At 43.3% G+C, this 55,465-nt stretch overlaps 2 protein-coding genes across 2 annotated transcripts in view; one reads left to right on the plus strand and one right to left on the minus strand.

The window, feature by feature from the left end:
- The window catches only part of coa6 (cytochrome c oxidase assembly factor 6), a 6,758-nt gene extending 3,445 nt beyond the window's left edge, over window positions 1-3,313 (plus strand). Inside the window, exon 3 of the mRNA XM_067988272.1 lies at window positions 1,448-3,313. Coding sequence (XP_067844373.1) covers window positions 1,448-1,543 — 96 coding nt within the window. The 3' untranslated portion in view covers window positions 1,544-3,313. The remainder of the gene's footprint in view (window positions 1-1,447) is intronic.
- A 10,380-nt stretch (window positions 3,314-13,693) lies between these two features.
- On the minus strand, window positions 13,694-46,220 carry LOC137324383 (melatonin receptor type 1A). Its single transcript, XM_067988608.1, has 3 exons — window positions 45,496-46,220; window positions 43,435-43,595; window positions 13,694-17,643 (listed from the first exon to the last, which is right to left on the minus strand). Exons 1-3 carry the CDS (start codon window positions 45,683-45,685, stop codon window positions 16,315-16,317), a joined length of 1,680 nt encoding a protein of 559 aa, XP_067844709.1. The 5' UTR covers window positions 45,686-46,220; the 3' UTR covers window positions 13,694-16,314.
- Window positions 46,221-55,465: the final 9,245 nt, after the last annotated feature.

Genomic DNA, 55,465 nt, shown 5'->3' on the forward strand with positions numbered 1-55,465 from the left:
CCAGTCCCACACCAACATGGTTGACCCTTAATTGCCCTCTGAAGTGGCCTAGCAAGCCACTTAGTTGAATCAAAACCGCTACAGCAGTTTAAGAAGGCGGCCCAGCTTCTCAGGGCAACTAGGGATGGGCAATAAATGCCGGCCTTGCCAGTGACACATCCCCAAGAATGAATAAACAAATATAGTGTGTCCCTGAAACCCAGGCTGGACTTCACTATTTGCGGATTTGTCCTGTTTGAATTTTGTACACCTGCAAGTTTAGAACGGGCTATTCTTAGCACTGTGCCTCCTTACTGGTGGACAAATCTTAACTCAGAACACCAAGATCTATTAGCAACTTCAGATATATGCAAATTGACGGGAGCATGGTTTTAAACATTCTGCGTGACCCTGAGTCTCCATGGTACACGTCTATCTGGCCCATTCTGACAAAGCTTGGACAGGTCTGCCCTAATAGACCCATTTTATTAGATATAATTAAATATTTAATGTAAAACAAACAATTCTAGAAGTGCACAGCAGCAAGAGAAAAGGCAGATTCATATTTTGGGTGGAGGCACTTTGTTAGAAATGTCTGCAGCATTTTCTGTTTTTATTTCAGATTTCCCATTTTTCAGTCAAATATTTGGTGCCTCGGAGGCAAGTTCAGTATTTGAGCAGAATTATTCTGGTACACACGCATCACAACACTGTAGTTATTGAAAGTACAACCCCATTTGCTTTAGCACGATGAGCTTACCTGTCGGGGAAAAAAAATAATTCACCCACTAAAAGTTGTCCGCCAGCAGGTGGGGCTGTGGTACCGAAGCTTTAACACACCGAGGCAAGGATTGGGGCTGAAAGTAGGCGAATTCAATCAGTTCACGGCCTGGGCCATCGCAATTGAGGAGGCTGTGTTTCACCCCCTCTGTCGGGGGCTGGAAAGGGGAGGTTGGGAGAGATGAGAGCTTTCCAGGAGTGAGAGGCCACCACCCACCCACTCGGTAATAGCAGAGATGCTGAAGACAGCCGGACCAAAGACCAGGCAAAGAATAAAAATTCCGTAAAGAGAAAGGACGAAGAAAAAAAATACTAAGATTGAAATATCACCCTGTGCACTCCATAACGAAAGGAATCTTCCCGGACGGTAGAGAGGATGTCTTGTGGCTGGAGTGCGGTAGTGGGCCTGACCACCTAATTCGCAATGACTAAATCGTGAATGTGTTGTTCTTCATCGCTGGGTTATGAGTTGTGTGTGGCAATGGGTCATGGCGGTAATGACAGGTTCTTGCAGAGGTAGAGCTGAGAAACAACAGCACTTGTAATATTAAATATAAAAGAACAAAATACTGTTTTTGTTTAACATAAGGACTTTATTTTCATTGGCATTGGGTATGTTGTTTAACAGAAGGACTGTATTTTCATTGGCATTGGGTATGTTGTAACTGACTGTCCTTTTACTCACCAGATAAAGTATTTTGACAAAAGAAGAGACTATTTGAAATACAAGGCGAAAATGCAAAGTGGGGGATTTCAACCGCAGGAGAACACCACCAAATTATAACCGTCTACCAGAGAAGAGGACACTCGGGCATCAGCTCTTGGAGACAGGTGGCTGTAGATGTTCTGAATTTGGTCCAGCCACGATGGACTGTGCACAACAGCTGAAATCATTGAAAATTACTAGAAATTACTTACAGTTCTTGAGGAGAATGGTGGTTGAGAGATCGGCTGCTGTTGGTTGGGGGGTGGTGGTGACTGTGATCCTTGTAATTAGCAATCCCACCCTGTTTGAGAAACGGTCAGCTCTCAGTAGTTTTGCTGCCGATCGCCATTCCCCAGCCTTGTGCGGCCGTGCTTTCGGAGAAGGGCAGTTACAACCCTGTACACATTCACTGCTCGGGCCTAAGATTTCCTCTGTTCGGTATTTGTAGTGAAGTTGTAAACGTGTTTTATAACGAACACATTTACAATTTCACTACAGGTAGCGAGCAAAAGACATCATGGCCCCCAGGAAACACCATTGCAGTGCATTCTGGGTAGCATGCTATCATGACCATTTTTTAGCTGTCAGATTGTACCACTGTCAGTGTTGCCAGTTTATTTACCACATTGGTGGCAGTGTGGTGTAGGAAAAATTGCACTTAAATCCAATACACTTCGATGCTGCCTGATCCACTTAATTTATTGCCTGGAATTTCTTCCACCACCAGTGACTGGTGGCTGTGACCATCAGTACTTCACACGAGTGTTAATTGACTTCATACTGCACTCTCCAGGTACAACCCAGGTTTGGAAGGGCTGCATCTGTAATTATACTGATGGGTAGCCATGGTACAAAGCTTCCCATTCCCTGCCACATTTAGAGGGATGGGCTGAATGTCCTTCTCCTGTTCCTTGACTTTTCTTAATGCACTTTACTGGAAAATCCTGGTGACATCACTGTATAAATTATTTTTAAAAATCATACTCAACACTTTTAAAATGAAATTAATATTAGTTTAATTTTGTGAGACAGCATCAGAAGGCTAACTGGTCCTGGGTATGTTGCATGTCCGGATGCAGAAGGGAGCTAATGCTCCCCCTGCTGGCGAACCAGTGAAATGTGGGAGGATGTCTCAGCAGGTACAGCAATGGGTAGAGAACTGGCCCGATTCATGATTAAACTATTATAATATATTTCTTCTAATTTCCCCTTTAGCTGTACACATTACTTTTTAAAAGAATTCAGAATCTAACAAAATGCATTGAGAAATCTTGATTTCACAATTTGTCTCTTCAAATAGCCTTAATTTAATATATATATATAAATATATACAGGTTTGGAGAAGTATATATATTTAATAAATAAAATTTAACATATGAAGGAAGTGAATTAATCAAGTATATGTAGTCTTCCTACAGCAAAAGTGAGGTAAATGATTTCTGAAACTGCCTAGGATGTTTACGAGGTCACAAATGCAAAGTGACCAGAGGAAATCTCCAAACCCACCCTCCTGTGGGCATGGTTGCTGTAGATTGCTTTCACTGTGATGCTCCTCGAATAGCTCTGCAGCTGTCCCATTTGTATTTCTATTTCATGTCTTTAATCAACGTATTGATGACATACTGCCCCCCCCCCCCCCCCAAATTAAAAGTTGTTGGATACTGAAACTTCAAATAATCAATTCACTGGACCTCTTCTTCTAAAAATGTCAAGGCTGCAGGATAGGTTCTGTTGCCCATTTGATACTTGGACTGTGTAATACAAAATGATGAAATAATCAAATCACAACTTGCATCTTGCTGCGATCATAGTGGTATTTTGCGAAATAAATTCATTGTTCTCACTGCTGATCTGGCCCTGGCCTTAATGTATATTTTAGTTTTTTTCCTGCCCTAAATGAACAGTACCAGTCTTTAAGTACCAGGATTAAGTATTCCAAGCTTAAAATGGTATTGGCAAGACGTAGAGCAGTAAAGCTGCCTCTACTGTGCCCAGCAATGTCCCCCCTTCACCCCTCTCCCACATCTGGGCCATATTTCTATTTCCTGCACCAACTTTGTGGTTTCAAATTGCTGATTTTACCAAATTTGGGCAGTTTTGTGCTGTGAGCTCATATCTAATGGTACCTGGGTTAAGACAGCCACTACACAAGTTCCTTAGTAACCAGAAGAAGGAAAGGACTTTCATCCCATGGATTAAATGGAGCAAGGGGGAGTTAAATAGAGCAATGGGGGGGGGGGGGGATGTTAAATGGAGCAAGGGAGGGGGATGTTAAATGGAGCAAGGAAGGGGGGATGTTAAATGGAGCAAGGAAGGGGGGATGTTAAATGGAGCAAGGGGGGGGAGGTTAAATGGAGCGAGGGAGGGGGAGGTTAAATGGAGCGAGGGAGGGGGAGGTTAAATGGAGCGAGGGAGGGGGAGGTTAAATGGAGCGAGGGAGGGGGAGGTTAAATGGAGCGAGGGGGGGGAGGTTAAATGGAGCGGGGGGAGAGGTTAAATGGAGCGAGGGTGGGGGAGGTTAAATGGAGCGAGGGGGGGGGAGGTTAAATGGAGCGAGGGAGGGGGATGTTAAATGGAGCGAGGGAGGGGGATGTTAAATGGAGCGAGGGAGGGGGATGTTAAATGGAGCAAGGGGGAGGGATGTTAAATGGAGCGAGGGAGGGGGATGTTAAATGGAGCGAGGGAGGGGGATGTTAAATGGAGCGAGGGAGGGGGAGGTTAAATGGAGCGAGGGAGGGGGATGTTAAATGGAGCGAGGGAGGGGGATGTTAAATGGAGCAAGGGGGGGGATGTTAAATGGAGCAAGGGGGGGATGTTAAATGGAGCAAGGGGGAGGGATGTTAAATGGAGCAAGGGGGGAATGTTAAATGGAGCGAGGGGGAGGGATGTTAAATGGAGCGAGGGAGGGGGATGTTAAATGGAGCAGGGGGGGGATGTTAAATGGAGCGAGGGAGGGGGATGTTAAATGGAGCAAGGGGGGGGGGGATGTTAAATGGAGCAAGGTGGGTTTAAATAGCGTAGGGGGGGTTAAATAGAGTGGGGTCCCAGAGGTGAAAGGACAGTCGGTTAACCCACTACATTTCCTAGTCCCCTTTTATTGCTTTTCACTTCACCGGGTAATATCAAGAGACATTATTACAATTTCCTCAATGGATCATTTGCTAATCCAGGAGCTGGACTCCGGCCCATCCAACCCTTTCCAGCCGCTCATCGGGTAAATGTCCAAAGTTTTCACTTCCATTCAGTTGAAAAAATGACCTTAAGTTTTCCACATGTGGAAGAATATTCCAGATAAATGCCACCTAAAGGCTATAAGCAGGGAAGTGGGAAGATTTCCTATTTCACTTTCTAGCAAAATGGTCAATCCTGTTCTTTTTAGAACACTTTTGCAATTGTGTTAGAAATAGCTAACATAGAAAAAATTCACACTGTGTTTATGGTGTCACCAACCCAGGGAGACCAGATTTTTCTGGAATCATAGAATGTTAAAACATAGAAGCAGGCCGTTCAGCCCATCAGCTGTAGGCCAGTGTTTTTCTCTGCATAAGCCATCTAGTCATTTCCCACTCTCCTGCTCTCTTTCTTTATTATCAAGTTACATTGAAACTACAGCACAGAAACAAGCCATTTGGCCCGACTGGTCTATGCCGGCATTTATGTTTCACACGAGTCTCCTCCCACCCTACTTCATCTAACCTTATCAGGATATCCTTCTATTCCTTTCTCCCTCATGTATTTATCTAGCTTCCCCTTAAATGCATCAATGCTATTCGCCTCAACTACTCATGGTAGCAAGTTCCACATTCTCACCACTCTCTGGATAAAGAAGTTTCTCCTGAATTCCCTATTGTATTTATTGGCGACTATTTTATATTTATGATCTCTAGTTCTGGTCTCCCCCACAAGCGGAAACATTTTCTCTACGTCTACCTTATCGTTATCTTAAAGACCTCTATCAGGTCACCCCTCGGCCTTCTCTTTTCTAGAGAAAAGAGCCCCAGCCTGTTCAGCCTTTCCTGATCAGGATATCCTCTCAGTTCTGGTATCATCTTTGTGAATCTTTTTTGCACCTTCTCCAATGCCTCTATATCCTTTCTATAATATGGAGACCAGAATATTAAATAATATATTTAATATATTAATAATAATATATTTAATATTCCTCTTTTTCAAACAATTAATTTCTTTTTAAAAGAATTTATCGACGAAGATATCTGGCAGCAAATTCTAACCACCTCTGTAAAGATTTTTTTTCTAATCTTTAATTCTTTTTCTGATTATCATAAATTTGCGCCCTCTTCTTACTGTCTCGCTGACCAATGCACAAATAATCAATCATTATTTACCCCTTCCTAATCTTAGTTGTATAGACTAGGCTTGTATTCCCTTGAGTATAGCAGATTAAGGGGTGATCTAATTCAGGTGTTTAAAATGATTAAAGGATTTGATAGGGTAGATAGAGAGAAACTATTTCCTCTGGTGGGGGAGTCCGGAACAAGGGGGCATAACCTTAAAATTAGAGCTAGGACGTTCATGGGTGATGTCGGGAAGCACTTCTTTGCATAAAGGGTAGTGGAAATTAGGAACTCTCTCACCCAAAAAGCTGTTGAGGCTGGGGGTCAATTGAAAATTTAAAAACTGAGATTGTTAGATTTTTGTTAGGCAAGGGTATTAAGGGTTACAGAACCAAGGCAGTTAGATGGAATTAAGATATTGAATGGCAGAACAAGCTCGAGGGGCTGAATGGCCTATTCGTGTTCCTATATTCCTATCTTCAAGGCCTCTATCAGGTTACATCTTAACTTTCTCAGCTCCAGTCAAAACTGTAAACCCTCATCCCTGGCAACATTCTAGTGAATCTACATCGCACCTTTCCCATTGCTTTTATATCCTTACTATAAGGGTTGTCCCAAACACTATAATACTTAAATTGCGGCCTAACATCTTTTACAAGTACAACATTGCCTCCTCTGCTTTTGTATTTGATGCCTCTAGATAGGAAACCAAAGATCCCATTAGCCTTTTTATGCCTTGTCTATTGTGCTTCCACCTTTAATGACCTGTGTGTGTGCACACCACCTGCTCCTCTGTTGCATTTCAAATCTTAACCATTTATTCTTTATTTCCTTTCTCTGTTCTCACTGGCAAAATGTATTACTTCAGTTTTTCTACTTTGAACTGCATCTGCCATCTATCTTCTTGTGTTTTATTGGTTAGAACCTCTAAACATTTTGCATGTTTATATCAAATACAAAGGCCTTGCCATTTACACCCGGACAGTAATACACTGCAGTGTTGCAGAGCTGGGGAATGCGACAGTAACTTTTCATTAGCACCAGATTAATGTTATGTTAGATCCAAAGCAATTTTTTCCTGCCGTTGTTATCAACCAGATGTAGAGAAGATGTTTCCAGACATAGAGATGTTTCCACTCGTGGGGCATTCCAAAACTAGGGATCATAAATATAAGATAGTCACTAATAAATCCATTAGGGAATTCAGGAGAAACTTCTTTATCCAGAAAATGGTGAGAACGTGGAACTTGCTGCCACATGGAATAGTTGAGGCGAATAGCATAGATGCCTTTAAGGAGAAGCTCGATAAGTACATGAGGGAGAAAGGAATAGAAGGATATGCAGATAGGGTTAGATAAAGTCGGGTGGGAGGAGACTCGTGTGGAGCATAAACACTGGCACAGACCAGATGGGCCGAATAGCCTGTTTCTGTGATGTAAATTCTATGTAACTGTGAAGCAGCTTGGGTTTTGTGCTATTTTTCGCATTAAGACAAATATTTGGTGGTCATTTTACTTAGGAGCAGCAGGGCCTGGGATGTGGAGCTTGTTTCTCTGTTCTCAGGCCAAGGCTTTGAAGTGTCTTCTTCCCGTTATCAATGTTCTTTGTGCTCAGTATCCTGCTGAGTAAATCCGCCATGGCCAGTGCAATAAGGGATGTGAATGAAGTTAGAAGCAGACTTGAAATCCTATAACTGGGTAAAGAGTTGTTTTTCAATTTAAAAAAACATGAAACCCAATAACCCTGTAGTCACAATGTTCATTTCTTTGTCCAGTATTTACCAAAATATAGGGTCAATTATGTCTTACTCTTTTGTGGAGTAGCTTTGTGTATTAGTTACAGGGAAAAGAACACTTTAGCTACCCACTGTCAGCATTAAGCAATTCCCAGTCTGGTAAAGAATGGCTAGATGCAGACTAAAGCTCCCTCCATTACCACAACCTCAGAAGGGCACCCCTACTGCACCTGTGTGGTATTTTTTCTATCTCCCATACCAACTACCCTTGGGCAAAATCCAAATGGCATTGCTAATTGGTGTCCAAACTCATTTCACGCAGAATCCTTAGTGCCAGCAAACAGAGGAGGCTTTCATTCCATCAGTCTGGACTGGATTTGAACCCAGGTCCTAGAGATGTACAGCAAGTGTCTAACCCACTGCAGTTTCTGCCTTTTGAAAAAAAAATACATGCTATGAGACTGCACGTACTCACCCGTATCCCACACGTGCAGTCAGTTCTACTTTGGTATAATGAGTGCAGCTGTTTTTAAATGTCCTATTAGGAATCTTGCCCTTGTCCTATTCTGGACTGGTCAAAAGGTGGCTTGACTAAATATTCTATGATTCAATGTCTGACTGAAGGATCCCATCATGGGCTGGAATTATCAGAATACAGAGAGCAAGTAATTACATACGCTTTGAAATCTATGTAATCTGCAGAAATAATGGCCCAGAATTTGCTGGGAAAATAACGGTGAGTTAAATGGGCGTGCCGTTATTAGTATCTAAATAACCCAGCAATTTGTGGCGAGGAAGAGGTGCCCCCGAGTTGTGAATCGCCACGAATTGCGAGCTGAAGGGTAAGAAAAAAAGCCTTAACTAACGGGGCATGCTGGAGAAGCCCCACTCCAGCAAATTCATTATTTCAGTGAGCGAGCTGTTTGGAACAGGCTCCCTCGGGAGACGCTGGAAGCAGTTAGTATTGGTTCATTCACGTGCAAATTAGATAGATTTCTTTTAAAAACTAATATTTTGGGATACAGTATATGAGTAATTTGAGACATGATCTATTTTAAGTGTAATAGGCTTGGGAGGAAAAAGGTGACTTTGGACCTATGGTTCCCAAAGCTCTCCACCACTAGGGGTTTCCTAGTGTCATGTCTGGGTCTGTTGCTGACTAATTGATAGAGATCGATTGCTATGATTAGCCAACAACTCCATTATCGTTGTATCATGCGAGTACCAGGATGGTAAAAGGAGAACTAGATGAACGCATTTGTGCATTAACAACCGTGCAGTGTAACCACAAGGTCAAATGCAGGATGGGAAGTTGCAGCCGTCGCAGATTTATGCCTGGTTCTTGAGTGGTTGCAAACTCCAGTAATCTGCTGCGTGTACCGTACGTGTTTTCCTCAAAAGTAAGCATTAAAACAGGACACGTTTTTAGAGAATTATGCAGTTTTTTTATTTATATCTGTACAGTATTGCTCTCCTATTATCCATTGTGAGCACTTTATAATTTAACCGTAATGAATGTTACAAAAATACACCAATTTGAAGCATATACAACAATCGAATATTCACAGAAGGAATTGTCCAGATAATAAAACTATGTACAGGGCTCACAGAAACGTGTCTGTAAACATTGTAAAATGACTGCCATTGTATCCTTGTGCATGTGAAATCGTATGTTAAGAACCACATCAAAGCCCATTTCTGTCTCCTTCATTCAGGCAGGAAGAGAGAAATTATTGCTTTTTTATTTTATGCAGAGCCCCTTTCAATTTATCCGTCTTGCTGTGAATTCTGCAGAAACGTCACCACGTTCTTAAATTGCTTTTTAACAAGTTTTATTATTCCTGTAAATTATAAACAACATTTAAGAATTTATTTTAAAGAACAACTCTGCCCACCTCACCCCTTCCGCCTCCGCCCACCTCACCCCTTCCGCCTCCGCCCACCTCACCCCTTCCGCCTCCGCCCACCTCACCCCTTCCGCCTCCGCCCACCTCACCCCTTCCGCCTCCGCCCACCTCACCCCTTCCGCCTCCGCCCACCTCACCCCTTCCGCCTCCGCCCACCTCACCCCTTCCGCCTCCGCCCACCTCACCCCTTCCGCCTCCGCCCACCTCACCCCTTCCGCCTCCGCCCACCTCACCCCTTCCGCCTCCGCCCACCTCACCCCTTCCGCCTCCGCCCACCTCACCCCTTCCGCCTCCGCCCACCTCACCCCTTCCGCCTCACCCCTTCCAACTCCACCCACATCACTTCCACCCCCCCCCCCCCCACCTCCCCTCCAACCAGCTAGAAATACTGGAGAGCACATGGCTGGGGACATATTTCATCTTGGATTCTGACAGCGTTGTCAACTGCAAGGGTGGCATCAGAGCCTCTCAATTCAATTATTTCCTGTACCATACTGCCTGCCATCTGTTATTCTATGTATAAAGTTCATTAAGACCACAAAGAATCCCATTTCAAATATATACATTTATAACAGGTGCAGAAAAATAAAATTTTAAACCTACCAATTGACCCAAAAGTACCTAATCACAGCCAACTGGAATTAAACAGTTAAATTCGAGTTGGGTCATTGTGCTATTTTTATTACCCCGGAATGTAAGAAGGGTTACTTTATTTTATTAAATGTGCTTTGTTCATACCAGTGGATTGAAATGGCCTAGTCAGTGCTGTACTGTAGTACCATTCAGCAGTACACTTCCTGTGATTCTTCTTTCTCACACTGACTATTTGAATAAGTGTTATAATTAGCAGTAACTAGTGACTCACCCAGTCAAAATGTGACACTTATATAAAATTCAGTAAAATGGGGGAAGCGTGAAATACAGACATAGTGACAATGACACAGCTAGTAAACCTGTACTGAGAATGGCAACGACATAATTCTTGGTAGCCCAATGCTAATCTAATACAGGTCATGGTTGGGAACAATCCTGCTAGAAACTGGTCATTTCCCCTTTCAAGGTAGGCAAAGATCTGACATTTTGAAATTCACTTTAGTGAAAAAACGCCTTTTTTATTCCCTTTAAAAAGGGAGAAATTCTGGGATTTTTTTTTCCTGCACTGTTACTAATGTCGACACAGAAATATTAATGATCAATCATCTGTTTCTGACAGAATCTATACCAACTGAAATACAAAGCACCAGCTTCCTTGATTTTTGGTCATTTCCATTTTGCATTGCCCTGTATGAGGTAGTTAGCAGCACCACTAATAAAACCAGTGTGATCACCAGTTCATTGAAATGCACCAACATAGTGCAATTGCAGTTGAAATTACTGCTATCAGTAACTGAGGGTGATCAATTAATACATTTGTATGACATACCTCCTCCAATATTTTAACTAAAGCATTAACCTGCTTCAAAATAGAAAGAACTTGCGTTTATATAGCGCATTTCACAACCTCAGGATGTCCCAAAGCGCTTTACAGCCAATGAAATACCAGACAGAAGGATGTCATATGAACATGTTGTGCATTTATGTGACTATCAGTAACAGTCATTTTCTATCTTCACGTCCTTGACCTTAAAATAGAGCAAATTGTCACAAGTGAAAGTAATTGGTCATTTGAGTTAACTTGTCAACAAAGAACTTCATCTGGGAGTCAGCTCCAGCGCACTTGCTGATCTCAAGAAAGCACCACGAGAAGTTACTGTAGCCATGGAAAGGCTGTGAGAGATGACATACGATGGCAGAGTGTCTTGCATGAATAGATGTGAGCTGTAACTGGGATGAGCTGAAAATGTCGTCGGTTATGGTCACTTTTGGCCACCTATTTGTCGTAATGCTGGTGCAAGTAACGCCCGTTAGCACAATCACCCCTTGTGCTCACCATGGTGCCTGTATCCTAAGGGGTGATGATGTGACTGGGGACCACGAGTTCCTTTACACAAGCACTCTCTCTGATTTTTTTTTTATTAACCCATCGTAAACATTGAAAAGCAGACCCATTAATTGCATTTCCTGTTGACCAATACAGAGCAATTTAATGGTACTCCAACACATTACACCATAAGAAAATGAGAATGTAAGGAAGCAAAGAATGAGAAAAGCCCATTTCACCCATCAAGCTCATTCCCTTCGCAGACTATGTACAATTTACCCTATCTATAGATTCTACCCAACCCACAGTCTCCAGAGAGAGGCAATCAACCAAAGGTGAAACCTCCATCTAGATAAATCTCAGTGAAAAGACCTCAACCATCTCTCCAGGATATTAATTCAACCCTACAATCCACACCATTCAACTCTGATCACTTCTACATCATCCTTGTCAGTTACGCCAGTAAACCAGCATAACATGGAAGGGTGGGGGAGGAAAATTGGGACGGGAAGCAGTTCCTCCTGATGCCACTTCTACGATTTTTGCACCAAGTATGGGCAGGCATATTGCAGTGAGTTGCAAATGACTGGAATACATATTTTCAACCACTTATACCTTAGCAACACTGGCAACGAGGAAAGCTTTGCATTCCTGGCATCCAGGATCACTATAGGGCCTTGGGGACAGGAGGTTAAATTTTAAAGGGTGACCTTGCCTGGTGTAATCGATCACGTGATCAATTACATTAGGAAAGCGGGAACATCAAAAATAAAAGGGAACATTTCATCTTACTACTTCTGCCAGCGCCAGTGTCCATGCTAGGCTGCGGCAGGCCCAACAGCAATTTCCCTCCCTCCCCCTTCCCACTTGAGGTGGATGACCTGGCATCAGCAGAAATCCCACCAAAATAATTCAACACCGCAACAACAGGAAAACCCTCCTTCCTCAGCAAAGTTCCACCACCCTTGCAGCTTGGAGGAGAATCTGCCCCATTGTTCTCGATGCCCTCAATCCTGTTCTCACCCAATATTTATCCAATACCTTTTTAAAGGAATTTATCAATTGCCAACGAGATGTGTCCCAGTAATCCATTAGCCTTGTTGACTGGATACATTCAATGACGGGTTAATAATTAAACCAGGATTTCTTGTTTTTCTTTTTGCATCTTTGCTAATGACACCCTTCATTGTGTACAGATGTTTCCTGTTCCAATGTGCATTAATATACTTTTATCCTTGTTAAAATTCATCTGCCATTCCTTAGCTCATCCACTTAATTTGTCCAGATCTCTTTGAATGCTATAAATCACCCTGATGCTTGTCCATTGGCCATGTAGTTTGATTTTGTCAGCTGATTTTTATATTGTTATAATAAGTGACCTCCCTGTATTATTTTTGAATAGTGTAAACACCAAGGGATCCCGGACAGTTCCCTGTGGGACTTTGCTAATCAAAGGCATCAGCTTCCATTTATCATTTTCTACATTACATCGGTGACTACACTTAAAAAATATTTCATTGGCTTTATAGCACTTTGGGACGTCCAGAGGTCATGAAAGACGCTATTAATGCAAGTCTTTCTTTCTTTCTGCCCTCTACTGCTAAGCCAGTGATCAAGCTAACTACTGTAGCTAATTTTCTATTATGAAATTCAATCATCTTTAAAAAAAGAATCACGTGAAACTTTGTCAGATGCCTCCTGAAAATCTAAGTATATTGAGTAAATAGGCATGACTTTGTGCTTGTAATTCCTACATGATACATTTCTGATCTCGTCTGTACCGCCAAGACATTGGAAATCAGAGGTTAAGTCACCCGTAGCCAAAACTGAATTGCTACGAGCTGGGAGCAGCTCCCTGCCCATTCTGTCATTTGGGAATAATACATGACATGGAAAAGGAAAAAAACTTGCATTTATATAGAGCCTTTCATGACCTCAGGACATTCCAAAGTGCTTTACAGCCAATGAAGTACTTTTTAAGTGTACTCACTGTTGTAATGTAAGAACTTGAGAGGATGACCTTAAAATGGCAGCTGGGAGTGCGATCGTTTTTCACATGCAACTGCTGAAACAATTGGTGTAACGTTTTTCAGTGTAGCATGAGGATTAATTCCTGCAGGAACTTCCTGTCCTCGGTTACATCATCACCCCTCACAAAGAAAAGTCAAGTGGAAGGAGTCTGCCTATTTAAAAAACCCACATGGGCTGCTTGCAGTTTCTCCTTTACAAGCAGCAATCATCGGAAACGCAAGTAATCATTCCTGTGGTCCGAAATCACAACTGAAGCCTAGTTGACCTTTAGAAACATTGACACATAATAAATCAGCTGCAGGCCTACCACATTAGTGAAGACTCATTGGGACCATCTGAACAGTTTTTTGAAGCAATTTTATTATCAATTGAACCACAATCAATTAAAATTCATACGGTCTCGCTAACAGGAAAGGCACAGTGAGTTCCTCTGAGCAGAGTGTTTGTGCTGTCGGGAGTACTTATCGACAAGGTTTGGTCTCTACCCATTTTGTTTCATTTCATGAGCCTGTCCCCTAGCGACCCAACCAGCAATGACCTTCAGGTTATTTGTGGAAAAAGAACTTTGAAGAGATGTTCATTTTTACTCTTGTGTGTTGCAAGTTTCGACCTCAGTGTTTCAGGAATTAGTTTGAGGGCAGCCATAGAGAATTCGAAGCCCTCGACTGAAGTTCACATTTAGGCGGAGGAAACAACTCATTTTAAATAAAACTATGGTTTGTAAAATATTTAACAACAACAATAACTTGCATTTATAGAGTGCTTTTAATGGAGAAAAATGTCCCAACAGGCGTAAGGGGAAAAAAAATGGATGTCGAGCCAAGGGGGAAAGATTAGGAAGGGCGACCAAAAGCTTGGTCAAAGACATGGGTTTTAAGGAGGAGAGGGAGGTGGAGCGGCTTAGGGAGGGAATTCCAGACCCAGGCAGCTCAAGGCATGGTCACCAATTGTGGAGAAAAAGAAGGGGGGAGGGATGAACAAGAGGCCAGAATCAGAGTTTGGGGGTTGTAGCACTGGAGAAGGCTTCAGAGATGGGGAAGAGCAAAAAGCAGTGGAGGCACTTAAACACAAGAGCGCTTTACATTTGTGGTGTTGGGATACCAGACATAATGTAGGTAGGCAAGGATGGTTGTGATGGATAAGTGTGACTTGGTATGAGATAGGACACCAACAGCAGATTTTTGAATGATCTGAAGTTTATGGACAGTAGAGGATGGGAGGCCAGCCAGGAGAGCATGGGAGTAAGTGAGTCTGGAGGTAACAGAGGTCTGATTGAGGGTTTCAATTACAGATGGGCTGAGGTAAGAGGCAGGTAATGTTACAGAGGCGGAAGTAGGCAGTCTCTGTGATGGAGAGGATATGGGGCTGGAAGCTCGGCTTGAGGTTGAACACGACAATGAAATTGTGAACGGTCTGATTCAGCCTGAAACAGTGGCCGGGAGGTGGGGGTGGAGCCAGTGGTGAGAGTACGGACTTTGTGGATAGGGTGGGGGCCGAAGATGCTGATTTTAGTCTCCCCAGTGTTTAGCTGGAGGAAGTTAACAGTTCAACCGAGACTGCACGTCGGATAAACAGTCCGACAGCACAGAGGCAGTGGAGGGATCAAGAGAGGTGGTGGAGAGGTAGAGCTGGGTGTTAATTGGATGATATTCCTCTGTCCACTATTTTAGCAGAGACATTAACCCATTTAAAGTAATCGGTTTAATATTTCTATTAAATTAGCATTGGACTATCATACAATGGACTAAGTGTTCGCCCGTTAATGCTATGTATAGGAACAGGAGTAGGCCATTCTGCCCCTCAAGCCTGTTCCACACCTGTACCCATAAACATTAGTTGTTACACTACAGGTTGTAAACAGTCATCGCTAGGCTTGAATAACTTATCTTACCCATAACACACTAATTAACGAACTAATGAAGGAATCTTACGAAGACCAACATTGATTTAGGCTTCACGTAACTCTGTCTCAGACCAGCTCTATCCTATTGAACGGAAATGTGGAGCTTCAACCTCGTACCTCCAACCATCTAAAAAAGTTTGCTTTCATTTTTAACACTTATCATACAAAACATAAAAATGTGCAGATCAGTTTGATTGAAGGCAAGATATTTATTTTTAAGCCTTAGATAATAAACTAGGGCTGGAGTCACATCATCTTGATCCCTCCACGAGATGTGCAGGAACCATCCATGTACAGAAGGTGTTTCACCACACGGACTGCAGTGGTTCAAGAAGGCAGCTCTCACCACCACCTTCTCAAGGGCAATTAGGGATGGGCAATAAATGCTGACCTTGCCAGTGACGCCCACATCCCATGAATGAATTAATAAAGTTTAAAATGGCACCACGTCAATGCTCACTGCCTCTATGTATCTATCCAGTGTGGCAGAAGCCAATCTGCGTGGGACTGTAGGGGATTTTGAAACGTTACACGCTCAAGTCAGATGCGTTGTAATTGGCACAGACCAAATGTCACGTGAATCTCTTTGTAAAGGGGACCGTTTGGCATAGATGGTTAATACAATGCCCTTTCATCTCTGAGACTACATGGCTGCGGGGAGGGGAGGTAAGGGTGGGTGGGTAGGAAGTGTCTAGTCATGATGCTCCAGCCATCATGAGGTGTGAGGCAGGTTTGATGGACCAGCTGGCCTTTACCTGCCCGTCAATTTTGTATGTTGGTAAGTTTCTTTTTCCCTCTCTCTGTCTCTCACTCTCTCTGTTAGCCAACGAGGTCCTATGTGAAATAAGTTTGCATAGCACCTGTACCATGAGCATTGGCCGTTACACTGCACCTTGTGCTGGAACATGAGATCTATCCCACCAGTGAGTCAATACCTGGCCTTCCTCATTGTGAAAGACCCATTGCTTTGGCACGTTCATGGTCTATAAGAGAGACAACCCCCACTAGTGACATACAAGGTTAGAATATGCACAGCAATATTAAAAGTGTAAAGTATCTACAATTCTAGTGCATCATTTTCAACCTTAACTATTATATTTCCAAATACATATGTAGAGGATTGCTTTTCGCCGAATGTTTGAGATGGCAAGACCATGTTGTCAGCCTCCTGTGAAGGCTGCGGGACTTTTAAGTACTGTTTGGGGAGCGCCTCACTCTGCAGGAGCGCGCTGTCCCTTTGCTTGTCCGATACCTTGTCGCGTGGCACAAAAACCAGAGAGTTCGCGGAGGCCGGGCCGGAGATCTGGGCCGACAGAAAGTCGTCGAAGAGCTCGTCTGGCCCGCTGTGGGGGAAAGAGCTGACGGAGAAGACGGAGCAGGAGCGGGCGTGGAGCCGTGGCGGGCGGGGGCTGAGCTGGGTAATCCCCGTCACGTTGGAGCTGGTCCTCCTCTGCTTGAAAGCTGGCTTGGTGTGGAAGACGGAGACGCCGGTCTGCCGCCGGGTGCTGCCGCCGGCTGAGCTGACCTTGGCCCCCAGCCGCTGCTGCCAGTGCCGCAGGGCCTTGCGGAACCTCCTGCTGAGCAGGGCGTACAGCAGAGGGTTGATGTCGGAGTTGAGCAGGGCCAGCCAGTGCGCAGCCGTTACCAGGGCGGGCGGGATGCTGGAGGGACGGCCGTCCCCGCCGCTGCCCACGGCCATCTCGATGGCCTGGACCAGGCCCACGATCTCGTAGGGCACCCAGCAGCAGAAGAAAGCGAAGATGACCAGGAAGAGGCGGAAGGCCCCGTGGTGCTCCCGGCCGGGGGAGCTGTACTTGGAGAAGATGTCCGGCCTTTTACTGTGGCCCAGGTCACAGCTGCCCCGGACGTCCTGGCAGCGATGCTCCGAGACGATCCGCGCGTTGACGCTGGAGATTAGCTCGGAGAAAGTCGGCCTGTCGGGCCCGAGCCCCCTCCCTCCCCGTCCGCCTCCGGCCGCCACGTTGCGCTGCAGCTGGTTCTCGATGTCGTGGATCCTCTTGGCGTGGCCCCGCGCCACCTTGACTATCCTGACGTAGCAGAAGATCATGACGGAGGCGGGGAGCAGGAAGGAGAAGACGGTGACGAAGCCGGTGTAGCTCAGGCTGTCGGCCCATTCCACCGAGCAGCTGTATATAGCCGGCGAGTAGCCGAAGCGGCCCCAGCCCAGCAGGGGAGGGCAGCTGCTGATGGCGGCCTGCAGCCAGATCCAGACCACAGTGGCAACGGTTCGGCGCACAGTGCTCTGCGAATTGTACTGCAAGCAGTCTATGATGGCGTGGTAACGGTCCAAGGCTATGGCGGCCAGGGTCAGCACCGAGGCTGTGCAGTAAACCGAGGAGGTGTAGCCCACGTAGAGACACAGGTCCTGCAGCGAGAGAGAGAGAGACAGAGAGACAGAGAGACAGGAAGAGTGAGGATCAATGGAAACAGAAATGACTTGAAAGGGACCCTATTGTCCCAAACAACAGAGGAACAGGAGGAGCCCATTCAGCCCCTCTAGCCTGTTCCGGCATTCATGGCTGACCTGCATCTTAACTCCATTTATCCGCCTTGGTTCCGTAACCCATAATACCCTTGCCTAACAAAAATCTTTCTATCTCAGTTTTGACATTTTCCATTGACCCCCAGCCTCAACAGCTTTTTGGGGGGGAGAGTTCCAGATTTCCACCACCCTTTGTGTGAGGAAGTGCTTCCTGACATCACCCCTGAACGGCCTAGCTCTAATTTCAAGGTTATGCCCCTTGTTCTGGACTCTCCCACCAGAGGAAATAGTTTCTCTCTGTCTACCCTATCAGCTCCTTTAATCCTCTTAAACACCTCAATTAAATCACCCCTTAACCTTCTCTACTCGAGGGAATACAAGCCTAGTCTATGCAACCTGTCTGCATAAATTAACCCTTTTAGACCCGGTATCATTCTGGTGAATCTGCGCTGCACCCCCTCCAAGGCCAATATATCCTTCCTGAGGTGCTGGGCCCAGAACTGGATGCAGTACTCCAGATCAGGTCTAACCAGAGCTTTACACAACAAGGTTAACTTCTGACCTGAAAGAGGGAGGCTCGATACCAAGGAGCCTTTCAAACATCAAATTCTAAACACTTAATATCGATAGCCTCAGGGGGGGAAAAAAACCCTTTTTGGATTCCCCGATGGCTTAGTGAGTACAGCACCTGATGTGACATTCGTAGAATTGCATAGAATGTACAGCACTGAAAGAGGCCATTCGGCCCAACTGGTCGATGCCGGTGTTTATGCTCCACATGAGCCTCCTCCCACCCTACTTCATCCAGCCCTATCAGCATATCCTTCTATTCCTATCTTCCTCATGTGTTTGTCTAGTTTCCCCTTAACAACAACATCTTGCATTTATATAGCTCCTTTAACGTAGTAAAACGTCCCAAGGCGCATCACAGGAGCGTAATCAGACAAAGATTTGACACCGAGCCGCATTAGGACAGGTGACCAAAAGCTTGGTCACAAAGGTAGGTTTTAAGAAGCGTCTTAAAGGAGAACTAGAACAACATCGATCAGACAACTCCCAGATTCTGTGTCGTTAGTTCTTTCTAAGCCAGGATGGCAATAGGGGTACTGCAATTGCCCTCTGCATTCTCTGACCCCCATGACCGGGGGGGGGGGGGGATTAGCCAGAATTTCTGCTCGCTATCTGGTTACCCGACTTGGCTGCCATACGCCCTATGGAAAAAATAACCTGCTGACACTCACTACCGTAAGCTCACACAAGAAAAATGGCCTCTAGTTATCGGAGGACAGTCAATACTCAGCACGAGTCAGCACCTTTGGAGGGGGGGAGAAAGGGCAGTGAAGAAAAAAAAAGCACAATATCCAACAAAAAAAGGACAGGTAAAATAAAGATAAGTTTGAATTCACTTCAGAACCATACTGCGTTTGTTGAATCACAGCACAGGAGGCTGCCATCGTGCCCATGCCATGTCTTCAACTGGAGGCTGCTAACTCTAATCCCATTTCCTTGCCCTTTCCCCTTAATCACTTATATTCTTGCTTTTCAAATATTTAATTTAATTTTAAGTGAGGTTATACAGCCTCTGCCTCAACAACCACTTGTGATAAAGAATTCCATCTTGTAATATCCATCTTAAGTGAAAAAAAATTGCTTCTGTTGGTTTAAATGATAGACGACGCTGCACTGTACACATGCCTTCTGAATCGGGAAATAAAGTTAAACCATGACGGATAATCCGTGAGGGCAGAGTGTGACTTCTCAACATACGCTGTTCTCATTCACAACAAGACAATTCAAGCTTTATTAAATAATCTGCTTCGCGGTGATTATTCAGCCACAGTGACAGTAGGGCACAAACTCTAAGCAGTTGTCCAGGCTTATTAATTTACCAATGCACCAAAGGAAAAATCGCACTACACTTTAATACTGTGTGATACACGTCTTGTGTGAGAGCCCAAAGTCATTAGCTCAAAGTTCTCCCATCATCATCAACAACAACAACAACTTGCATTTATATAGCGCCTTTAATGTAGTGAAACGTCCCAAGGCGCTTCAAAGGAGAGTAATCAGACAAAGATTGACACCGACACAAATATTAGGACAGGTGACCAAAAACTTTGTCAAAAAGGTAGGTTTTAAGGAGCGACTTAAAGGAGAAGAGGCAAGGGTGGGAATTTCCAGGGCTTGGGGCCTAGGCAGCAGAAGGCGCGGCCGCCAGTAGTGGAGTGATTAAAATCGGGGATGCGCAAGACTTCACCACTTGTCCTTAGTGCTTACATGATTCAAAATGCTCCAAATAGCGAGTCCCTAGTTATTAAAGTAGGTTTGGTTCAGCATTAGAGGTGACTAATTTAACCTAAATTAGCTTTAAGCCCAGAAAATAATATCCTAGGATATTAATGCATAGACCAGCTACTCACAGTTTTAACCAGTCGAGCCATCGGGGGGAGCTAAGGCTAAAATTCTGCAACAAAGCAGATCTAGGAGCAATAGATCCCACTTTCTGAAGCTGTTCACATTCTTTGTGATATTATGGAACCCATGTATGTTTCTCCTCAGTCTCTGTCTTTGTATTTGTCGTCACAATAGAAGACACTAATAATATACCAATAATAGTAGAAAATCAAGGGGCAAAGGGGAGGGAGGAACTAAAAACAATCACTATCACTAGAGATGGGTCTAAAGGCTGACAAGTCCCCTGGACCTGATGGCTTGCATCCGAGGGTCTTAAAGGAAGTGGCTACAGAGATAGTGGATGCATTGGTTGTAATCTTCCAGAATTCACTAGATTCTGGAAAGGTCCCAGCGGATTGGAAAACTGCAAACGTCACACCCCTACTCAAGAAGGGAGTGAGACAGAAAACAGGTAATGTCTTTGGGATAATGCTAGAATCCATTATTAAGGAAGTAGTAGCAGGACATTTGGAGACTCATAATACAATCAAGGAGTGTCAACATGGTTTTATGAAGGGGAAATCGTGTCTGACAAATTTATTAGAGTTCTTTGAGGAAGTAACGGGCAGGGTGGATAAAGGGGAACCAATGGACGCAGTACATTTGGATTTCCAAAAGGCATTCGATACGGTGCCACATAAAAGATTATTGCACAAGATAAGGGCTCATAGTGTTGGGGCTAATATACTGGCATGGATAAAGGATTGGCTAACTAACAGAAAACAACGAGTCGGGATAAAAGGGTCATTTTCGAAATGACAATCTGTAACTAGTGGGATGCCGCAGGGATCAGTGCTGGGGCCTCAACTATTTACAATATATATCAATGACTTGGATGAAGGAACAGAGTGTTTTGTGGCCAAATTTGCTGATGATACAAAGATAGGTGGAAAAACAAGTTGCAATGAGGACACAAAGTGTCTGCAAAGGGATATTGACAGGTTAAGCGAATGGGCAAAAATTTGGCAGATGGAATATAATGTGGGAAAATGTGAAGTCATCCACTTTGGGAGGAAAAATAAAAAGCAAAATATTATTTGAATGGAGAAATACTACAAAATGCTGCAGTACAGAGGGATCTGGGTGTCCTCGTACATGAAACACAAGAAGTCACCATACAGGTGCAGCAGGTAATCCAAAAGGCAAACAGAATATTGGCCTTTATTTTTAGGGGGATGGAGTATAAAAGCAGGGAAGTCATGCTATAATGTACAGGGTGCTGGTGAGACCACACCTGGAGTACTGCATACAGTTCTGGTGCCCTTATTTAAGGAAGGACATACTTGCATTGGAGGCAGTTCAGAGAAGGTTCACTAGGTTGATTCCAGGTATGGAAGGGTTGTCTTATGAGCAAAGATTGAACAGGTTGGGTCTATACTCATTGGAGTTTAGAAGAAAGAGAGGTGATCTTATTGAAACATACAAAATTCTGAGGGGACTCGATAGGGTAGATGCTGAGAGGATATTACCCCTCATGGGGGAATCTAAAATTAGGGGGCATAGTCTCAGAATAAGGGGTCGCCCATTTAAGATAGAAATGAGAAGGAATTTCTTCTCCCAGAGGGTCGTGAATCTTTGGAATTCTTTACCCCAATAAGCTGTGGAGGCTGAGTCATTGAATACATTCAAGCCTGAGTTAGACAAATTTTTGATCAGCAAGGGAGTCAAAGGATATGGGGAAAGGGTGGGAAAGTGGAGTTGAGGTAAAAATCAGATCAGCCATGATCTCATTAAATGGCAGAGCAGGCTCGAGGGGCCGAATGGCCTACTCCTGCTCCTATCTCTTATGGTCTCTCTCGGTTACTCCTCGGGCATGAACTGCCAGGGTTTATAACACCAGACGATCTGATCCTAGGCCTCTGCCAGTAGGCCCTTAGGAGGCACACGCACATGACTGATGGGCAGCTCTCCCTATGGTCTGTCCTTGCAATTTCCCCCCAACCCTTTTGGAAGGAATCTGATCCTCCCCGCACTCAGCGATGTTGAAGGATCAAACCTTGAGCTGGCATGGTATAATGGCCGGATGATCCAATACTTCCCCACCAGGCTACTACTTTGAGGCATTTTATTTTTAGAAAAGAGGGGAGCTCCTTTGGTGTTTCTCACAAGTAGCACGATGCACTGTTTTATGATGGGAGAGTGATACCATGTAATGCTGCTAAGGTGGAGCTGGGTTTAAGCTGGACTATCCCTTTAAGGCCATTAAGCCATCTGAGTTTAATTAGTGTTTAGTAAGGGAAGTTTGCAGTTTGACACATGCTTGTAAATTTTCATTTCCCGGTCAAAGGGAACCAGTGTGAAATGACTGTCTTCCTTTCTCTTTTTTTAATACTTCTGATACTTTGAGGTGTGACAAAAAAATTTACAGGGCTATGGGGAAAGAAACAGCGAAATGGGACTAGTTGGATAGCTCTTTCAAAGAGCCAGCACAGGCACGATGGGCCAAATGGCCTCCTCCTGTGCTGTGCCTACTATGATACTATGATTGGAAATGTGACGGACACTCTCACCTTTTAATATAGGGAAATTATATATCAAAGACTGTGGTTCAAATAAAAAAATAAACACCTGACAGACTGCATAGAGGGGTGTCTGAAGGTTCAGTCCTGCACCAGGTCTGAGAATCGAATCTGCTGCATATCACTGTTAACCACACAGTACAAGCAAACCCAACTTGTAATCAGACCTGGCCCGTAATCACATGTGCACAGGCAGGCCCATTACTGGAATCACATGTGCAAACAAACCTGTACTGTAATCACCAACATGTGCAAGACGGCCAGTCCTGTAATCACACGTAAACAGACAGACCCATACTGGAATCACATGTGCAAATTGAACCGTACTGGAATCACATGTGTAGCAAGTCAACCAGTGCTGGAATGAGGTGTACAAGCTGACCCAAATTGGAATCATGTACACAGATAACCTACCCTGTAATCATGTACACAGATAACCTACCCTGTAATCATGTGTGCAAATGGACACATACTGGAATCATGTTTACATAAACAGACCCTATTGGAATCATGTGTACACAAATAGACCATACTGGAATTATGTGTACACAAACAGACCCCTATTAGAATCAAGTATACACAACCAGACTCGTACTGGAAACGTGTACACAAACAGACCATACTGGAATCATACGTGCGCTGGGAGATCAATCTAATCTGAATGCACAAGAGGAGTGCTTTGTGAATGAGTGATGGGGTGTGCTTTGTGTAATCGCACAGGCTTTTTAAAAAAATGCCACGGCCCCATCTGGTTTTGGAGTGGGCTCAAGGCACTGCACCTAACGAAGGACCTCACTGCCATGTTTACACCACTGTGTTTGTCCAGAAAAGAACATTTCGCAGCAGCTAGTCACACAGTGTCAGGACTGCAATGCAGCAAGAGCAAACACTACAGCAGTGATAAATAGATCTGTGGCAACACCAATTAACACCAGGAGCAAGTTTACATTGTAGAATCAGAGAAACCTCAGTACAGCAGGGGCCTTTCAGCCCATCGCGCCACTGCTAGTTCCCCGACCGAAGCTATGTACTCTGATCTCATTTCCTCGCTCTTTACCCTATATCCTTTAATGCTTTCCTTCTTCAAACGTTTATCTAATTCCTTTTTGAAAGGGGTTACTGACTTGGCATCAAGTGTCTCCAAGTGAAAACACATTCCATATCCTAATCATATGTTTGGTGAAAATATTCTCTTGTGGGTTCAAGTTCCACTCCAGAGACTTAAGCACAAAATCGAGGATGTCACTCCCAGTGCAGTACTGAGGGAGTGCTGCACTATCGGTGCTGCAGTCTTTCAGATGAGATATTAAACCAAGCCTGCCCTCTCAGGTAGACGTAAAAGATCCCACGCCACTATTTCGAAGAAGAGCAGGGGAGTTCTCCTCATTGTCCTGGCCAATATTTATCCCTCAACCAACATCACTAAAAACAGATTATCTGGTCATTATCACATTGCTGCTTGTGGGAGCTTGCTGTGCACAAATTGGCTGCCGCGTTTCTTACATTACAACAGTGGCTACACTTCAAAAGTACTTCCTTTCCTGTAAAGCGCATTGGGACGTCCTGAGATCGTAAAAGGCGTTATATAAATGAAAGTCTTTTTTCTTTTATTTCAGGGGAACTATTATGGAACTATTATATTTCCATGACTGACATAAGAGCTGTATTTATGTACAATACTTGAATTTATGTAACACACTGAAAGGTCTCAAGTCTCTTTGCACAATTAATTACATTTGGACTGTTGTTATGTAGGTAACCAAAACAGCCATTCTGCACCAGCAGCAATGAGATGAATGACCAGCTGATCTGTCCTTCATGACGTTAGATGAGGGATCAGTTTTTGCCAGGACACCGGGAGAACTGCCCTGCTCTTCTTCGAATATGGCCGGGGCATCCCATGGCTGCGGAAGCAGCCGCGGAACTTCTCCCTGTCATTCCCTCGCTGTACTTGCTATCAGTACAGTCAACAAATGCAATATAGGTAGAAGGCACACTGAGCTGGAGCCGAACACAGCACTTGAAGCACTAAAGAAAAGAAAGAATTTGTATTTATATAGCACCTTTCACCACCTTAGGATGTTCCAAAGCACTTTACAGCCAATGAAGTACTTTTGAAGTGTAGTCACTGTTGTAATGGAGGAAACGCGGCAGCCTATTTGCGCACAGCAAGGTCCCACAAACAGCAATGTAATAATGACCAGATAATCTGTTTTTAGATGTTGGTTGAGGGATAAATATTGGCCAGGACACTGGGGAGAACTCCTCTGTTTATCTTCGAAATATTGCCGTGGAATCATTCACGTCCACCTGAGAAGGCAGACGGGGCCTCGGTTTAACGTCTCATCCGACAGTAAAAAAACTCACGGCAAAGTAGCAACGCAGGTTAACAAGGCCATAAAAAAAGCAAATCAAGTACTGGGGTTCATTTCTATAGGGATAGAATTGAGAATCAGAGAAGTTATGTTAAACTTGTATAGAAACTTGGTTAGACCACACTTGGAGTACTGTGCACAGTTCTGGTCTCCATATTATAAAAAGGATACAGTGATACTGGAGAAGGTGCAAAAAGATTTACTAGGTGATACCAGAACTGAGGAGTTATACCTATCAGGAAAGATTGAACAGGCTGGGGCTCTTTTCTCTAGAAAAGAGAAGACCGAGGGGTGACCTGATAGAGGTCTTTAAGATTACGAAAGGGTTTGATAGGGTAGACGTAGAGATGATGTTTTCACTTGCAGGGGAGACCAGAACTAGAGGTCATTGATATAAGATAGTCACTAATAAATCCAATAGGGAATTTAGGAGAAACGTCTTTACCCAGAGAGTGGTAAGAATGTGGAACTCACTACCATAAGGAATGGTTGAGGCGACTAACATTGATGATTCAAGGGGAAGCTAGATAAACACGTGAGGGAGAAAGGAATATGTTGATGGGGTGAGATGAAGAAGGGTGGGAGGAGGCTCGTGTGGAGCATAAACGATGGCATGGACCTGTTGGGCCGAATGGCCTGTTTCTGTGCTGTACCTTCTATGTAATTCTATGTAAATGAATTGATTTCAGTGAGCTGATTGGAGATGTAAACTGTAGGAAGAGATAAAGCTGTACTGTCACATCGCAGAGAAGAAGAAATGATTATGGTTTTGTTGATAAATTGCACCAATTTCAAGTTCCCAGTTGCTCTGCTCTGTGAGGGAGGTGACAGTGAGCTCATAATTACAACTCTTTATAAACTGAGCCAAATCAGTTAGTCCATTTAACCTTATGTTTGTAAAACAAAAAGCATTTTTGCATTGGATTGTATGGCAGTTGTGCAGTGCAGTTATGAAGTGTTCAGTGTAAGATCTTTGTATTCCTGTGGATCCCTCGTAATCTGTTTCAGTTTAAAATTGTGGTGATCACTTTCTTATGAGGGGCTCCCATATCTGATTGAGCGCTCAGTGGGTGAGGGGCATTCAGTTTGACTTTCTGCGTTCCAAGTGTCCCGGTGAGGGAGCGCTCTTCTCTCTGGGTCCCCAGTGACAGAGAGTTCTTTCTCACTGGATCCCCAGTGACCTGAGAGTTCTTTCTCTCTGGGTCCCCAGTGACAGAGTTCTCTGAGTCCAGTTTCCAGTAGCGTGCTCATGCTGTGCAACAGGAATACAGAAACTGCTCAATTCTTTACATTGCCTGCTCCTATTTCTATGGGGCCTTAATCTAACATCGTTGCACCCGTTTTAAAGGCCTAAAATGGGTGCGACGATAACTGATTTAGCAGGTGCAGAGGCCCAGAATCGATCTGCTCAGGAGTTCGGGCCACTGCTAAATTGCTCGGGGCTTTTCTCAATACTGAAATGAGGTTCCTGTGCTCGTTTCAGACCTGGACTCATAAATCCGTTCACCCTTGTTGGGGCTTGCGATGCGCAGGCCCTGACTGAGCTTTCCGGGCCTTGAGCAGCCAAACCTTAAAGCCGCTCAAAAAATAAATAGGCCCAGTTTTGTTTTTTTTGCGGAGTCGGTGGGAGCAGGAGTGCTCCCTCCTGGCTGAACAAAACAACTGTGGGCTGCTACCGGCAATCCCTCCTCCCCCACCCCCACCCCCACCCTATCACTCCCATCCCCGCCACCCCAGGACCTTAACTTCTTGGCCTCAGCGTGGGATAAAATCGTTTAAACCCCCACAGGTGGCCTGCGTCGAGATTGGCTTCGGTTGTCCCTTCTGACAAGGCCTCGTTGCGCACTGCCAGAATGGGGCACAAAGGAATTTAGGACCCAACGCTGCTACAACACTAACGCACGATGTCTCCTCACCATAGAGGTTTCTTTTTCAAAAAGGAATGTCTTCCATATCCATTACAAAGAATAACAAGTACCAAGCATAAAATTTAAGGCGTTAACTTTATCATAGCTTATGGCTGATTAAAATAGCTCAATTTTAATTAAATCATACAGCCCAGAAGGTTCACAGTTGGATTCCCTGGTCCGTGCTGAACGTCAGCCAGGGCAGAAGTTGGCTTCGATGTCCCTTGGCCAAGTGACCCCTGCTGGGAAAGTACCTTTTTGTGGACATCAGTTAAGGACAGCATTGGACTCGGCTCTTCAAGGTCAAAAAGCCGACCAACATGCATTACTGAGGCACACACACGAACAATGGCCTCTTGAGTGAGGTACTGGAGAGTGTCTGGTGTCTGTGGAAGGAACCGTACTCCAACATGAGTCAGTGGATGAGGGGAGAAAGTCGGCAAGAAACAGTTCAGTTCAATTAGTGCGCTGATAACGTGGGTCAACAGTAACTGCCACTCACACCTCATTGTCAGCCATATATTTACATAATATATGCATATTTGATCACTTTTAGAATCAAGTGAGATTTAATTTCAGTGTGATACCAAACTTACAAAACTGTCAGGAGTTGATCTTCTTTCCCCCGCTGCCACTATCTCTAAGTAGGTCTGGCTCACATTTCCTGCCCGTCGCACTTTGTGTGTCACACTCAAATTTCAGTGTCACAATTTGAAAAAAAGGTATAAAGGAGCAGAGGTAGTCGTTTGACACAAGAGTCAGGAGTGACCTGAGCAAACACACTTACAAACAAAGGTAGTCATTTGACACACAAGCATGTCCGTAACCTCTGAGTGACCTTACCAAAAACTTTTTTTAAAAAGAGAGAAAGTCTGGGCTGTGACCTTTAAACTGAACAGCAATTAAACTCTGACCTTACCCAGTGTTTACTTGACGGTAATTTAAACGTTGTGTCAATGTGTTTGGATGCTTTAATACCCAGGCTGCTAAAGAAGGAAAAATTTGCATTTATATAGCCCCTTTCATGACCTCAGGAAGTCCCAAAGCCAATTAAGTACTTTTTGAAATAATGTAGGAAACGTGGCAGCCAATATGCGCACTGCAAGGTCCCACAAACAGCAATGAAATAAATGAACCAGTTAATTTGTTTTTAGTTACGTTGGTTGAGGGATAAATGTTGGCCAGGACACCGGGAGAACTCTCCTGCTCTTCTTCGAATAGCGCCATGGAATCTTTTACACCCACTGAGAGGGCATATGGGGCCTCAGTTTAATGTCTCATCTGAAATATGGGTACAGGCCTGTCACTGTAAAACACTGTGGTGCGGTACGGCTGGGTACAGGCCTGTCACTGTGCACCACTAATCCCCCAGGTGCAGGAAGGAGCAAAATTTCCCTGTACAATTCTACAGAGGATATGCTGGGGCTACACAATGCATTAGTCAGACCATTACTAGAGTACTGGGCTCAGTTCTGGTCACCATAGTACAAAAAGGATGTACATGCATTGGAAAGGGTGCAGAGAAAAGCGACAAGAAGGATCCCAAGTGTAAAGGGAGTTTTATTTTATTCATTCTCGGGATGTGGGTGTCGCTGCCAAGGCTGGCATTTATTGGCCATCCCTAGTCGCCCTTGAGAAGGTGGTGGTGGGCCTTCTTCTTGAACCGCTGCAGTCCGTGTGGTGAAGGTTCTCCCACAAGGTATGAGGTATGATGAAAGTTTAGATAAATTCAAGAACTACAGTTTAGAAAGAAGAAAGTTAAATGGCGCCGTCACTGTAATACAAAATAATCGCTCTTTGAAAGAGTTTTGAATGAGTATATATTTAATCCTAATAATGTTTTCTACCCCGTATTGGTTTCTTACATTGATATATTATGGAACAAGTTGCTGGTTTGTTCGGTGAGTGCCGATTCACTGTGTTCCTTCAAGAGAGAGCTGGGCTGGTGTTCCTGGCTGGGGGAGAGATCGTATCGTACAAGTCATGGTCAGTGTGGCCTCTTGGACTAGTTTCGATCGCCTATAGGGATCAGAGAGGAATTTTCCAGATTTTTTTCCCCTAATTGGCCTTGGGTTTTTGATCTGGTTTGTCGCCTCTCCTGGGAGACTGCTTCGCATCTAGGGGTTAAGGAGTCTCTCGACGTGATGCTTAAGGCATCACAACTGTATGGAACAAGCTGGATGGATCAGCTGGTCTTTCCCTGTCCAACATTTTCATACATTCGTTAAAAAGCAACGTCAGTTGATCATTTCAATATTGGGTTCGTGCATTCTTGCAGCAGAAGCAGTTTTCAGTGGTCAGCTATGGTTGTCCTACGACTGATGTGAGGATCTCCACTTACTGCTCACTCTGTGCTCCCCCGATAGCTTGACAAGCCAACCCCATGAGAAGCTCAACCACACCACACCAGAGAGGTTACAGGTTTGGTCACTGGTCTGTGCTGAGTTAGGGCTGATTGCAGCCATGGTGGTGATAGGGACACAACCATGAGTTAGGGAAAGGGAAAATTGGCCCGAGCTCCTTATCACTATCCAGTGACCTCCCCCCCCCACACTCCACTGGAAGTGCATCTGTGTGGGTTTTGGGTGATGGAATGTTATTGAACTGTTTGGGGGTTGCCACAGCCGAACCCAATCCTGGTCTAACCTGACGTCCACATATGCACACATACTAGATTGCAGTCAGGAGCAGGAACACAGGCTGATTTTTTTTCTTTCTCTTCCTAGTTCCAGAGGCCAGTCTCTGTAACCTCCTCCAGCCCAACAACCTTCTGAGATCTCTGCACACCTTCAATTCTGGCCTCTTACACATCCCTGATTTTCATCGCTCCACCACTGGCGGCCGTGCCTTCAGCCGTCTAAGCCCTAAGCTCTGGAATTCTCTGCCCAAACCTCTCCGCCTCTCTCTCCTCCTTTAAGACGCTCTTTAAAACCTACCTCTTGGACCAAGCTTATGGTCACCTGTCCTAATATCGCCTTACGTGTCAAATTTTGTTTGATATTGCTCTTGTGAAGCGCCTTGGGACTTTTTACTACGTTAAAGATACTATATAAATGCAAGTTGCTGTTGTTCTTGTTTTAGTGCCACACTACTGCTGCTCTGGCTCAATTCAGCTCATGGCACCAATGGACAACTGAACTTGGCACCTTCTTGGTCTGTACGGCTCAGTACACCACACAGTGCGTTATGTCCATTGAGCCTCCCTCTCCGACAGGTTCCCCCGCTTCCCTGCACTCTGACCACTCTGATCTGTTTGCTTCGTCCATCAAGATGAAGGGCAGCTTTACCAGCTCCCCATGGTGTTGGCAGGGTCGTGCTTTCTATGACTCAACCTCAGCAGATGTTTCTTTAGCTTCCGCTGTTTGCATGGAGACAATCAAAATGGCCAAGTTTCTCTAAAAGGTTTATGGCCACCATTCTACTACTTTTTCCACAATCCATGTAGGATCGGAACTAACTGACCATCCGTGGCCCCAGTTGGGTGAAATACGTTGAACGATGATTCTTCTTGTGTTAAGAACCAGAAATCCTGAGAGACAGAATCTGTCCTTCACATCAGTGTTGTCAAAACTCGTCACTGATATGCTGATAGGCTTAGATGAAGAGGGGTGGGAGGAGGCCCATGTGGATCATGGACGCTGGCATAGACCAGTTGGGCCGAATGGCCTGTTTCTTTGCTGTAGGCTTTTTTGTAACTCTATGAAACATTTTCCAAATGACTTAATGCACACAATTAACAGGGATAGAAACAGAGAGAGAGAGAATTTGTCTCAATCCCTTCTATCCTGTTGATTCACTTGCATAATAGCAGCTTACAGCACAGAAGGAGGCCATTTGGCCCACGGTGTCTATGCTATGTAGTGGCTTGAACAATCCAAAGCCAGCTCCCCACTGCCCCACTCTCTCTCCATAGCCCCGAACCTTCCTCAGCTTCAGATGTTTACCTACTCTTCTCTTTAAAAATGGTCTCAATCCATGCTCTAACGACTCTATACATTAAAAGAAATGGTGCAAGATCAATTAATCACTCACCAAAACCCGCCCCAACAAAAATAAAGCAAAGATGTGTTGATAGGCTACTCACAGTGGGCACTCCAGCTCAGCCCAATCCTGTCCTCACCCAACCTCCACATATGTGCATTTTCCAGCAGGGGTCACTGAATAACCATCAGTATTGTATTAGGATTCGATTAAAAGAGACACAGACACAAGATTCTAACAGCACGACATTATTGCAAGGAACTTTTCTTACAGTTTCCTGCCAGGTGTCTTATTACCAGTCTCCACCCGTCTGCATTGACTTCCTCTCCGTTTACACTCCCCGTCCTGGTCTTTTCTTATATTATACATAACTAACCTATCTCCTTAACTAGATAAACCATACATCGCCCTTTCTAAGGAACAGTTTAATCAATGTTGATGTCTTCTCTAAACATGACATTAAAAAGCCCGTGTGTAAGTTATAAACCCACCAACGTAAACCCCTAATGATAGATAAATATACACGTATTATGTATATACATGTGTGTGTATACACACATTAAACATTACATACATATAGATTAATTACATATATATAGAATAGAGCATGTGGAGTCAGTGACAAGTAGCAGAGTGGATAGCAAGCTGACTACAAAACAGAAAACAGAGAGTAGGGGTTAAAGGTAGTTACTCAGACTGGCAAGAGGCGGGAAGTGGTGTTCCACAAGGATCGGTGCTGGGACCACTGTTGTTCACCAATTACATAAATGATTTGGACTCGGGAATTGGAAGTACAATTTCAAAATTTGCAGATGACACCAAAGTGGGGGGTATAGTTAATACTGAGGAGGACTGCAACAAAATACAGGCAGACATTAGGAACATAGGAACAGGAGTAGGCCAGTTAGCCCCTCGAGCCTGTTCCGCCATTCAATGAGATCATGGTTGATCTGTAACCTAACTCCATATACCTCCTTAACCAAAGGTATTAGGAGATATGGGGCTAACAAAAATCTATCAATCTCAGATTTAAAATAAACAATTGAACTCGCATCAACTGCCATTTGCAGAAGAGAGTTCCAAACTTCTACTACCCTTTGCGTGTAGAAGTGTTTCCTAACGTCACTCCTGCAAGTCCTGGTTCTAATTTTTAGGCTATGTCCCTAGTCCTAGACTCCCCAACCAGCGGAAATAGTTTCCCTCTCTCTCCCCTATCAGTTCCCCTTAATATCTTGAAAACTTCTATCAAATCACCCCTTAATCTCCTAAATTGCAGGGAATGCAACCCTAATTTGTGTAATCTCTCCTCGTAATTTAACCCTTGGAGTCCAGGTATCATTCTAGTAAATCTACACTGCCAAGGCCAATATATCCTTCCTAAGGCGCGGTGCCCAGAACTGAACACAGTCCTCCAAGTGTGGTCTAACCTGGGCTTTGTATAGCTGTAGCATAACTTCTACTCCCTTATAGTCTAGTCCTCTAGATATAAAGGCCAGCATTCCATTAGCCTTTTAGATTATCTTCTGTACCTCTCCATGACATTTTAATGATCTATGTACATGGACCCCTAAGTCTCTTTGGACCTCCACTGTTTTGAGCTTTTCACCATTTAGAAAGTATTCTGATCTAACCTTTTTAGGTCCAAAATGACCTCACACTTGCCTACATTGAAATCCATTTGCCACAGTTTTGCCCATTCATTAATCTATTAATATCTCTGTAATTTTATACTTCCATCTACACTGCTTACAATGCTGCCTATCTTTGTGTCATTGTGGCTCTCTATCCCGTCATTTAAGTCATTAATAAATACAGTGAATAGTTGAGGCCCCAACACAGATCCCTGTGGGACACCACTAGTTACATCCTGCCAATTTGAGTACCTGCCCATTATCCCTACTCTCTGTCTCCTGTCGTTCAGCCAATTTCCTAACCAGGTCAATAATTTGCTCTCAATTCCATGAGCTTCAACTTTAGCTAACAGTCTCTTATGAGGGAATTTATCGAATGCCTTCTGGAAGTCCATATAAACAACATCCATAGACATTCCCCTGTCCACTACTTTAGTTACCGCTTCAAAAAATTCAATCAGGTTTGTCAGACCCATTACAAATCCATGCTGGCTCTCTCTGATCAGCTAAAAATTTTCAAGGTGCTCAGTCACTCAATCCTTAATTATGGACTCCAGTAATTTCCTGACAACAGCAGAATGGGCGTGTAATTGGTAAATGAATTTCAATATAGATAAGTGTGAGGTGGTACATTTTGGTGGGAAGAATAAGGAAGCCATATACTCCTTGGAAAATAAGAGTCTAAAAGGGGTAGAGGAGCAGAGGGATCTGGGGGTACACATACACAAATCAAGACAGGTTAGTACGGCATAGAAAAAGCAAACCAAGCACTGGAGTTCATTTCTAAAGGGATAGAATTGAAAAGCAGGGAAGTTATGTTAAACTTGTATAGAACCTTGGTTAGACCACACTTGAAGTACTGTACACAGTTCTGGTCTCCATATTATAAAAAGGATATAGAGGCTTTGGAGAAGGTACAAAAAAATATTTACTAGGATGATACCAGAACTGAGAGATTATACCTATCAGTTCTAGAAAAGGGAAGACTGAGGGGTGACCTGTTACAAGTCTTTAAGATTATGAAACAGTTTGACAGGGTAGATGTAGAGAAGATGTTTCCACTTGTGGGGGAGACTAGAACCAGTGGCCATAAATATAAGACAATCACTAATAAATCCAATAGGGAATTCAGGAGAAACTTCTTTACCCAGAGAGTGGTTAGAATGTGGAACTTGCTACCACAAGTAGTTGAGGCGAATAGTGTAGATGCATTTAAGGGGAAGCTCGATAAACACATGAGGGAGAAAGGAATAGAAGGTTATGTTGATGGGGTTAGATGAAGAAGGGTGGGAGGAGGCTCATGTGGAGCATAAACACCGGCATGGACCTGTTGGGCCGAATGGCCTTTTTCTGTGCTATATATTCTGTGTAATATATATTAATCATTACATATATATTATATAAATCATTACATATATTAATCATTACACACATTCATAATATATATTAATCATTACACATATGTATTAAGATATTCATCATTATATATATATATATATATATATATATAAATATATTAATCATTACATATATATTGTATAAATCATTACATATATTATATAAATCATTATATATATTAATTACATATAATATTAATCATTACATATATAGTATATAAACCATTATATATATTAATCATTACATATAATATTTTTTGAAATCATTACAAGTTCAAAAAAGATGCTACTATTAAAAATAGAATATTTCTTAAAAACAGCAAAGAAAACCACCTCAGCTTTATAGGTTCTCACCGTTTCACAAATACACTGACAGACTCAGTGAGACATAAGCAGCTGTTTGTGTGCCTTTCAGGAAAAAGAGCAAGGACAAAGGCAAAATATGAACCCTCTGTAAAAACCTGACTCTCCCTTGTGTTCTTCAGAATTTATTGATCACCTCTATAGAAGGATCAGCCTCTCGAACTGTCCTCACTGACAATAAGATGTGTAGGAGTTAGAATTTTATTTTTTCAATACCAAGAAACAGGGAAATCATATGGGGGGGGGAGGGTAGGAGGGGGGGGTGGTGGAAGGGGCAGGAGGAGTTAGATATTGTATGCTGTTGACGGGAATTAAAGACTAATCTCCTGGTCACTGCCGTGAGCAACACAGGAGAAAAATAACAGGGGCAATAAAAAAATTGTGTCTTTAAAAACATTTTCTTTGAACATTTTTGTTCACTAGTTCTAAAAATATTGGACATGGGGGAAAAAGACTGTTTGACTGACAGTCAAGAATCATCCAATCGGGTAAGGAAGAGTCTATTTTCTTTCCGATTGGTTTGGGAAGGCGGGATACAGTGAGGATGGATGTATTGGACAACCAATGGCGGTTGGAGGCAGGAGATCATGTGATGACACCTCCAGGGATATGTCCAGCCAGAGTTGGCAACCCTAGTACCATGTGCGACAAAACTGTAAAACCCTTTCTTTATAAACGGATTTACGATTTTGTTCCACCAAGAACCCTGGGGAAACCTTCCTCATTCATCTAATTTGTTTTGTCATACAATTGAAACAATTCACAGCTTTAGTGGTTTCATCACCCTGATAAGTTGTCCCTACAAAGCCCATAGGTTCAACTTTCGAAGGAACCATGGAACTATATAGAATCATAGAAAGGTCACAGCACGGAAGGAGGCCATTCGGCCCATCGAGTCCGTGCCAGCTCTGTGCAAAAGCAATCCAGCTAGTCCCACTCCCCCACCTTAGCTCGGCAAGTTTTTTCCTTTCAAGTACTTATCCAGTTCCCTTTTGAAGGCCACGATTGAATCTGCCTCCACCACCCCCTCGGGCAGTGCATTCCAGATCCTAACCACTCGCTGTGTAAAACAGTTTTTCCTCATGTCACCTTTGGTTCTTTTGCCAATCACCGTAATCTATACCCTCTGGTTCTTGGCCCTTCCGCCAATGGGAACAGTTTCTCTCTATCTACTCTGTCTAGACCCTTCATGATTTTGAACGCCTCTATCACATCCCCTCAGAACTTTCTCTATTGGAGAACCACCCCAGCTCCTCCAGTCTATCCACATAACTAAAGTCCCTCATCCCTGGAATTATTCTAGTAAATCTCTTCTGCACCCTCCCTAAGGCCTTCACATCCTTCCTAAAGTGCGGTGCCCAGAACTGGACACAATACCCCAGTTGTGGCCGAACCAGTGTTTTATAAAGGTTCATCAAAAGTACTTCGGGACATCCTGAGGTCGTGAAAGTTGCTATATAAATGCAAGCTCTTTCTGTACGCCTTGCTCTCTCCTCAGTGCCTCCTTGTGCCTTTTTGAGTTTATATCATCTGCTACTGACTACACTAATCTCCTATTTCAGTACTAAGAACTTTACTGAGCAGATACAAGACACAAACCTCTCCCCTGGATTGTCAAGACTTGAACCAAACTCCAGCACATACGACACTAACTTAAACTGCAATCTTTTCCAACCACACAAACACACACAAAGCCACAGAAATATTGCAACATTTTAAATCAGTTTCACACTCAGTCACCAGAATTTCTGCTGACAAGTAAATACCCGATGCATCCTCTGGTTTTCAGGGCTTTTTCCTCAGACGACTGCTCCGTCTGGCCGGCATTTCCGTCTCACTCTCGGGGGCAGCGGAAGGTTCTGGGGCAGTTTGATCTTCAACAATCATTTCCTGCAGGCTGCCCGCCAAGTTACATGGGTTTTTTTTTTAGGAACAGGAGTAGGCCATTCAGCTCCTCAGGCCTGCTCTGCCATTCAATTAGATCTCTCCTCAACTCCATTGACCCACCTTTGCTCCATAATCCCTTGACGCCCTTACCTAACAAAAACCTATCGATCTCAGTCTTGAAACCTCCAATTGTCCTCCAGCATCCACAGCCTTTTGGGTGGAGAATTCCAGATTTCTATTACCCTTTGTGTGCAAAAAGTGCTTCCTGATTTCTTTGCTGAATGGCCTAGCTCTAATTTTAGTATTATGTCCCCTCATTCTCGATTCCCCCATCAGAGGAAATAGTTTGTACCATATCTACCCTATCGAATCCTTTTAACATTTTAAACACCTCGATCAGATCACCCCTCAATCTTCTATACTCAAGGGAATACAAGCCAAGTTTCTGCAACCTGTCCGCATAATTTAACCCTCTAAGCCCGTATCATTCTGGTGAATCTGCGTTGTACCCCCTCGAAGGCCAATATATCCTTCCTGAGGTGCGGTGCCCAAAACTGAACGCAGCACTCCAGATGGGGTCTGACAAAGATTCTGTACAACTGAAGCATCACTTCCTCCCCTTTGTAATCCAGCCCCCTTAAGATAAAGGCCAACATTCCATTAGCCTTTCTGATTGCTTTCTGTACCTGTCGACTAGCTTTAAATTATTTTTTGCTACGTGAGAATGTATTAATGGAACTACATGTGCGCCAATTCAGAGTCGTTGGTGATGGAATTGTTCATCTTGTGATTCTGCCACCAACTGTCTGGTGAATAAAAATGCCAGGGAGCTGAGCAAATGAGAGTTTCACATACCCACCGTCTGACCCTGTTTCCCTAGCAGCACATGGTAGAGGGATTGATACCACCTTGTCGATCGCTCCAGCTGACTCAAGAGAGAGTGGAGGAAGGGAATCAACCCCTGAATTATTTAAGTGACAATATCTATCTTGTTTTATATAGATCTATAAGAAATGTTATAAAAATGTTGCCTCTCTGTGCACTTCCTGTCTGTTACAACTTCAGGTCTTGATAATAACGGAGACCTGGCTCAAACAAGGGCAGGAATGGGAACTTAACATTCCTAACTTCAATGTATTCGGGAGGAATAGGGAAGGAAAAAAGGGAGGGGGTGGCAGTATTGATCAGCTGTTACAGCCCCGGAAAGGGATGATGTGCTTCAGGGTTCAAAGACAGAATCTGTTTGGTTAGATTTAAGGAGCAGAGAAGGAGCTGTTACGCTGCTTGGTGTATACTATAGACCACCGAATAGTGGGAAGGAGATGGAGGAGTAATTGCAGGTGAAGGTGCTGAATAGAACTATAGGATTTAGTATACCCTGGGTCACTTGCAAAGTGTGGTAAGTAGCTCCTTTGATTTCTGCTGGTTGTGCTCCACAGGTGAATGTACTATTAGGGATGCTCTAAAAGTTTATGGTTGCTAGCAAACTTTAATAGACTTTTTATAAGGAATCCTGAAGACATCCGACTGAAGCCCCCATGTCTACATGGCTTGGTCTGTGGGAGGCCATAGAACAGGGTTACCCATTGACATTTTGATGAGAGCCGTAATCCGAATCTCTCCATCAAGTTACCATCCCCAGAGTTGGCGAGCAGTGGATGAAGAGCCAGATATAGCCAAAGCAGCACAATGCTACTGAGGGCCATAAGTGAGGGTGGGCTAAAAGTGGCTCCAGGGCCTCATCGCGAGTACCACTGCAAAACAACGCTCCTATCTGCCACCTTGTCTGCAACAAAAGAAAATGTTTTTAACAGTTGCAAAGGACAGATGGACACTAACTTTCCTCAGAGAGAAAGGAATCTCAGAGAGATAAACTACTTCATTAGGGAGAATTGGCCATAAAACATGGAAGACGATCAATCCGTACCTAAAGTTATGGTGCCTCTTTTGGAGGTGAAGGCAGAGAAACAAGCCCCATGGAGTATAAGTGAACATCTCATGGCACAGTGCAAGGTGTTCCTTAGTAAAGAGCTACACAATGAAATCAGTAGAGTGCTCAGCAGTGTTACGGTGGCTAATGGTTACGTCGTAGAACTCCCATAAACCCCCTTCTTTATCATCTGTCTTCTTCTTCCTTCTCTCTTTCTACTTCCTTCTTGACGTAAGTCATAGATTAGTTACAGCCTCTCTACAAAGTTATTTAGCTTGTGATTCACCAGTATTAATATATCAAAACAAATTACTTCCTGGAGTGATCAGGCTTTATTTAAATAAATGAGTATCACCACAAATAAAACATTTTTAAACAAGATTATTATATTATGATAGACCAGGATAGTTAAAGTTAGCTGACAGGAAGACAGTGCTTCAATGAAAGAATAATGCACTCCCTTTTATTACATTGCAATATCTTCAACATATTCCACTGGAATCTCAGGTGCAACTATCAAGTTGCAACTTGTGTCTTTAAATGAAACCAGTGAGGCTTTGTCTGAGAATTGTTATTTGCCTGCAGCTGCTTAACTTTTAATTCATTCATCTGCTTCACCAGCTCAGTGGCAGAAATAATAACGACTTGCTGATGCTGACAATTTACATTCTCTAGTGCCCCTGTCTATGGTGATCTCTTTTAAGAAGGTTTGGCGTGATTTTAATGATACCAGATCAAACTCCTCTCATCTTTGCAAGTTCTAACACATTCAGATAGATCGGAACAACTTAGCCACTTATCAGATCTTAGAGCTCCATTCAAAGGGGTAAAAGGAACTTGATTTTGTTAAAGGACTTTGGGAGTGGGGTAACCCCTCCTAGTCGGAGTTGAGTGATGCCTATTTATTTTCCTTTTTCCAGTTTGTTTTATTTGTATTTGTTTGATTTCCAGGGAGTAAAGTTGAGGTTACTGAATGTTACAGTTCCCGATGTTAATGCTGTAGCTTGAACCCAAAAGGGGGCAGTTGTATCTCCCTCACAGTGTTATTTCTAACACTGTATTGAAAATCAATTCAAATTTATTCCTCAAATAAAGAACTGATCCTTGTGAAAATAAATAATGGCTCAACACGATTATGTTCCTATTATGCCATACGTCTAAAAAAATAAAAAGCAGATTTATGTTTTGAGTTTTAAAAATTATATTAAAATTCTGCACCTCATGAATGATAAAGGGGGGTAATTTTGACCTTGGGCAATAGTGTAAAACGTCTGATATCGAACTATTCAAGTCGATGGAAATGAAAATTGGGGGCGATGTATAATGGGTAAGATATTTTTCCTAATACCTGTTTCAAATTTACATTTGGCTAATTTAAGTTGATGTCCCCTGGCCTGCCTTATCTTGAAATAATATTCTGGATTATGGATACCTGCTATACCTCAATGAGACCCTCCCCCCCCCCTTCAATGTTCTTCTCTCTAAACGGCACAGTATAAGCTTCTCTAATCTTTCCTCATCCCTTTTATATTTGGAATCATTTTTGGAGCTCTCCTCTGTACCCTTTGCAATGCATGTATGTTTCTTTTGAAGTGTAGTGGCCAATTCTAGAGGTTCCACTATGATGCTGTGTTAAGTCTGCCATTTGCTCAGTAAAACACACAAGGGAATGCACTACCCTTGGATCGCCTTGAAGCAGCACCCACTTCCTACCACGTGTTTTCTGCCTATTATCAGACTGATCACTAGTGGTCTTTTTCACCTCCCTGTTCGATCCAATTTTTTAAGGAGCCCTTAATTTGTGATTATAACATAGACACTTCCTGTAGAGGGGGAGGAGAGTGTGAGGTGAATCACGAGACACAGTAAAGGACGAGTACTGAGCAGAATGCTCAACACTTAAAAAAAAAATGTACTGCACAGCTGGTAGATCTGAGAAAAATGATAATGAAATACTCCCTCACCAAACTAGGAACATAGGAACAGGGGTAGGCCACTCAGCCCCTTGAGCCTGTTCTGCCATTCAATTAGATCATGGCTGATCTGTACCTTGACTCCATTTACCCGCCTTGGTTCCATATCCCTTAATACCCTTACCTAACAAAAATCTAACAATCTCTGTTTTGAAATTTTCAATTGACCCCCAGCCTCAACAGCTTTTTGGGGGAGAGAGTTCCAGATTTCCACTAACCCTTTGTGTAAGGAAGTGCTTCCTGACATCACCCCTGAACGGCCTAGTTCTAATTTTAAGGTTATGCCCCCTTGCTCTGAACTTCCCCACCAGAGGAAATAGTTTCTCTCTATCTCCCCTATCAACCCCTTTAATCATCTTAAACGCCTCAATTCCCCTTAATCTTCTATACTTAAGGGAATACAAGCCAAGTCTATGCAACCTGTCCTCATAAGTGAACCCAGCTACAAACACAATAGGTGGAACAGAATTTTAAATTATCGCAGAAATACCTACAGCCGCATTCTTCCACTCTGTAACCATGTGAAGACGAAGGTTAAAGTGGACAAGTATGCCTAGCAACATCTGAAACATACGGGAAAATCAAGTATACAACTATACTCTCAAAAATATTCCCCTCATTCTTTTCTGTTAGAATTTAACATATTCCAATTGCAATGGGAATAAATGGATCACCATTCTGCACCCCACAAATAAAAATAGATTAAGTGATTATTCATCCCATTGCTGTTTTATGATCCGGACACACACAGATTTGCCAATGTGACAAGTTACTACATTTCATATACAAACGAGTTCATTTGCGATGTTTCTGAAAAACATGATAGTGTATTATATACATACAAGGCTTTCTTTCTCTATGAATGAGACAATTTTTTTTTAAAGTATACATCTAGTTCCCTACATTACAACAGTGACTACACTTCTAAACTTCAACTTTAATGGCTGCAAAGCGCTTTGGGGCATCCTCAGGTCATGAAAGGCGCTATATAAATGCAAGCCTTCCTTTCTTTTACTAGTCATGTTTTGAAATCCTCAGTGAATGGGAACAGTGATCAGTAATAGACCCTGTGAGTGCTGCCTGTCAGCACCCAGTTACTGCACTGCAATCTCTACTGCAGAACAGCTATAAAAAACGCTAATTTGATTCTGCCACATTCTTTATTTAGCAAACACATTGGGGACTTTAAAATAAGTGGTTCTGGTTTCACAAATCAGACAGCAATTTCTTGGAAACATATCCTGATTACCTTAAATGCAAAGTTATGAAAACTGGCATTTAAACAATGACTTAGTATTACAAATCTCAGTTCTTTCATGAAGTGAGTATCTCCTCAAAGGCAATAATTTAAAAGAATCGTGACTGGTTTATGGTGATCAAATAAGTTAGCTTTCATCTTTATTGCCTGGGTCTACAAGATTCGACAGGTGTTCTAGAGTTTGTATTCTGTCCATTTATAATCTGGAGGATTAGTTTACAGTGACTAAATGAGTCCAAATTTTGTTTTTATTACTTGGAATTCTCGATACTTTACCAGCACTCTGTGGCTTAAATTCTGCAATTCCATCTGTCTTTCTGTAAAACCACAAAGCAGTGGCCTTGAACTAGGGGGCATAGTCTCAGGATAAGGGATGGGCGATTTAGGACTGAGATGAGGAGAAATTTCTTCACTCAGAGGGTGGTGAATCTTTGGAATTCTCTACCCCAGAGGGCTGTGGATGCTCAGGCATTGAGTATATTCAAGGCTGAGATCGATAGATTTTTGGACTCTAGGGGAATCAAGGGAAATGGGGATCGGTCGAGAAAGTGGAGTTGAGGTCGAAGATCAGCCATGATCTGACTGAATGGTGGAGCAGGCTCGAGGGGCCGTATGGCTTACTCCTGCTCCTATTTCTTATGTTCTTATGTTGATTATTATGATATCATTACAATGCCCAACTCCAACATTATATTTTGGGGAATTAATTGAAGAGTCCTACAAAAAAAAGCTGATAAGAAAAGAGTATTAACATAGGTTTTTTAAAAAATTCTTTCTTTAAAATTAAATTTTAAAATCTGGGTATATGTCCTAATATCTCCTGTTGTCCTAATATTACCCATGTTCACTCTGTTCAAGAACTCTCTAGGTTACCCAGCACCTTGAATGCAGATTTCCAATGAGCAGAAATCAGGAATTTTAGCATCTGTTCTGAAACATTTTGGAACATTCTCGAAATAAACTGGAATAATTCCCAATCAGGGTTGTTTTCAAAAGGATTCAGAGTTTTAGGTGTTTTAAGATGTAATTCTCACTTCCAAGAATTCTGCACATGCGTTATGTTTAGAATGCAGGGCTGAGTCTGGTTTCATCAACTTAGCCCCTCCCTCTCTCTGTAACCTCCTCCAGCTCCACAACCCGACGAGATCTCTGCACTCCTCCAATTTTGGCCTCTTGCGCATCCCCGATTTTCTTTGTTCCACCACTGGTGGCCGTTCCTTCAGCTGACTAGGCACTAAGCTCTGGAATTCCCTCCCTAATCCTCTCCGCCTCTCTATCTCTCTCTCCACTTTTAAGACGCTCCTTAAAATCTACCTCTTTGACCAAGCTTTTGGTCACCTGTCCTAATATCTCCTTATGTGGCTTGGTGTCAAATTTTGTCTGATAATCGCTCTTGTGAAGCACCTTGGGATGTTTTACTACATTAAAGATGCTATATAAATGCAAGTTGCTGTTGTTACAATTACAGTTAATGGAAAGCTCATCTGTGTGTTAGTTTGTGTTAGTAGAAAGGTTATCTGTGTTAGTTAGTGTTAGTAGAAAGGTTATCTGTGTTAGTGTTAATAGAAAGGTTATCAGTGCATTACAGATAGTGTTTGTTGAAAGGTTATGTGTGTTATGATTAGCATTAGTACAACGATTATCTGACTGTTAAGAGTCAGTATTAGCAAAAAGACTATCTGTATGTTATTGTTAGTTAGTAGAAAGGTTTTCCACATGTTATAATTAAAGTTAGTATAAAAGTTATCCTGGAGTTGTGATCAGTGTTAGTACAAAGGTTATTCCTGAGTTAGTATTGTCTTTAATGGCTTTATGTTACTGGTGGCCTTATCGCCTCCACCGTTGTCCTCCAAAGGTTGACTACAGCTCCAATTTTTCTTTGGATGGAGCAGAAATTCATCTTTTCAGCCGTGGGAATTATTTCATTTCTAGATTGATAATAAATCATTGGAAGCAAAACGCTCATACCATACAGCTGGAATTTCAAAACAACACTCACATTGTATCTGTTCCAATCCTGGTAAAACACAGACATGGCAACGAAGGGCATGACTCCGAGTCCCACCAAACAGTCACTGACCGCCAGATTGACCAGAAAGACCGAGGTGACCGAGTGGAAGTGTTTAGTAACAGCGATAATCGCGATCACCAGGACATTGCCTACAATGACAAAAATACCAAATCCTAACAACAAAATAATTCAACAATTTAAAGGCAGCGAGACATACGGATAACGAAACCCTCTGGGATTCGGGATCAAGGCTGAATCATTACTCTCAAACCGGGCCGGACTGACTTCATAAAGAACAACAGTGGAGCCCTCCATCTAATGTACAGCAGTGAACAAAGATGGGGCGGAGGCTGTACCAGTACTAGGGGCGGTCTGAGGACTAGTCCTGAATAAGGGGGGTCTAGGGACTAGACCTGTACAAGGCGGGGGTCCGGGGACTAGACCTGTGCAAGGAAGGTCTGGGGACTAGACCTGTGCAAGGAGGGTCTGGGGACTAGACCTGTGCAAGGAGGGTCTGGGGACTAGACCTGTGCAAGGAGGGTCTGGGGACTAGACCTGTGCAAGGAGGGTCTGGGGACTAGACCTGTGCAAGGAGGGTCTGGGGACTAGACCTGTGCAAGGAGGGTCTGGGGACTAGACCTGTGCAAGGAGGGTCTGGGGAATAGATCTGTGCAAGCCGAGGGGGCGGGGGGAAGTCTGGGGACTAGACCTGTACAAGGGGGTGGGTCTGGGGACTAGACCTGCACAAGGGGGGATCTGGGGACTAGACCTGTACAAGGTGGGGGGGGGGGTCTGGGGTCTAGACCTGTACAAGAGGAGGGGGGTCTGGGGACTAGACCAGTACAGGGGGGGGTCTAGGGACTAGACCAGTACGGGGGGGGGGGGTCTGGGGACTAGACCAGTACAAGGGGGGGGTCTGGGGACTAGACCTGTACAAGGGGGGTCTGGGGACTAGACCTGTATAAGAGGTGGGGGGGCGGGGGGCTAGTCCTGTACAAGGGGGGACTGGGGACTAGATATGGTAAAGGGGGGGACTGGGGACTAGACCTGTATAAGAGGTGGGGGGCGGGGGGCTAGTCCTGTACAAGGGGGGACTGGGGACTGGATATGGTAAAGGGGGGGTCTGGGGACTAGACCTGTATAAGAGGTGGGGAGCGGGGGGCTAGTCCTGTACAAGGGGGGTCTGGGGACTAGATCTGTATAAGGGGGTTTGGGGAATAGAGATGTACGGGGAGGGGAGGTCTTGGGACAAGTTCCGCCATATAATAGCGAAGGTCGGGGAACACCGCAGCCATTTGGAAAAGGAAAACATCCAAAAATACATCTCAAAAATTCCTATTTTAGCAAATGATTAAATTTTTTTTTCCTTCATCGAATAAAATGAGCATCAAATGAAATGAACACAGGGGATCGGACTGAGAACCCTGTGTTATCCTGACATGCACAGCTGAAGGGGTTCGTTCAAAATAACAGCATTGAAACCTTTAGGGGAAAAGTCATCAAATAGACAATAAAATCGCGACTGAATTATATAATAACGATTAAGAAAACCCGACCCCCAAAACATTTCCGTTTAAAGCTCTTTTGAAAGGAGGATTTACGAAACGAGGCTATTTGAGGTCCAGTAATTTAACTAATTCCTTTTCAAATGACATCTAATATTAAAATCCTGCTATTATTATTATTTCAGGGTTTTTTTTTTTTGCAAACTCCATAGCTTTGAATATTTTGATTGGGACAGTTTTATGTCTGCATATCTGCAAAGACACAGGTTAAAGTGTCTTGTACACTGATTATGGTGTGTTTGTGTGTGTGTGTGTGTGTGGTTTATTGTTGCCAGCCTTTCATAACAAACTATTGCAAGATGTTAACCTGCGACAGTCTAATCCCAATGTCCAGTTGAACCCAGTAATAAAGCTCCGAGAGCTCAGCCCCTGTTTTTTTTTTAAATTGATGTCCATCTACCTGGGCGACACATATGCACACCAGGTTTTGTATCTAACTGCACGCAAGCACAAGGAACGAGCGAAGAAGTTGCTGATGACCGACCTGTAATCGCCGCTACACACATCAGGACCATGATGGTCTCCAGCAAGATCTCGACCGGGAAGGACGGAGCGCCGACGCCGGACACGGGCGTGGAAGCGCTGGGAGGAGGTGACCAGCGGCTGCCGGGGGTCTGCCCCGTCCCGCCGGCGGACGACAGGTTGGCGAGGAGGGAAGGGAAAGAGGGATCCATGGTACGGTGTCAGCGGCGCCGGCCGATCCCTTCCTCCGAAGCGGCCAAGTGCGAGCCCCGCTCCGCTTCCATGGCCGGGGGGAGCCGCCGGGAGCGCCGCAACGAACGGGAGCGGAGCGGCAGAAGATGAAGATTCAAGAATGATGATGGTGATGATCTCGGGGCGGTGTCTACAGATCCAGCTCAGGCGGTGCTACAAAGCGGCACTGAATCACCACACGATTAACAAAAAAGAAAAGCGAAACATTACGAAGGCAAATCCCATGCCCGCGATGATCTCTGCTAAATTCTTGGCTATTTTTTTTTTAAATTAAATATTCTTGTTTTAAAAATCCCAATCTCACTGAGTTGGAAAGGAGAGATGCTGCATGAATCCCGACCAAACTGGAAGGGGGAGTTAAGTTACTTGTCTCTGTCCAACTTGGCTCTGGTGCCCTGCCCTGTGCTGCGGCTCCATCCCCGATTCCTTTAAGTCTTTGGGGGGCGGGGGTGGGGGGATTTTTTCTTCTTTTTTTTTCTCTCTCTCATTCGTTCCACAATCCCCAACCTGCAGCTTCTGCGATGCACCTGACTCCGCCCTGCCTGTTGGTCACACATCGCCCACCCTTCCCTCCCCTCCCATCCCTACCCACTGCTCATTGGTACCAAAAAGTGTTGGGTACAAGGCAAAGGATTGGATCCAGCAACCCACCCCGCTCCGCCCACCGCCGTCACTCACTGTCAAGTGAGGCTGGGCTGATGGGGGGGGTGGGGGGCGGGGGGGTGACCAAAGAGAATCCACAGCACTTATTATCAACAATAAAAGCAGGGAATGCTGTAGACACTCAGCAGGTCAGGCAGTATGTGCAGAGAGAGAGAGGGAGAAACAGAGTTAAAGTCTCAGGTGGATGACCTTTTCATCAAAACTGGAAGATGTTAGAGATGAACCGCCTGTAAGCAAGTACAGAACTAGGGGGGAAAAAAGGGGGCAGAGAGGAACAAAACTTCTCCAACAACACCAACCTGTATTTATTTAACGCCTTTAATGTGGTAAGAAGTCCCAAGGCTCTTCATACAAGGAGTGTAATCAGATAAAAATTTATACACCGGGCCACATAAAGAGATATTATGACAGGCGACCAAAAGCTTGGTCAAAGAGATAGGTTTTAAAGAGCGACGTAAAGGAGGAGTGAGAGGCGGAGAGGTTTAGGGAGGGAATTCCAGAGCTCACGGCCTAGACAGCTGAAGGCACGGCCGCCAATGGCGGAGTGAAGGAAATCAAGATAGGCATTCCTGGAAGCGAAGTGGCAGTGAAGCAAACAACAAAACAAAAAGGAAAATACTGCAGAGGCTGAAAATCTGAAATAAAAACAGAAAATGCTGGAAACAGCAGGTCAGGCAGCAACTGTGGATGGAGAAACAGAATTATCGTTTCAAGTCGATGACCTTTTCATCAGAACTGGAAGATGTTATTATCAGTCTATTGACAGTTGCAAGCTTATCCCAAATATACAACCTCCCTTGGACAATAATAATTTAAAAAAGCAATCAAAACTGCACTGTTTTGGGATTAATCTGCTGAAAAGGCAATTAGACTCTGTCATCTGACAGAGGAGATGAGCTTGTACAGTAACAGCTCAGGACACTGGCAAAAGTGTAGCTGATGACAATAAAGGCATCTTTCAATGAATGTACTTATGAAGCAGTAAAAAGAAAGATTTACATTTATATAGCGCCTTTCACAACCTCAGGACATCCCAAAGTGCTGTGCAGCCAATGAAGTACTTTTGAAGTATAGTCACCGTTGTAAATTAGGAAACGTGACGGCCAATGTGCGCACAGCAAGGTCCCACAAACAGCAACGTGATAATGACCAGATAATCTGTTTTTAGGTGTTGGTTGAGGAATAAATATCGGTTAGGACACCAGGGCGAATTCCCCTGCTCTTCTTCAAAATAGTGCCATGGGATCTTTTATGTCTGCCTGAGAGGGCAGACTGGGCCTTAGTTTAACAGCTCATCTGAAAGATGGCACCTTTGACAGTGCAGCGCTCCCTCAGTACTGCAGTACTGGAGTGTCAGCCTAAATTTTGTGCTCAAATCCCTGCAGTGGGACTTGAACCCACAACTTTCTACCTCAGAGGCGAGAATTCCAGCAACTGAGCCTCGGATGAGACCGTAAAAGGGAACTGTCTTCATTACAAAAAAAGTGTTTGGCAAATCTAATTTTGTCAGTCTGTGAACACACAACACGATAGTGTAAATCACACTGAAAACACATCTTTGTATTACTTTTGCATGATATCGCAGTAATGAAAGTGACAGGTGGCCCTCCAAATACCTCTTTATCAAGACGTTGGCTGCACTAAGCATGGAGATCTTCTTAAGGGGAACTTCTGTTTGAAGATGATGGGGTAAATTTGACAAGTTAAAATACTGGAAAACTGGGACAGCCGTAAGTTCGGCGCGCTGGCCTCCTCGCCGATTGTCCAATCTGTCCTCCCGGCATGCGAGGCTCCCCGCTGGGAGCACCATCTTGTAAAATTTATCCCTATATTGCTTTATATTACTCAAAAAGAGTTTATTGGGGAAAAAGTCCCAATGGGCATATGGATTATCTGGATATTGAACTCAGCCTAGTTTTGAGTATTGGTGTTTACCGTTGAATTAAGTCACTGCCCCCTGACGAGATAGTCTCTTCTACTTTGGTGATTATCTTCATTTAGAGCCCTATCCATCTTGCCAGATGTCCTATCTGTATCAGCAGCTCATTCATATTGCCTGCTGTTTCCTTCTTTTGTGCTGTGTATAACAAACACTGAACAATCTCTGGTGTCATCGTTGAACCATTTTCATCTTGCAGTGCCCACCATTTGTGTTTTTTTCTTATTGGCTTGGCACCATAAGAACATAGGCATCAATGCTTGGTGCTGTTTTTTGCATTTTTCAAATTCCTGGAATAAAGTTTTTTTAAAAAGTCAATGTCCCAGGACTGCTGTAGCATCTATTATACTTTGGGAATCTTCAACTAGCCCACTGGTACCTCAGTACAATTTCTCCAAGTCTTTGTGTCCTCTCAGTAATCACCAGGATTAAATTTTGTGAGACATTCAACTTTATTACAGTTGCCACAGGTTGCAACGTTGTTTCTAATACCACTTAATCCAAAAAAAAACCCACAGTGTGCTCAGGGACGGAAAGACTTAGATGGATGTTTCTAGCATTCTCTGTCACCTCTGGAGGATGGAATGGTGAAATGGCACAGTGCTATATTAGTACACGCACATCACTATCCCACAGCACATTTCACCCAACGGTGGTGTTTTTAAACACATTAGAAAATGAACGAGAAAGAATTGGATGGTTAAGAACAGTGTTAAGTAAGGCTAAGTATAGAGAGATGATCTAATGATGGTTCAAAAATTGCTGGGGCCATGAAAATATCATAACAAAGAAGTCAACCAAAGACGTATAATGTAGTATATAAGTATTCTGGAATTTAGCTTTATTTACCTTTGAGGGGCAAGGACAAATTTGCACATCTTTTCATCAGAAGATTCATTAAATTGGGTAGAGCCCGGGTCTAAGGAGATTGTGTATAGTCTTTTGAAGGGATTAACTTGGTGCACTAAATGGCCTTTTCTCCTTCCATGTTTCCTTGTGTTCCTATGAAAAACACTCTGACATTTAGAGTTGCCAATAAAATTAATTATTTTAATGTCCCAGACTTGATTTGCAAGCTATGCTGAGCTAACTGATCTCAACTGGGATAACAGTTGGAACACTACAGTTGACAACAGCGACACTGCATCAACGAGGGGAAATAATAATAAAGGCCCCAGTTCCCTACTGGTACCTATTAACTCCTGCTGGAAAATACGGATGTTTGGGCACTAGGTGGGAACAGGACTGAACCCAGATGTGATGCACTCCATGTAGAACAGCAAGTTGAAACTCACTGCTCAGGCTCACACACAAAGGCACTGGTGGAAAATATTGGCGTTCCACAGGCACCCAGGGAACCATACCTCAGTAAGAGTCAGCACTTTTAGAAGAGGAGAGGATAACATTTAAGAAAGAAAATGTCGAGAAAATCAATGTTAAATCGTATTTAATTGCTTTGCGAGGTGGCAGAATGTTGGAGCAGTTTTTAGAAATGCCAAGCGTTGGCGCAAGGTTGCATCACATGACAAAGGAGACTTCCCTTCTCTGGACAAAAAGCATCAGAGTCCAGATATGCACATGGGAGCACTTCCAATTTTCCCATGCACATCTGAACTTTTGGATGTTTTTGTCCTCAATTTAGCTACATATAAACACAATGCACACTCAGTTTTCAGCTTGGCAACACCTATGTACACAGACAATGAAAACTTTAGAAATAAAATATGTAATTGGGTCAGATTTAATGGCTGTCCTTGATTTGCACTCTGCCCCAGTCGCCCATGAACATGCTGTGTTTTTGCAATGTAGGTCTTGGGGAATCTTTGTTTAAAGCGTCTCCTTTGGAGATGGGGCTGAATTTCTTTTCACAACAGCATGATTGTGAGACTAAAAGATTTGTATCTATTTGAGAATAGGAGCCCAAGCACTGACCCAGATGGAAGTGTCTGTAGTTGAATTTTAAAAAAACGTACCTGCTGGGATGTGTTCCATCTAGAGCATTCCTCACATAGTAGCCACCACTGTAGCAAATTGTACATGGAATATATTTACGTGGAAATACATAGAAATTACAACACAGAAACAGGCCATTCGGCTCAACCAGAGGTATTTATTCCTCACAGGAACAATCGTCCTAATCCTTTTATTCTCATTTCCTTCAGCCACCTATTCTTAAATGTTGACATGATCCCCACTTCAGTCACTGGCTCTGATACAGATCCTCAAAGCTCTCTGTGTAAAAAAAAATTCTCCTGCTCGCTGTCCTAAATCTCTTACATTTAATCTTATAAATATGTCCCTTTGCTCTGGATCCCTCGATCACTGGAAACAGTCTGTTTCTATCTACTCTGTCCCATCCCTTCATAATTTTGAACACCTCTATAATCTGCTCTGTTCTAATAAAAATAGCCCACTTTATCAGTGCTTTCTTCATATTTGTATATCCTCATACCAGGCAGCATCCTAGTGAATCTGTGCTGTACCATCTCTATTGCCTCAACATCCTTCCTGTTATTTGGAGCCCAAGTCATTACTATGGTTTTAGATAGATTCACCATTACATCTCAACTTTAACAGTCTATATCTCTTGCCATTAGATTTGTTATGGCCTGGTCTACTTGAATTGCTGCTTTTAAGGTCTTGAGAACCTGAACCCCCAAAGCCCTCTGCTCTTCCACGTAACCCAGCTCTTCACCATTCAAAGTGTAATTATTACTTTTTTTTACCAAAATGTACCACTTCGCATTTACTGATATTGAATTCCACCTGCCACCTTTTTGCCCATTCCACCATCTTATCAGTATCTCCTTGCAACTTCCTTTGGTCCTCAGAATTACTTACTATGCCTGCTGTATTAGTAAACAATTTTACAACACCAAGTTATAGTCCAACAATTTTATTTGAAATTCACAAGCTTTCGGAGGCTTCCTCCTTCCTCAGATGAATGTTGTGGAAATGAAATCCTCGAATCCTTCGCATTTATAAATCACAGAACAATGCCTGGTGATTACAGATAGTCTTTCCAACTGCCCATTGCCACGGCAATCACAGTGTGCAGACAGAGAGGTGTTACCTAAAAGGCCACCGAATATACAAACCACTAAAAAAAAACAGAGAGAGAGAGGCAGAAACAAACATAGAAAAGAGAGCAAATGATCCGTTATATTAAAAACAGATAACATTTGTTCGCTGATGGGGTTATGTGTAACGTGACATGAACCCAAGATCCCGGTTGAGGCCGTCCTCATGGGTGCGGAACTTGGCTAATTCGGACATCATTCCTTCTTGCCCATATATACAAATCATTAATGTACACTGTGAACAGAAGCATCCCCAGAGCTGAGAGCCCTGTTGGGGCACCAATACCCACTTCTAACCACTCTGAGAAACTGCTCTTAAATCCTCCCTTCCATCCAGTTTTCAATCTAATTTGCTATTCTCCTTCTATTCAAACATCTTAATCTTCTCTAATAAAGGCTAATTTATAAAGCATCAAGATGATCAATATTTGATTTCTGCATGTATTTACACAGTTGAGACCTAAATATTCCGTTATGTCTCTCATTGTCGCAGGCACACTATGGAGGGAATCTTAGACTTCATACTATGAGCTCAAGAAAGAAATGATGTATTCGTACTCTGTCAAAAGGACACAATACTAGTCAGACTCCTCTGAAACCATTGAGTTCAATGCAGACTGTGGTAATTCCAAACAAAAATGGTTATTATTTTTCTTGTTTATTTGAAGGTAGGAGAAAATAGCAGAAAAAGTGGCAGATTTACAAAGAATAAACCATGATGTGATTGGAATGTCTTGGCTTCAGGTTTAAGTGTGGTTTATGGGACGGGACGAGGGGGAGTTTAAAAAGAGAGTTAGAAACATATTTAATCAAAGGTTATATGGATTTTGGGTAGGAAAAATATATCTGATTATGTGATATTAATCTGATAACCTGTCATTTGGTGACATCAAATCATTAATATTCATTTTGAACATGTTAACTAACTTTGGGCATCATGTTCAAACAAAATATGGCACATCATTCTATTCAATATCCTTTCCTTTATAATAGGCCTCTGTGCAATATGCAAAGTAATAGAAGTTTTAATCAGATTTGGGTTTGTCTAAAAAATAGTTTTCTCAATTTATTTTCAATATTTTCATTGTATAAAATTAGAGAAGATAGAATCATACAGCACAGAAGGAGGCCATTAAGCCCATCGTGCCTGTGCCGGCTCTCTGAAAGAACTATTCAATTAGTCCCACTCTCTATATTTATACAGGTTCAGCAAAACTTCCTTGCTTTTGTACTCCATGCCTTTATTTATAAAGTCAAGGATCCCCTATGCCTTTTTAACAGCCTTATCAACTTGTCCTGCCACCTTCAAAGATTTGTGTATGTGAACTCTCCAAGTCTCTCTGTTCCTGCACCCCGTTTAAAATTTTACCATTTAGAGACTGTCCTGAAGAAATGTACACATAGCCTACTGTGCTTGGTAGGTTATATACAAATGACATTGTATAAGGTGTTTGAATTGAAAAGGTGTCCATAGTTCCAAAACTGCACTCAAATATTTATCAGATTTGTCTTTAGACAATCCCTTCAAAACCTTTACCATGTGATCCATAAGACTTAAGTTTAGAATTGCAAAAACAATAACCTCCTGTGAGGCTTTTACTCTGCAGTCAGTTGTCAGAATTGGTAATCAGACAATGTAATGAACGGGATGTCGGATTGTGTCCTGTAAACTGTCATGGTGCAGCCACAGAAAACTTCCAAATGGCGGGAGCTTGCTATGTGATTAGTATTTATTATAAGAAATAAATGTGATGGTGAGTGAATACAAGGTAGTAATCACTGTGTCATCTCCTGGACCTTTTGAATAATTGCCCCCTTGTTATACACTCCCAGTCATATATTATTCTATATAAAGTACGACTTGAAGCTGTAATGACAGGAAGCTCAGTTGTGGAAGTTTGCTATTGTTTTTGCTATTAGCTCCATGTTTCCATTCAATTCAATGGGACAAACTAGTCTATTTTTATTGAAAGGAGGTATTGAACAAGCATGTTTGAAACTCCAAAAGTCTGAGGAATTCATCTTTGAGAATACCTCCAAAATCTAATAGTCTAAGTGCCCATTTTGGGTCATTATGCCAAGACAGTGATTTTCAAACATTTCTGAGCGGGGGACTCCTGTTAATGTTGACACACTCCTGGGGGTCCAGTAAATATTGGCACATTCCTGGGCGCCCTGTAAATATTCACACACTCCTGTGGACCCCCTGAAAATATTGACACACTCCTGGGGACCCCCTAAAAATATTGACACACTCCTGAGGACCCCTTGAAAATATTGACACACTCCTGGGGACCCCCTAAAAATATTGATACACTCCTGATGACCCCATGAAAATATTGACACACTCCTGGGGCCCTCCTAAAAATACTGACACACTCCTGAGGACCCCTTGAAAATATTGACACACTCCTGGGGACCCCCTAAAAATATTGATACACTCCTGAGGACCCCTTGAAAATATTGACACACTCCTAGGGGTCCTAAAGATATTGACACACTCCTGGGAATGCTCTGTCCTGACCTCTGAAAGACAATGCCAGCTATCCAAAGGAAAACTGTGCTATAATTACAGGAACTGTGTCTTTTGGATGAGACGTTAAACTGAGGCCCCATCTGCCCTGTCAGGCGGACGTAAAAGATCCTATGGCCACTATTCGAAGACGAGGAGGGAATTTTTCCCCTGTGTCCTGGCCAATATTTATCCCTCAACCAACATCACTAAAAACAGATTTTCTGGTCATTATCATATTGCTGTTTGTGGGATCTTGCTGTGCGCAAATTGGCGGCCGTGTTTCCTACATTACAACAGCGAATACACTTCAGAAGTACTTCATTGGCTGTAAAGCACTTTGGGACATCTTGAGGTTGTGGAAGGCGCTGTATATTTATTAGTACGTAGCAACATTAATAATGTGTTACCAAGACAAAAAATACAGAAAAAAAGCTTAGAATATAGAATTGTTTGAGAAACTGTGCCCATGACACGTGGTACGCCGAGTCCCATTTAAACAGATTTCTGCTGATTTGATGACCTCACAGACTCCCGGGCAGTCCCTCGCATAGTCCGTAAGGTCAGGGACTGCGGGTTTGTGAATTTAGGCACATGTACCTGTCAGATCCGTGTTCTTTAACAACACACTGGTGTTGTACTGCCCCAACCCAATACACACATGCAAGCACAATGTAAAAGACACCCAGGCTTCTTCACGAGCAGAAATATCAATCAGCAATATTTTTGAAAAAGAATACTAAGCAGATGGTCTACTAACACCTTAATGGAGTCCTGTTGGGAACAACAGGTCTCACAGGGTGGAATGGCTATGAAGTAGCCGCCCTCGGCATGTTTTTGAGCTACAAGCTCGGTCAGGTGGCAGATTATAGGAAATCAAGCACACAAATGACTCTTATTGGCAAGGTAAAGACAATGTCAACAGGCGCGCTCAGCACACAGTGCAAGCACGGATGGAAAGCAGGGAATAAATCATGCTCAAGAAGTTCAGGAGATGTCACAAGCCACCTGGTTTCCCCGTGAAATCAATGGAAATGAAAATCGTGCGGTATCTATAACGGACGGCTGATCCGCAATGCCAGTTTTACGCCCAGGGCGGCAAGTTGAAAATCTACCCCATTGTGTCTTCTGTTTCTGTCACTAACCATCACTGTCATAGCCTTAGGGATTTCTGTGTGGCTTTACATTACATCACAGGAAGAGGGGCTGTTTTATCACGTCCTGATGCTACAACAGGGATGTAATTGATTCAGCTGAGAAAAAGAGAGGATTTTAATATGCCCTGTTTTACAGAATTATAACACTCATGTATTTTGTAGAGTAATTTCAACTACAAGAGAAAGCTCAAGCAAGCAAATATACTTTACAAAGACAAGTTATTCTAGTGATTGTCTCAAATGAAAGACTTTATATTTCTATGCATTTTATACATGATATTTATCATAAAGTGGACAACATATTCTGCTATTCATCACTAGGTAAACTCTGAATTCTTAAAGGTGCATTATCATCAGGATTCCCATCGGTGAGAACAAGACGCTGGACT

Source organism: Heptranchias perlo, chromosome 8 (assembly GCF_035084215.1).
Source record: "Heptranchias perlo isolate sHepPer1 chromosome 8, sHepPer1.hap1, whole genome shotgun sequence".
Taxonomy (NCBI): Eukaryota; Metazoa; Chordata; class Chondrichthyes; order Hexanchiformes; family Hexanchidae; genus Heptranchias; species Heptranchias perlo.

What these genes read in the sequence shown, in the direction of transcription:
- LOC137324383 (XM_067988608.1), bottom strand. Translation starts at nt 45,685, where the DNA reads ATGGATCCCTCTTTCCCTTCCCTCCTCGCCAACCTGTCGTCCGCCGGC. An exon ending in GTGTGTAGCGGCGATTACAG is followed by an intron (nt 43,596 to 45,495) that starts GTCGGTCATCAG and finishes TTGTCATTGTAG; the next exon opens with GCAATGTCCTGGTGATCGCG. An exon ending in AGGATTGGAACAGATACAAT is followed by an intron (nt 17,644 to 43,434) that starts GTGAGTGTTGTT and finishes CTCTCGCTGCAG; the next exon opens with GACCTGTGTCTCTACGTGGG.